A 72,089-nucleotide genomic window follows, 5' to 3' on the forward strand; every position below is an offset into this window, starting at 1 on the left:
GCCCTGTAGCAGTGCCCTTTTTGGTTTTTTTTACTTCCTGCGTGGGCCTACGAGCTGGACCATTACGTTAATTTTCCTGCACTTAAATTGTTCCCTACTGGCTTGTGAAAGTATGATTAATATTCTTCAAGAATCTGTTATTAATTCTTCATTACAGTGTAGTCGCACAAAAGGCAGGGGGAATGTTATGTCTGGTTTGTTGCACCTCACCGACCATTTCAATAAATATCTTAAAGAACAGAGGGTGTGCAGAGAATGAAGAGTACCGGGGACTGCTTACATTCCATGCACTGCAAAATAGATCACCAATCTGTCTGATTTAATAAAAAAATAGTAGAGAGCAGAGTTAAATCATAGAGCTGGATGTTGAAAAGTACAGTACTGTGAATGCGCCTTAATATATTCAGCACTGAGATGGATATGTATTATATATGTTATTTATTTAGCTGCACAAAGGCAAAAAGGTGGCTGTTATATGCTATACTGTTCTACTAAATATCGTGGTTCCAAAACAAAATTATGAATGGTATTAAAAATGAAGTACACCCAAAACAAGCGACCTGTAAATAAAGGATATCCTATGGGGGAATAAAGAGCTAAAAGAATTCACCAGTGAATAAATACAACACAGCATAATTACAGGCTCTTGTGTTTTTCAGCCAGGGTACAATCATACAGTTTACTCAAAAGTCTTCTAATATCCTCTGGGTACATACTGCATTTACCAGAAAGCTTTCTATTGTGAGCTCTCTCTCTTCCCTGCCTGGCCCTCTGCACTCTTTAAACGCACTTTTGGGAAAAAGTCTGCACTTGAAAAGGGATGGAGCCAATTCTTAGAGAAATAATTGGCTTTTTCAAGTTCTAATTTTGACCATTCTCCCTTTTTCAGATCCTCCAAGGTCCAAATTCCACTGATGTTCATATCTATTTTTCAGTTTACTCTGATTGGCCTTGGACCACATTTTTTTTGCAACATCCCAAATTTATTTATTATCTTTCCCTGGCTATTAAAGAGAGGAAAAATGTTAATAATTAATTTATGCCAAGTTATTGCCTTAATAGTTTTAGTTAAGACAATTTAGCCAATCAATCATCTTAAAGATACTTGGCTTACTGTGGTAGTACAGTATGTGAGATCACTCGTATTTACTGCCATTGGTGCCTACTTCCTCCCAATATCTATCTCCTGGCAATGAAAAGAGTAAAGACAGAAAGAGACAATTTTGCAAATTCCTAATCATTACACCTAACTTTAAGGAAGCCATAATTCTGAAGTAACGTGACATTACGAGTGGACAGCAGCACTATGCTGACTAATTAGGGTTTCAGCTATTCCACCATCAAGTCAGATGAGATCTGGTACTGCTATTTTTTTTTCCCTGCAGGTCACAGATATTCCACAAAAACACTACGAGTCTGTGATACGTAAGCATTTATATATAGTACTTTAACTCCTCCTTTATTTTCAGATTTCTACAACATGGGGAAAATTCATATTGGAAATCCAGTTAAAACCAGAGATTCTTTAGAGAGATTATTTACTTTAAAAGGACCCAAATATAGTATCTTAAATCCATTTGTCATTGATACAAATGGATTTGCCTCTTTCTTGCTTTGATCAATGCGAATTTGGTAGTTTGTGAGGGAGTTGAGCTTTCCAAAGCTTTACAAAGGCAAAAAAAAGGCTGCTACAGGTTGTGTTTGTGGAAGCACCAACTACCAACAGCGATAAAATTTGACTGATTTGCTAAACCATGAAATCAAAGCTTGCTTTGTTCAGAGCATTAGGACATTTTCTTTTGACTGTGAATTTATTATAGACGGCGCATTTAAAAAAAAATAAAAAGAGAAAGAATAAACTTATAGGGATTGAGATCATGGGGATATTGAATCAAAACCAGGTTCACTCAGTTAACCACTAGCGGAAGTTTGGATTAAAATACATTTTAAAGCAGTTTTGGGATCCAAAAATAAACTGTCTAGATATGCATCTGAATCAGCTCAAGAACACTGTTGTTACTACAGAGAAAGCTAAAGCTTTATGAATGGAGAGTGGCTAATTCAAGGTACAGGACTGGATATAGCACCAGTCTCAGAGGGAAAAAGATAAAACCAGATTGCTCCCCCGACACAAATTACACGTGTTGAAGTGGATTACAGAAGACACACATTCTAATGAAAAGTACTACAGAGTGAACACTCCTGAGATGACAATGAGATGAGAACTTGTTCTCCAAACCCCACTTTCCAAGCCTCTCTTCCTCCCAGCTCCTTGGCACTCCTAAGAGCTCTCAATCACTCCTTTCTGTTAAGTACCTGCTGTCTCATTTCCCTCCTGCTCATCATTTACCTGCTTCAGCTCCTCTTTTGTTCCCTTAACAGCGAGTTAAACTTTATTTCCCTCCCCCTCAATAACTAACCTCATCTTCAAACACCACCTCCAGCCTTTGCCATCCTTGCAGTAGGAACCTTGCAAGTACAAGTACTGTGTTAAGAGGAAGAGTTCCATTGAAGCTTTTATCAATGCACAATTCCCAAGGCACACAACGCAGCGCCCAGGGAAGCAGCAAGGCCAAGTTGGAGCAGGACAAGGTGAATGGGTCCTCTAAGAGGCAAGAGGACACCCTGCCTTTTACTTCCAGTCTCTTGTCATCATACTAATTAGCTTTGGAAAGCAGAAATTCAGGATTAAACTATGTAAACGCGAATGTCCTGAAAGATGAACATGGATCACTTCAGAACATTCAAGAAATAGAACATGATCTTTATTATATGTCACTTTAAACAATCTTTAACCCCCATAAACACACATGAAAACTCCTACAGGATCACTTATCAAAGGTGAGGTACGTTTCACCCCACTTGAGCTATCTCCAGGTTATATGTCTAGGTTATTCTTGTGAAGTATTTAAACTATATTTGGATAAGATGAATCATCGTTCAGAAAACAGCCGAATCTCTCCAGAGACCACAGAGGGAGCAACTTCTAGATGATTAGAGTCAGTTGAGATGGAGTCTTTCACAGATAGATGAACAAATTTCACAAACTGTACAAATCAGAATGATGTAATGGAATATTTTGCCTGAAACATATTAATTGAATGTTATTCAAAAACTACTGACTTTTAAAAATGTATTTAAACAACAGAATGGAGTTAGAGAAGCAACTTCCATTGTTATTTTGAAGCACTGATTTTTTTGTAACATCTTTTAAGAAGAAATTCTTTCCTGTGAGGGTGGTGAGACACTGGAACAGGTTGCCCAGAGCAGCTGTGGCTGCCCCATCCCTGGAGGGGTTCAAGGCCAGGCTGGATGGGGCTTGGAGCAACCTGGTCTGGTGGGAGGTGTCCCTGCCCAGGGCAGGGGGGTTGGAATTAGATGATCTTTAAGATCCTTTCCAACCCAAACCTCCTATGATTCTACGATTCTAATTTGGTAGATTTTGGAGAAGAACTTTGGATATAAATTGGAATTGTCTCTAAGCACCTTTAATACCATTCTTTCTTACAAGATGCATGGTTCTCAGGAAAAAAATTCTTCTGTACTCAGTAACAAATTTAGTCTTAAATGACTGATCTTCATACCACAAAATAATCTGTTCATATTCAATGTAACAGCCAAACCTGGCAGAGAAAAGAATTGAGGAAATGTAGTTACAGCTGACATGAAAATATATGAGATCCAACAATATAAAATAAGCAATAGAGCTTTGATAAAAGAGTATGGTGAACACAATTCAGAAATATTCATTCATCAGATAGGTCTGTAGAAGTCTGCACTGACATTCTAAATTTGGATAAACTGCACAGGTTTTGATCTGTCTCTGGAAAGACCGAGGAATTGCTACTTCATCCAGGATATATACTAGAGAAGGCTTTTCATATAAGTCAAATGAGCCCATAGTATAGAGAAAGAATAAGAAAATTCTGATTCAAAATCAAATCCAAATAGATACAGGGTCTGTGAAAATTTGTATTCATATTGCATAGCCTGGGTCTGAAAAGCTGTAACTTAGATTCAAAGCAACTCCAGTTACAGCTAATCAACAGGAATATGTTGAATTTGTAAGGGCCAGATTCCAGTGACTTTACTCATATTGAACCAACAGTCTCCTTTTACAAAAAGCCCCTCTTAAATCAATGAGTCTAGTCTTGAAGTAACAACATCACATCCAGTGTCCCTTATGAGTTGATAGAAACACAAAACAGATGTCTGGGAAAGATAGTCCCTACTATATGCAGCTGCACAGTATTGAGTAGTTGTCGTCCTGATATTGATTATTTGTTAGATTACAGATGCAGATTACAGATGCATGTGAATAAGAGATTCCCACACCACGTCACCGTGGAATAAGCTTTGTCATGAAACCAAAATAATTTAAACACACATTTTTTTGCTTGTGTTACACATTAAGATGCCTTGATGGCTTTTAACACAAAAACTTAATGTATATTTATTCCAGTCAAACTCCTAACAGAAAAAAACAAAAGAGATGAGTTCTAAATGAGTTACACTCTCTTAAGAAAAGATCTAGGAACCATTGCAGACAACACAGTAATTCACACATCAACATTCACACCAGCAAACCAGACTGTAGGCTCCATGGTACCAAAGTTCCTATATGAAATATGTATTAAATGTAGGCATTTTGTAGTCTGAGAAGACACACTGAGGAGTGGTCACCCTTGCTTTGAAAAAGTCATACTAGAAGAAAAGATGCTTCGAGGAAAGGCAAAGCAACAGGCACATATATATGAGGGGGTGTTCCCAAGGAAAAGTTACATTTGGATGAGGTGAACACAACGTAAGCACGCTCAGCTCCACTCCCAGGGACCACGGTACACTGGCAGAGACACAGACAGACAGACAGACTGCTACAGCTACCCATGTCCGTGTGAGACACAACTGCTCAAAGCTATCCAGACAGCCTTTGTGCCAGAAACGGCCACTCCTCTAGCAGTCTAGCTTATATTGTCCACGGGAGATGGACAAGCAGGACAAGGTGGCAGCATTTTAACTCATCATGGATGTCTGGATAGTAAATGAGAGGCAAAGGCCTTCCAGAGAGCAGAGACCGGGTAATGCCAAGAGCAGAGGAGCGTGGCTGTCTGTAGGGAAGCTGGAGACAGGCTGGCATGGAGAAAAGTGTTACAGAAAAACAGCAGGGGATAAGAGGTTTTCTTCCCTACATTTAGCTTGTTAAAAAATAAGACTATGGCAAAATACTGCAGTTATCTTGCAGTGCCCAATGACACTTCACCTTTCTGAGTATCAGAACCTTATGTATCAACTTCAGAGTATTTCCCAAGACTCTGAACTCATTTGTTTTGCACTGACCATTACAAATCCCTGCTAAGGGATATGTTTGAAAGGAACTGCTATTCTCCTCAGTTTTCGGGGACACAATTAGCCTTACACACAGAATAAATTCTCTGTAGAAACTGGGTGAGGGCCACAGACTGGCATATGGCTCATCAATGATTTCACAGCAACCCAATCCACAAATGCCTGCTACCTTCCAGCACATCAGGTCTGGGGAAAATGCATTTGGTTGTAGGATAAATGAGGATATACAGTACAAGTGAAGGAGTATTAATGCCCTTTTCAAAGTTCCTCATGCCACTTCATCTGGAATACTGTGTAAGCTGTAGTTTAACAGCTTAGTCTGGAAGTGGAGGTGCTAGCAAGCCCAAGGAGAGGATCACAGAAGCGAGGAGACCAAAAGATGCAACAAAGCAGATCAGAACTGGGGTCTGAGTGAGGATAAGTCTGATGTGATAATGTAAGCTATGAGAGTAAGCATGACGTTTGAAGTTAAAGAAAAACATACAGGAGGCTAATTCAGTACGAATTGACCATATATGAATGTATGTAACCTAGAAATAAAAAACATTAGAAATGTGAGGTCTTCAAACAGCCTTACAGGAGAACTAGTAGGGAGAAAAAAAAAACAAACCAACCGAAAACCAACCCCCTGCTTAAATGATTTAAAAAAAAAAAAAAAAGGCAGAACTAGTAGGGAGGAAAAAAAAAACCAAACCAACCAAAAACCAACCCCCTGCTTAAATGATTAAAAAAACAAACAAACAAACAAACAACAAACCAGCTCAAAACTTTACATACAAGGAAGAAAACCATCTGTGATTACTACGCTAAGAATGACACTACAACATCTGTGGTTTAAACTAGCTCGAAACTTTATATATGAGGAAGAAAACCATCTGTGATTACTGCTAAGAATGACACTACAACATCTGTGGTTTAGGACACAAATTGACCTTCAATAGGAGTCGAGGTGAAACCAGTACACTATACATACTTCTGAAGAGTAGAAAAATGGACCACAGGAAAAGTCAGTCTGTTTCAATAAGGTAAGAAGTAGACTAGCCTCTTTCACAAGCTAGCTGAAACCAGTGGTTTTCCAATGCTTTCAGTGGAATAGGAGACATATCTTATACATGCATCCTCAGTATTTCATTAAGTTTTTCACTTGCACATATGTTTAGTTAGTTTTCAATGACTGAAAACTACTAGGCATACCAAGATTCACTTGCCACCCAACCTTTTTAAAGGTCAGTAAGTTAATGGATCTAACATTTAGAGACATTTGTACATTTCTATTAACTTCCACAGAATAACAATGGGAAAGACTGCTGCAGAGTTCCCTCATGTGGTTAATTCATCTTTATAAAGACTTAGAAAAACATGCAATATAAAAAGCATTTCAGCTTGAGAGGGAATGGACATGAACATTATATGCACAGAAGATGGAAAGGCAAATAGGAAGGGAAAGACTTGCAACAATAACATCTTGGCAATAAATGCCAGCATACCGGAATTTGAAGGCAATGAAAAGAAAAAGCAGATTAAAAAAAAGGGGTAAATTAAAACATTTTGAATTGCTAAAGATATTGTTTTCTCTTTGGAATAACTATTTTATCATAAACATTAAAATGTATGATTTGGTTCATTAATCACACTCATTTCCCTTCCAGAGCTACGGATATGATCACAACTTATTTCACAGGACCAATATAAAAAAGGTTGAGCTTTTATTTTCTTTCATTTGAGTGTTCAGTCTGATTACTGTGAAAAACCCTTCCACCTCGAAAAGTTTAAATGCTTTGTATATGAATGTACAGGCTGCAATAGCCAGCAGCATCTTCTACCTACCTGGAGTTTCAATTCCAAATTCCCTTTCCTGACTCAGGAAAGAAAGATCAATGATTTATTTCTAAACACTTTACCAAGAATAAAAGACCTGGTTTTAGATTTTTTTGGACTTGCTGAGAGCAAAACCAGCTGCAGCATGAATTAAAAGGAGAAGACGACAAGAAATAACATATGCAGGTACACAGGTACACTTCTGGATTTACGTGGTACTCAGTTAAAACAACACATACTAGTAGAGGGATTGATGAGGACTGAAAAGAAAACATTCTGGAAAAGCTGAATGGAGCCAAACATTAGGGTTAGAAATACTTGGGGAAATTACTAATTGAATCATCAAAAGAAAGGAATGACAGGTCATTCTAACAAAGAAACTGGGAAAGGCAAAGTTCAGCGATACCGTGGTTTAAACGCTTCCCCCTTAAGATGCATTAAATGAAATTCATTTAATATGAAGAAAGCTTCTCCTGAATTTATGGGCAGAATTTGTCTTTGTGCAGCTACCAAGGAGAAAAGGCAAGCGACACCACATTGAAGAACAATCAAGAGAAGGAGGGGAAAATTTTCGAAGACAAAAATATGTCTGTGGAGGGCTGCCTGGAAAAGGGGGTTATTCTCTACACAAAGTAACTCTGGATGAAAAACAGGCATGTCTTCAAAATATTTTTTCAGTCAAAATGTTAGTCAATCCAGCTAGAACTTTTTTTGCTTTTACAAAGGCAAACCAGGCCATTGGTATTTATCACTGAAAGAATTGCTTTGGTATGAAATTACAGAGAATTCATTAGAAGTGTGCTCTTGGGCAGGTGTTTTTCCTGGAAAGGAAAACAAAACACAAACGCAAGAGAAATCTTTAATAATTAAAACAAAAGGAAAAAATGCATAGAAGTAACAAATAGAAGCCAGTTTCACAGCTGGTGTAAATTGGAAGGAATTATTTGTCTTCCCATTGAGGACACCCTTCTTTGAAGCAGCTGCCCAATGAGAGCAGTGCCCTTCATTTTTTTTTCACCTATTCATCATCTCTAGTTTTCTCTTGTCTTTGTTTCATTCCAACTACAAAAACGAGCAGAGGAGAAAGGGAGTAAAAGGTAACTGACCCTAACAGGTTTTCCCATTGTTCCCTTCCCATCATCCACAAAGTCAACATGACTGGGCTTTCTTTGTATTTTGTTTTTTCCACAAGTTATATCCCAGTATCAGAATCCCTGCCTTTCCACAGGTAAAATGATTGTTAAGAGCACATACCAGAGCTGCAGTTGAGATGTAACTCCTTTCTCAGCACAGGAATTAATTTGACTTACAGCAGCTGAGGGTCATGTCCTGGTATCTGCACAAAGGAGTACCTGTATGTTGAATACAGGTTTGTTTCTCAGCATGCTCAAAAATCATGAGCCAAACCTTCAGCTGTCACACAACAGTAGACACACTTTGGAGTTACACAAATGTCAACCCTCCAGCAAGGAAAATGGCACAGAAAATCAGGGCCCAACTTTTCAGCATGAGAAAATCAAAATTAACATCTTAACCTCAGTTGAGGTTATGGTTTATTGGCTTAAATGTCTTTTTCACCTTGAAAGATTAAGTTTGTGTGTACCTGATTTCTTCAGCCTCAGCTACAGCATTCCTTGAGGTATAGGTCTTTAATCCCACAAAGCAGAGGTGACAGCACATTTGCCACTTGTTTCTAGAAGTTAGATGAGCTCCCTGGTTAACTGGTGAACTCTAGAGCTCCTAAATCAAGAAGAAATGTTCGTATTAACAAATGGTTTTAATCAATCTGCATCTTAGTAAACTCCCACTAACCTTAATATTAATTTCTACTGAATTTTTTCTTCCCTCCAATAATTTGTGTGTCTACTTCAGTAGAAGCTCTACATATTACATTTTTATTTGTATGTTAATTTAAGTTGCTGTATAACAAAAAGATTGGGATTGGAACAAGCACAAACCTGAATAGAGTCTGCTCAACTATCTTCAGCCTCTGTGCCACAATGGTATGTGTGCGCTTAAAGCATTTTCCTAATTAAACACAAAGTGTTGCAGCAATATAAAATGCTGCCAACATCCTTCTAATGCATCGTTGGTTTGGAATAAAGCTTTGTATTCCATTTGAGCTCAAGTGGCTACGTTGCATGTGAATAATTTAAAAAGTACCAACAAAACAAGTTTACCTATGTTTGTTGGGAAAAAAACAACAGACTCATAGAATTGTCTAGGTTGGAAGGGACCTTAAAGACCATCTAGTCTAACCATCAACCTAACTCTGACAACAAAAATAAGTAAGAAATAAGTAATTAAAAAAAACCACAAACAATAACCGCTAAACCATATTCTTGAGGACCATGCCAACCCATCTTTTGAACACCTCCAGGGATGGTGCCTCAACCACTTCCCTGGGCAGCCTATTGCAATGCTGGATACCCCTTTCTGTGAAGAAATTTTTCCTAATATCCATTCTAAACCTCCCCTGGTGCAACTTGAGGCCATTTCCCCTTGTCCTACCTCCTGTGACTTGGGAGATGAGACCAACCCCCACTTCTCTACACCCCCCCTTCAGGGGGGTAGAGTGTGATAAGGCCTCCCCTCAGCCACCTCTTCTTTAGACTAAACAACCTCAGCTCCCTCAGCCTGTCCTCATAAGGGTTACTCTCCAGACCTTTCACCACCTTAGTTGCCCTTCTCTGGACCCGCTCCAGCCCCTCAATGTCTTTTTTATGGTAAGGGGCCCAAAACTGGACACAGCACTCGAGGTGAGGCTTCACCAGTGCTGAGTACAGAGGGACGATCACCTCTCGAAGCCTACTCACCACACTGTTCCTGACACAGGCCAGGATCTGCATCTATGAACACGTAGTGGCATTGACTGTCAGTGTTTTTACCCAGCATCTCAAGTCTGCTGCAGGCTCACCTCATCACCTTTTATGAATTTCCATCCATTCTGCACCCATGTGATCCTACCAGCCTGAAGTAAAGCTTGCTCCCTCCATTAGAGTGTTTCTCTGTCCAATTGGTATTACACAATATATCAAGATGAAAGGCAGAAAGGCAGCCTCCGTCCTTCATCTCTCTCTCTCAAAAGCTGGTATGTCCTCTCTACCTTCTCTGGAACTAAATTTAAATTCTTAAAATAGCTAAGTAACATCTCCTCTGTAACAAGGGAAAAACTCTTAAGTTCTTATGTAATATGAACAATATCCAGAGGTAGAGCAAATCTAGAGGCAGAGCAAATAACCTAAAACTTTTAATACAAGAATCTGAAGAGCTTTTCAGAATTCATTTTGGTGGAAAAAAAATGTTTGTCATCTAGAAATGGCCACATTGAGTTGTTACAGTCAGCACATATGAAAAGCAGTGCAAAGTCCACAGAAACCAGAAGTTCAAGAGTATTCCTGCCAGAAATACCTGTTGGTGTCAATCCATCAGATACACAAGCATGGGCATTCCTGGACCCGGAGCACCATGACCAATGTTCAAACCCGCACCTTCACAGGTTTCTCTTTACTGAGAAACCCACTGGGCTAAAAGAGTGGTTCTCTGAGGGGAAAGAAATGAAGATATAAACTCAGAATGATAATATGGAAAAATAATCAATATTCTCTGTACCAAGCAGTCACACTAAATGCACATGATATGCACTCTATGATCCCATTTACTGGCTGTGAACTGCTTGAAGGCACGGTGGATTCACTCCTCTGAATGGTCAGACATGGATTATTGTTATTGCCTCTTATTTTATGGCACACAAATAGTGAGTTAAGCACTTCAGAGAAGTGGAAAGATACAGTCCCCTTATCCCAGTAGCTGTGTTAATTCATGGACCGAAACCCAGGGCTTAAGAACTCTCCTTACTCTTCTGCACATTGAGCGAGTCCAGCTTTCACAATTTCTACAGCACTCAAACTAGAGAGCTGAAGGGGACGACGAAAGAATAATTCAGGTTGTTACAGCATGAAGGCCGAAGGCAATTAATGCTTCAGTCGACAGACAAAGTACTGCATGCAGTTCCCTAACAACCTGAGATATGCTAGTTTAGGAAAGAAAAAAACAAAATCAAACCCCACCAACCAAACACAATGACTTCTAAAAGTTGGACCAGAGAAGTTCAGGCACAAAACTATTAAAACCTTGGAAATGCACACTTATATGCAGGCATGGCAAGTTGTTTATCTCCTTCATTTGCATACACACTTCTAGTAGAGGTGGACACCACCTATTGACTTAGATCCGGTGTGAAAACGCACCTCATCTTTCCTAAACTGGATTTCTCCATACAGAAGCAAAGGTCCGCAATAATCCCCTGTTGCACTTCAGAAGCCAAATTATAGCTCTGACAAGACAGTGGCTCCTTGATTGTAGCAAGAGTTGCAGGTAGCTATAGACAAGACCTTTTATCCCTTTCCACAGAGGATCTAACTTCACATCAGGAGATGTTCCTGGAGAATAGCAGGAAGCCATCTGGGATAACTCACATTCACCTGCCACTTTTACTAGCTTTAGCTACCTACCTAAACATCTCTTAGGTCAGTTGGTACGTCTGAGTAAAACACACTCCTTTTCTTGTTTTCCAGAAGTAAATCTAGTTATAGTGTATCTGATTCTGGAAGTACTTCCCAGATGTGCAACTGGTTGACAGTCAAGCAATAGCTATGCATTTAACACCTCCTCTAGGAAATAGCATACTAGTAGACTATTAAGCTAACTTATGTCTGTAGTTATCTGTGAATGCATGATAGTGGCATCTGCTCCTGCTAGCTCCAAAGCTGTGGACCTGTCCTTCATAACACCACAGGAGAACTTATGAAGGACTCTGCAATGCTACTCCAGTAAATGATGTATGAGCCAGACCCAGTGACTTCTCAGCTCAGTGCCAGCGATGGGGCAACTGTCCAACTAAACACAGGAAAAAGGGAGACATGGCATGCACGTTCAATGCATGTCAGTGAAATCAAGAAAATGTGTCACTTCTGATAGGGTTTTGATATTGTGGACAGCTTCAACTATGCCAAGACTTAGCTGTGACAGAGCAGACAGAAGGTTGGCTTGACAAGCCTGATTTTGCATGTGCCCTCTGTAACAACACAGGAGCTTATCAGCTTCTCACACAAACCTCTTTGTTCTTCCCTTGCAGCCTGTACATGCAGCATAGCCTTCCTCAAGTACTGTGTTAACCACCATTGCCTTTTTTGTACTTCTTTTAGACCTACCCATTTCAAAATTACTGTAAGAAAACAATTACTAATAACATGTACAATATCAGGAAAAAAACCTGACATATTTGTATGATTTTTTTTTCCATATAGACAGACGTTAAACATCTGGTTTTCTGAAGAAGTAGTAGCAACCCAACAGGATTTAATTTATTTGCAGTCTAGAGCTACCTGCAATACCCAGAAAATAAAGACCCGCCAACGGAGAAATCATTTAAGGCATCTCGAAGAAGCATAAAACATAACACACTAACAACAATATCCTGAACATATGGTTTTCTTGAGTTTCATTCCCGTGAACACGTTATAGATGACTTTTCAAAATTAAAAGCAATAACAGAGCTTCTCAATAAATCACAATACAGAAGTCGCTGGTAAACATATTACGGCAAAGATCTATCTTGATTCCAGCAAAATAACTTCTTCTAGTAATTCTTGCACTGAGTCTCTCTCTCATGGATATATATATATATTACCTCTTACTATATTACATCCCAGTGGTATATATTAGATTGTACTACTTTCATCCCCATACTTCGTATGTTACTTGTATATGCTTATATAAAGTCTCAGGGCTTATGTAAGCCCTTGGAAGGAAAAAAACCACGTCTATATGGATGAAGATAAGACCAGCAAAATGCCGTGCCAATTCCGATCACAGCCTGGAGGCGTTGCTGTATAATATAAACACCAATTGACCAGCTGTGTGGGTGTACCTGGAGGAGGGACACAGCAATTCACAGCTGCTTTGCTGCCCCTCAGAAGATGTTTTCAGCTCTTATATTGCACTCTGTCCATGTTTCAGCTCTAACCTCTGCTGGATCTGAACCAGCACACAGCTAGGCTGGAAATTAAATCTTCATCTCTCTCTTGTCGGGTGCCCTCCGAGTCAATGTGAATTCAAGATTTGGATTTCTTAAACTGTGCCATTCTTCCTGAAAAATTGCTTGACAGTGGCTTCAGAAGAAAAATGTATTTTCCGCCACACACTGCCACCTTTCTCTTTATATTAATCACATCCTGGCCTTAATAATACAAAAGTTAGAACATCCACACAAAACCATCAAGAATAGTACTGCAGTGTCAGAACACCTGAAACTTCCACAACTATGGCATTGATGTTATTCCGATGATGAACGGCACATCCAGTGGCAATGCCTGAAAGGCTCAATACATTGCATTTCCACAAATTCTGCAGACTTCCTGCAAAGCCCACTGTCCACAGTGTAACCAGAACTCTAATCTATTAAAGCTGACAGACTCTTCTGGTTCCTCCCTTCCACAAACTCTGACCTTCTCAAGTTGTCACATGTGTTTCAATGTGTAGCAGAGAATAAACTAGTCTGAATGCTTGTTTTGCTATTTTAATTAAGCTCAAGCTTTCGCCTACTTACATTTTCTTTAAAAATACATAAAACTATGAATTAAATATATGCATCATTACTCAAATTGTACTAATTTTATATATATACACACAGATTAAATATTCACATGCTGCTTTTCCCTTTCAAAGCCTAGTAACTCCTAGTTCCTTATTCTCCTACATTGGTGATTCCAGTTGCATTGTCTAAGTTGAAGATCATTTAGGTAAAAGCATCCTTAGAGACTTCTGCCTAAAAATTCCAAATTAAGTGGGGTTGTTTTTTTTCTTCCTATATTAGTAGTGAAGAGCTGTCCATATGCTTACGTTAAGCCTGACAGATCTTCGATTACCCCTTAGCTTGTAGTTATGCAGCTATAATGCAGTTTAGATACATTCCATAGTTGTTAATGGCTCAACACACCGAGACCTTGAAGAATAACAACCAAGGTTATTTAGTAATCTAACGCAATAAAATAAAATAGGCTTCACCATGTATGCAAAAGTAGTAAATGCTTTGCTGATTTTAAGGCATATGTTTCTTTAAAGTTCTCAGAACATAAATGATTTAACTGCTACGCACACGCACAAACACAAAATCACAAGCCAAATTTACTGCAAACTTTGCAAGCTGCAATAAATAGGTAAAGACATAAATTGCTGGCAATTAGGAATTTACTGAAGAGGGTAGTTAAGGGAATTGCGCTGATTCAGAGAGATGAAATGCAAATATATCGTGCTTACACGTACGGGGCCACTGCACCTGTGCCCTCGCTAAAGCTCTACATCAGCAAGCCCAACCCGACAGGCAGACCCCGAGGATGCAGATCACAATGCAGCAGTGAAATTCCAGAGATACGGGGCCCCCACTGCTGTTAACCACAACTGGCTTTGTTTGGCTACTCTGAAAACCACACCACCAGCAGCACTGCTGTATTTATAAAACAAAAACACACAGGCAAGCACTGATTGCTACCGACACTGCTTCCAGTTACAGGCTTGAGACTTTTTCAAACTGGTAATGGAAGGAAGATGCTGGAAGTCCTCCTCTCAGAGGATATGTCATTGCCTCCGGGTGTCCTTGCTTTTGTGTCACACTGAAGGGCGATGGTTGTTCGAGTAAGAAATCACTACCACTGTAAGAAGTGCCTGGCTATAGCAGAATTATCATTAGCAGAAGCACTCTTTTGGTTCCTGGAGGTTACATGGCTGAGTGAGGTTGTTCACAGATGGGCATGGACCAAAATGTCCCTACTGCCCATGAGTTAACAAACCTCCATGTTACCAAGTTACTTCTCTACCAATTTATTCCATTTGCAACAAATTGTTGTCTCATAGTTTAAGCTGTGGCAAAAGGGTTGGGGGTTTAGGTGAGATACCTCTCCCACCCAGGAACACTCAGCACGGCAATCCCACCTCTACAAGGGGCTCCAGCAGCAGGCTGAAACACAAGGGTGATGACATAGAAGTAAAGGTGGGAAGGAGCACACTTGAACCTCTGCAGTGCACAACACACAGGAATCACACACAGACACAGGTGGAAGCCAACACACAAATGAAACAGACCATCGTAGCTGTGGCAGAGCCTGAGTGGGCAGCAATGTCCCCCCCTTTCCCTGCCAGCCCCTTTCACAGTCCTGGCCCCCGGACAAGCATAACCCCAATCCCCAAACTGCTGCACAGGTGGCAGATGAACTCCCTTGCACAAGTTGATCTTAATTAAAATCTATGCAATTAAAAGGTTTTTTCTTTGAGCACACAGTTCAATAACCCAGGACTGCACTTAGCGCCCAGCTGTTGGTGTTCATGATTGCTTGAGTCTCTGCACTGGCACATTCAAGGTCCTCTGCCCTCAGATCAAGTGTGGTACGGCATTTTGTGGAGGCAGCTGTTGGCAGGGGTAATAACTATTGCTCGGATTCAGTCTATAGCTAAAATAAGCTGTAACACAAGCCAGGCACGAGGGAAATCCATTCAATGAGCAGCTTGAACAAATCTATGTTCAATTAATGTAGCTTTTCAAACACTCTGACAGTGTTTGTGCTCTAAGAAGATGGTTAAGACATTGCTGCCACCAATCATTACGGCAGTTCTCCTTCCTCTCGGGAAGCAGTGTCAGTCCAGGAAGGGAGCACAATTAGCAGTAACAAGAAAGTATGTGGGGGAGTACAGGATTGAAGGCAAGACTGAAATTACTATCGAGGCATTCCTTAGGAGAAAAGGAATTTATGAAGAGAGGATGAGGGCAGGGAGGGGAAAGATGGAAAAGGAAGGAAAGAGAAAAACTTCAGAGACAAAAACAGGTGGAGGGGGAAAAGAAAGGGGAGAAAATCTGGAGGAAAAATCAAGCAGAACAAGGAGCTTGAAGAAGAAAAAACATTATTCTGTGATCCATGATATTAACGTTGTCTAATTTGGGGTAGATTTGTATTTTCTGTTGCCTTGCCCTGCCCTCATTGCCACAATTGCCCAGTTCACGCCACCTCTTCCATTTGGTCAGCACAGACAAGACACAGCACCAAGCTACAGAATGGATACAGCCTTTTCCTGCCAGGTACGGTGTGTAAGTGCTGAATATTCTACATATTCTGCTACATATTCTTCCATCCACTCCTCATGCTCTCTGTCCTCTCCCTAATCGCTCGTTGTCATGAAACCTTAGGGAGTTTGCTGTCTTGCACGGTGCTGCCCCTCCTTCTGGTTTATCTGCAATTAGCAACCAGGTTCCAAGTTATTAAAGGAGGATTGACACACACATGGAGGGCCCGACAGATGGACCAATTATATAAGCCTTATTTCTTGAGGCATCCAAGGCTGAAAGGAGGACAAACCACGAGGAACACTAATCATGCTGAGAGTAAAGAGAAAGTGAGTGGGTAGGTGGCTGAAGGGGTGGGGGAAGCAAGGGAATACAAGACAAAAGAGATTGCTGCAAGGGAGTTGAAAGGGAAGGGAATGAGCAACAGAAGGTGATGGTGTTACTGGAAGAGGTCTGGAGTTGTGTGTCAGAAAAGGCAGCTGGGTTTGAAAGGAGAGAGTGATACGTGGAGCTTTAAGGTGCTCCGTAATGACAGGAGCACCCTCGGAGAAATATAAAGGGAGTCCAAAAAGTTAGAGGATGAGGTAAAGGACAAAGAAGCTGTGGAGAACTGTCAAAGTCTTCAACTACTCACGCTCTCTGTCCTCTCCCTAATCACTCGTTGTCATGAAACCTTAGGGAGTTTGCTGTCTCGCACAGTGCTGCCCCTCCTTCTGGTTTATCTGCAATTAGCAACCAGGTTCCAAGTTATTAAAGGAGGATTGACACACACACGGAGGGCCCGACAGATGGACCAATTATATAAGCCTTATTTCTTGAGGCATCCAAGGCTGAAAGGAGGACAAACCACGAGGAACACTAATCATGCTGAGAGTAAAGAGAAAGTGAGTGGGTAGGTGGCTGAAGGGGTGGGGGAAGCAAGGGAATACAAGACAAAAGAGCTGTCTTGCACGGTGCTGCCCCTCCTTCTGGTTTATCTGCAATTAGCAACCAGGTTCCAAGTTATTAAAGGAGGATTGACACACACATGGAGGGCCCGACAGATGGACCAATTATATAAGCCTTATTTCTTGAGGCATCCAAGGCTGAAAGGAGGACAAACCACGAGGAACACTAATCATGCTGAGAGTAAAGAGAAAGTGAGTGGGTAGGTGGCTGAAGGGGTGGGGGAAGCAAGGGAATACAAGACAAAAGAGATTGCTGCAAGGGAGTTGAAAGGGAAGGGAATGAGCAACAGAAGGTGATGGTGTTACTGGAAGAGGTCTGGAGTTGTGTGTCAGAAAAGGCAGCTGGGTTTGAAAGGAGAGAGTGATACGTGGAGCTTTAAGGTGCTCCGTAATGACAGGAGCACCCTCGGAGAAATATAAAGGGAGTCCAAAAAGTTAGAGGATGAGGTAAAGGACAAAGAAGCTGTGGAGAACTGTCAAAGTCTTCAAGGGGTGAAGGAAAAATGAAGAATAGAACAGATCTCTGCTTTGTGCAAAGTGAGATTCACCGAATTTGATGTTGCTATGGTGATTTACACCACCTGACAACCCAGGTTCAACTGTTTAAGGCAACGCATATAATTATTCTTTTTATTTTCCCAAATAAGTACTTGCAGCCTCTTGCTTATATATAAATGTGTTTCATAATTCAGAACTCTGTTACGGTGTGAGAGATGATTGATGTACTCACATTGCCAAAGGTAGTAGCAGTCCTAACTGGAAAGGTACAATTAAGAAGTATGGGATGAAACAAATGCCCTTTACAACTGAAATGGTATTTGAAGAAATGTGTTTTATTTAACAGATATGTACAAAAGAGAAAAGAAGCAAAACTCAGTCTTTAGAAGATTGGCTTCATTTAAAAAGTAAAGAAAAGACAATAACAAAGGATAGTGCTTCAAGGGTGATTGAGAGAAAGCCGTGTTATCCTCCACAGACAGCAGGGATCCAAGAATCCAGTTCAGCATTACTACAAACTTCTCCTACAACTTTTGGCAAGTTATTTAAACCCCTCTGCTTCTGTTTCTCAATTTGAATAATTGCTGGAACTAAACTTACCCTAAGGATGTATTTTGAGACTTCAGTAATAATTCCTAAGTGCTTTGAAAAGTGCTACATCATGTAAGTGAAGAATGTCATTATTAAAATTGTGCTTCAGAAATCATCACTAACAAGGATTTGTTCTATAGCTAAAACTGCGCCAAAAACATTATTAGCTTGCAAATCACAAAGCTGCCATTGACACACAGGAGAGAAGCACAGAGGAGAGCTGTGCCTGTACGGCAAGGGTAGGGTACGTACAAGCTGGTCTCGCCGTGGGTTGTATTGCTCAGTTGGTACCACCACTGAACCTGCAGCAGCGCAAAGAAGACCCACGTGCACAGCCCCTTTTCCATCTACAGACATCCGACCAGCAGTACCTCAGCTAAGGAGTAAAAGTGTTCAAATGATGTCTGCTGGCAGATGCTGTGGTCTCAGCCACTGCATAGGGGTGGCCCAGCAAACACAAGTCATTGCTGGGGTCAGCTGGAAGAGGGATACGTCGCCAGAAAGAGTAGATTGCCATGTTAAGGTGTTACAGGCTTGATTTTTGGGGCCTCCCAGTGATTTTGTTCCTTGGCTGTGTTTTTAGAAGATGAATCTGGATCTGCTTAGGGGTCTAGGACACCTTTCTTTGCACAGATGTTGGTTTGGTACAGACCCTGGCTTCACATTGAAAAATGGAATTTCAAGATGCATTTTGGAAGTCTGACTGAATACAATATAGATGAGGGAGCTTTCTTTAGGAACAACCAGGTGTGCACGCAAGCTTTAAAAAAAAACATTAATTATGTGAAAAGCAGGCCTGTCTCCATCTCACTTTCCTATTAGAAAAGCTGCTAAACTTTTTTTTTTCCTTAGGGAACACACTGTTTCTTTGTAAACTCTTTAATACTCTGAAATTTCAGGAAAGTGGCTTGTGATTTGGAACTGCTCTACATAGGCTGTTACTTCTAACATGCTTGTCTTGCATGTGGGAAAAATGTTCATATAAACTGGTATAATTTTTATATAAACACTGAGATGACTGATTGTGTAATAGAACCAGGTTATTTGATGCTATGACTGCCTGCTAGTATGAAAAGCTTTGTTAGATGTCTAGCTGCCTGGCAATGCTTAACTAGCTTTATCTACAAATTCAGATGGAAAAATTATCACTTTTCTAAAAAAAAATTTCAGAAGAGGCAGCAATGTCTTCTGCAATAGATATGTAATTATCCTGTTTCAAGACTTCATCAAAAATCCCACCATTTTGAAGCATCCAAGGTATGTAATACAAAGGTAAGCCTTTGAACTTGTTTCAACCTTTTTAAAATTTCTTTTAAATTTAGGGCAAAAAGAGTATTTTGGAAAATAAGAATAAAAAAAGACCTAAAATCCTAACTGTGGTCTGCGAGCTTCACGCAACAAGAACAGATGCAAATAAGACTCTGTTATATTTGTAGTGTACAGATTATGCATGCATGAACTGAAAAGCTTACCAAGACACATGACAATGCTGAGCCAAGTGAAGGGTAAAAGCTCATTTTGAATCCAAACGTACCTGAAAAACCTAAGTTTTCCGTCTTCTATGAAATGGTGAGGAAAAAGGTGTTATGAACATTCTTCAAACTGAATGTTGAAATTGTTCGTTCAGCACTTTTTCTGCAATAGAGTACGTGCCTAAACTTTATAGCTGGGATGCCTCCCGAGGGAGAGGCATCTCTCCAGCTGAGAACCAATGGCTTAAACTACACATTCCTGCAAACTGAAAATGGTTATATCCATGATTTACCTGTTCCAGGACAGCACCTTACACAGCTTTCTAGAGCCAATGACAAATACTTGCCCTGTGTTCATAAATCTTATGTAAGTTTACTCCAACTGGCCACAATGGAAGTACATAAACTGCTTCATTTAACTGTGATGCATCAAAAATGAAGCCAGGACTCAGAGCCAGTTTTGTGTTGACTTGCAAACCACTTATTTGTGGTACATGCAAAGATGGGACACTGTACTGGAACTCACTGCTATGTTGGAGTGCTCTGCTCTCCTTTAAGATCAAACCTACTGACTAAGGCTAAACATGAACTAAAGAGGAGACATAGTAGAGGCTGTAAACAAAGTGACTGGAGTGAGATTACAGTTCTACTTTGAATGCTTCCTGCATTCCTTGTCACTGCTTGGTTTTGGGTGGTGATGTCCCTTACAAAGTTGCAGAGACGATCAACCACTTCTGCACCAACAAAAAAAAAAAAAAATCTGAATTCTCTATTTGCTCATGCAGAGACAAGTCTTGAGGCGTAGTCTGAAGAAAAAAGCAATACTTCCTGCTGTTTTCAGGGTGCATTTGAGATAAAATACGTCAATATTCAACAACTCAGACTAGCTCCCCTGGTCCACAATTAGTCACTGATGATATTCTGCCCCAGCCTTAAACCTTTGCACCTCTTCAACTGCACCTCATCTCTATTTACACTCTACCTCCCCTCCTGCCTCAGCTGCTCATTAGCCTTTGCATGCAACATAGTGTATTGGGACATCAGCACTGGTTGGGGCTCTTCATTGCTGCTCTAATATTTAATAACAACAATCAGAATTTTACAAATGAAGGTGCATAAATATTTGGCAAGTTTACACAAATGCTCTCCCACAGTCCCCCTTCCCTAGCATATTTCAGGATTTGACAGCATACCTTTACAGCTGGAAAGTTAAGTTAAACTGAAAAAAAAAAAGCGCATTCATTTTGTTCTGGAAAAATAAGGCACACAAAAGTCACTGCAATCAATCTGAATTTCTTCCTGTTAAAATCTAACCCCGTCTTACAGCTTTGTTTTGTTATTTTTGTCAGATCCCCAGATTCATCTTGTAATAATGTGCTCTCTCCCCAGAGACCTAGCCGGTGCCTTTCATCAGCAACAGCCTTCCAGAAGTTCCACTTAGCTCACAAAGCAAACACAATGTTTGGCATAATATTTCAAAAAGGTCATACTGTGCTTCCTAACTTAATGGCCATTTATATTGCTTTACAACATTTAAATTCACACTCTGCTATCAAGTGGAGCCATGCCATCTAAAAATAAATGCTTAAAAGCTAAATAAAAAAAAATGCCCTAGATACCTGGGTTTGAAAAAGTTTTCTGCTTATCTGAAGACAAATTCTGGTGCCCTTCTTCACAAGTCCTTTAACTCAAGGGTAGGTTCACTGAAAATAGCAGCAGAGATGCCGAGGCCATTACTCCCAGGTTTTAGATAGTGACGTAGGTTCCAAAACACCCACATCCACCTCATATGGCCAGCAGCAAAGCATCCAAGTACCCAAAATTTACTATTTATTTTCACAATTCACTTTTGAAAGAAGGAAAGGGTATTAATCCCATAGGACAGGGATGCCCAGAGAAATTCAAAGCACGTGTGTACCATGTGCAACGGTCACAGACCAGCGCTACACATGCATGAACCAGTACCTGTCCAGAAGCCTGTAAATCACATCAGCCCAACGCCAAGCCAAACCTGGAGTCCCACTCAGGGGCATGGCATACGAATTTTAGCTCCACTCCCTCCCTTACCCGGCCCCCTGGCTGGATTTCCTATTAACAAAAAGGAATTTTACTACAGCTGACAGTACTATTTCAGCACATGACTGCTGAGAAGTCAAAAAAGAAGCATTCGCCCACAGGTAACCACTTAAACTAAAAAGCTGATAGTAACTCTTTTCCTGTTTTTTCTGAAATGGCAAAGTTTAGACCTACACTGTTGTTTCTTTTAGGCAGTACAATCCGATTAACCAGCACAATAAAACTTCACTAGAATTTAAAGCAAGCACAGCTTGAAAATATAGCCACTATCATTAAATAAGTTATCCTTTAACATTCTTACACACATCCAGAGGTGTATTCTATCAATTCATTCATTTAGAAAAAAAAAAGAATCAGCTGAAGGGCACAGGGCATTTCTTTATGACTTAAATTATTACTTAATAATACTACACTGCATCCATCCTCTTTTTACCCACACAAGTGCAGTAGCTCCACATGGAACCCACTTACAGACAAGCTCTAAAGCAACAAAATGGAAACAGCTAGTTTCTCGCAGGTACAGGCACATGGGGCGCAAACAGTTAAAAACATTGACATTTCCCACAACACAGTGTTTACCTTACCTGTAGTATTTGCAGTGATTCTCTATGCTTTGAGGGGGAATCACTGCAAATGCCACTGACCCAATTTTTCATAGACTCATAGAATCGTCTAGGTTGGAAGGGACATTTAAGATCAACAAGTCCAACCATTAGCCTAACATTTCCAAAACCAACACTAGATCATGTCCCTAAGCACCATATCTACCTGTCTTTTCAATACCTCCAGGGATGGTTATTTCAACAACTTCCCTGGGCAGCCTCTCTGTCCAGCCATGACAGTTCCAGTGTTTGATAACCCTTTTGCTGAAGAAATTTTTCCTAATATCCATCCTAAACCTCCCCTGGCACAACTTGAGCCCATGTCCTCTTCTCCTATCACTTGTGTCTTGATAGAAGAGACCAAGCCCCACCTTGCTACAGCCTTCTTTCAGGTGGTTACAGAAATCTCCACACAGAAATCTCCACACAGAAATCTCCACACAGAAATCTCCACACAGAAATCTCCACACAGAAATCTCCACACAGAAATCTCCACACAGAAATCTCCACACAGAAATCTCCACACAGAAATCTCCGTGTGTACCATGTGCAACGGTCACAGACCAGCGCTACACATGCATGAACCAGTACCTGTCCAGAAGCCTGTAAATCACATCAGCCCAACGCCAAGTGTGTGTACCATGTGCAACAGTCACAGACCAGCGCTACAGCTACACAAACCAGTGCCTGTCCAGAGCCTGTAAATCACATCAGCCCAACGCCAAGCCAAACCTGGAGTCCCACTCAGGGGCATGGCATACGAATTTTAGCTCCACTCCCTCCCTTACCCGGCCCCCTGGCTGGATTTCCTATTAACAAAAAGGAATTTTACTACAGCTGACAGTACTATTTCAGCACATGACTGCTGAGAAGTCAAAAAAGAAGCATTCGCCCACAGGTAACCACTTAAACTAAAAAGCTGATAGTAACTCTTTTCCTGTTTTTTCTGAAATGGCAAAGTTTAGACCTACACTGTTGTTTCTTTTAGGCAGTACAATCCGATTAACCAACACAATAAAACTTCACTAGAATTTAAAGCAAGCACAGCTTGAAAATATAGCCACTATCATTAAATAAGTTATCCTTTAACATTCTTACACACATCCAGAGGTGTATTCTATCAATTCATTCATTTAGAAAAAAAAAAAGAATCAGCTGAAGGGCACAGGGCATTTCTTTATGACTTAAATTATTACTTAATAATACTACACTGCATCCATCCTCTTTTTACCCACACAAGTGCAGTAGCTCCACATGGAACCCACTTACAGACAAGCTCTAAAGCAACAAAATGGAAACAGCTAGTTTCTCGCAGGTACAGGCACATGGGGCGCAAACAGTTAAAAACATTGACATTTCCCACAACACAGTGTTTACCTTACCTGTAGTATTTGCAGTGATTCTCTATGCTTTGAGGGGGAATCACTGCAAATGCCACTGACCCAATTTTTCATAGACTCATAGAATCGTCTAGGTTGGAAGGGACATTTAAGATCAACAAGTCCAACCATTAGCCTAACATTTCCAAAACCAACACTAGATCATGTCCCTAAGCACCATATCTACCTGTCTTTTCAATACCTCCAGGGATGGTTATTTCAACAACTTCCCTGGGCAGCCTCTCTGTCCAGCCATGACAGTTCCAGTGTTTGATAACCCTTTTGCTGAAGAAATTTTTCCTAATATCCATCCTAAACCTCCCCTGGCACAACTTGAGCCCATGTCCTCTTCTCCTATCACTTGTGTCTTGATAGAAGAGACCAAGCCCCACCTTGCTACAGCCTTCTTTCAGGTGGTTACAGAAATCTCCACACAGAAATCTCCACACAGAAATCTCCACACAGAAATCTCCACACAGAAATCTCCACACAGAAATCTCCACACAGAAATCTCCACACAGAAATCTCCACACAGAAATCTCCACACAGAAATCTCCACACAGAAATCTCCACACAGAAATCTCCACACAGAAATCTCCACACAGAAATCTCCACACAGAAATCTCCACACAGAAATCTCCACACAGAAATCTCCACACAGAAATCTCCACACAGAAATCTCCACACAGAAATCTCCACACAGAAATCTCCACACAGAAATCTCCACACAGAAATCTCCACACAGAAATCTCCACACAGAAATCTCCACACAGAAATCTCCACACAGAAATCTCCACACAGAAATCTCCACACAGAAATCTCCACACAGAAATCTCCACACAGAAATCTCCACACAGAAATCTCCACACAGAAATCTCCACACAGAAATCTCCACACAGAAATCTCCACACAGAAATCTCCACACAGAAATCTCCACACAGAAATCTCCACACAGAAATCTCCACACAGAAATCTCCACACAGAAATCTCCACACAGAAATCTCCACACAGAAATCTCCACACAGAAATCTCCACACAGAAATCTCCACACAGAAATCTCCACACAGAAATCTCCACACAGAAATCTCCACACAGAAATCTCCACACAGAAATCTCCACACAGAAATCTCCACACAGAAATCTCCACACAGAAATCTCCACACAGAAATCTCCACACAGAAATCTCCACACAGAAATCTCCACACAGAAATCTCCACACAGAAATCTCCACACAGAAATCTCCACACAGAAATCTCCACACAGAAATCTCCACACAGAAATCTCCACGGTTGGAAGGGACCTTAAAGATCATCTTGTCCAACCGTCAACCTAATTTTGACAAAAATAAACACCCACACAACAAACAAAAAGCAACACCATCACTAGGCCGTACCTCCCAGCACTACATCAACCCGTCTTTTGAACACCTCCAGGGATGGTGCCTCAGGCACTTCCTTGGGCAGCCCATTCCAACGTCTGATAACCCTTTCAGTGAAGAAATTTTTCCTAATATCCATGCTAAACCTCCCCTGGCAAAACTTGAGCCCATGTCCTCTTCTCCTATCACTTATTTCTTGATAGAAGAGACCAAGCCCCACCTTGCTACAGCCTTCTTTCAAGTAGTCACAGAAAATCTCCACACAGAAAATCTCCACACAGAAAATCTCCACACAGAAAATCTCCACACAGAAAATCTCCACACAGAAAATCTCCACACAGAAAATCTCCACACAGAAAATCTCCACACAGAAAATCTCCACACAGAAAATCTCCACACAGAAAATCTCCACACAGAAAATCTCCACACAGAAAATCTCCACACAGAAAATCTCCACACAGAAAATCTCCACACAGAAAATCTCCACACAGAAAATCTCCACACAGAAAATCTCCACACAGAAAATCTCCACACAGAAAATCTCCACACAGAAAATCTCCACACAGAAAATCTCCACACAGAAAATCTCCACACAGAAAATCTCCACACAGAAAATCTCCACACAGAAAATCTCCACACAGAAAATCTCCACACAGAAAATCTCCACACAGAAAATCTCCACACAGAAAATCTCCACACAGAAAATCTCCACACAGAAAATCTCCACACAGAAAATCTCCACACAGAAAATCTCCACACAGAAAATCTCCACACAGAAAATCTCCACACAGAAAATCTCCACACAGAAAATCTCCACACAGAAAATCTCCACACAGAAAATCTCCACACAGAAAATCTCCACACAGAAAATCTCCACACAGAAAATCTCCACACAGAAAATCTCCACACAGAAAATCTCCACACAGAAAATCTCCACACAGAAAATCTCCACACAGAAAATCTCCACACAGAAAATCTCCACACAGAAAATCTCCACACAGAAAATCTCCACACAGAAAATCTCCACACAGAAAATCTCCACACAGAAAATCTCCACACAGAAAATCTCCACACAGAAAATCTCCACACAGAAAATCTCCACACAGAAAATCTCCACACAGAAAATCTCCACACAGAAAATCTCCACACAGAAAATCTCCACACAGAAAATCTCCACACAGAAAATCTCCACACAGAAAATCTCCACACAGAAAATCTCCACACAGAAAATCTCCACACAGAAAATCTCCACACAGAAAATCTCCACACAGAAAATCTCCACACAGAAAATCTCCACACAGAAAATCTCCACACAGAAAATCTCCACACAGAAAATCTCCACACAGAAAATCTCCACACAGAAAATCTCCACACAGAAAATCTCCACACAGAAAATCTCCACACAGAAAATCTCCACACAGAAAATCTCCACACAGAAAATCTCCACACAGAAAATCTCCACACAGAAAATCTCCACACAGAAAATCTCCACACAGAAAATCTCCACACAGAAAATCTCCACACAGAAAATCTCCACACAGAAAATCTCCACACAGAAAATCTCCACACAGAAAATCTCCACACAGAAAATCTCCACACAGAAAATCTCCACACAGAAAATCTCCACACAGAAAATCTCCACACAGAAAATCTCCACACAGAAAATCTCCACACAGAAAATCTCCACACAGAAAATCTCCACACAGAAAATCTCCACACAGAAAATCTCCACACAGAAAATCTCCACACAGAAAATCTCCACACAGAAAATCTCCACACAGAAAATCTCCACACAGAAAATCTCCACACAGAAAATCTCCACACAGAAAATCTCCACACAGAAAATCTCCACACAGAAAATCTCCACACAGAAAATCTCCACACAGAAAATCTCCACACAGAAAATCTCCACACAGAAAATCTCCACACAGAAAATCTCCACACAGAAAATCTCCACACAGAAAATCTCCACACAGAAAATCTCCACACAGAAAATCTCCACACAGAAAATCTCCACACAGAAAATCTCCACACAGAAAATCTCCACACAGAAAATCTCCACACAGAAAATCTCCACACAGAAAATCTCCACACAGAAAATCTCCACACAGAAAATCTCCACACAGAAAATCTCCACACAGAAAATCTCCACACAGAAAATCTCCACACAGAAAATCTCCACACAGAAAATCTCCACACAGAAAATCTCCACACAGAAAATCTCCACACAGAAAATCTCCACACAGAAAATCTCCACACAGAAAATCTCCACACAGAAAATCTCCACACAGAAAATCTCCACACAGAAAATCTCCACACAGAAAATCTCCACACAGAAAATCTCCACACAGAAAATCTCCACACAGAAAATCTCCACACAGAAAATCTCCACACAGAAAATCTCCACACAGAAAATCTCCACACAGAAAATCTCCACACAGAAAATCTCCACACAGAAAATCTCCACACAGAAAATCTCCACACAGAAAATCTCCACACAGAAAATCTCCACACAGAAAATCTCCACACAGAAAATCTCCACACAGAAAATCTCCACACAGAAAATCTCCACACAGAAAATCTCCACACAGAAAATCTCCACACAGAAAATCTCCACACAGAAAATCTCCACACAGAAAATCTCCACACAGAAAATCTCCACACAGAAAATCTCCACACAGAAAATCTCCACACAGAAAATCTCCACACAGAAAATCTCCACACAGAAAATCTCCACACAGAAAATCTCCACACAGAAAATCTCCACACAGAAAATCTCCACACAGAAAATCTCCACACAGAAAATCTCCACACAGAAAATCTCCACACAGAAAATCTCCACACAGAAAATCTCCACACAGAAAATCTCCACACAGAAAATCTCCACACAGAAAATCTCCACACAGAAAATCTCCACACAGAAAATCTCCACACAGAAAATCTCCACACAGAAAATCTCCACACAGAAAATCTCCACACAGAAAATCTCCACACAGAAAATCTCCACACAGAAAATCTCCACACAGAAAATCTCCACACAGAAAATCTCCACACAGAAAATCTCCACACAGAAAATCTCCACACAGAAAATCTCCACACAGAAAATCTCCACACAGAAAATCTCCACACAGAAAATCTCCACACAGAAAATCTCCACACAGAAAATCTCCACACAGAAAATCTCCACACAGAAAATCTCCACACAGAAAATCTCCACACAGAAAATCTCCACACAGAAAATCTCCACACAGAAAATCTCCACACAGAAAATCTCCACACAGAAAATCTCCACACAGAAAATCTCCACACAGAAAATCTCCACACAGAAAATCTCCACACAGAAAATCTCCACACAGAAAATCTCCACACAGAAAATCTCCACACAGAAAATCTCCACACAGAAAATCTCCACACAGAAAATCTCCACACAGAAAATCTCCACACAGAAAATCTCCACACAGAAAATCTCCACACAGAAAATCTCCACACAGAAAATCTCCACACAGAAAATCTCCACACAGAAAATCTCCACACAGAAAATCTCCACACAGAAAATCTCCACACAGAAAATCTCCACACAGAAAATCTCCACACAGAAAATCTCCACACAGAAAATCTCCACACAGAAAATCTCCACACAGAAAATCTCCACACAGAAAATCTCCACACAGAAAATCTCCACACAGAAAATCTCCACACAGAAAATCTCCACACAGAAAATCTCCACACAGAAAATCTCCACACAGAAAATCTCCACACAGAAAATCTCCACACAGAAAATCTCCACACAGAAAATCTCCACACAGAAAATCTCCACACAGAAAATCTCCACACAGAAAATCTCCACACAGAAAATCTCCACACAGAAAATCTCCACACAGAAAATCTCCACACAGAAAATCTCCACACAGAAAATCTCCACACAGAAAATCTCCACACAGAAAATCTCCACACAGAAAATCTCCACACAGAAAATCTCCACACAGAAAATCTCCACACAGAAAATCTCCACACAGAAAATCTCCACACAGAAAATCTCCACACAGAAAATCTCCACACAGAAAATCTCCACACAGAAAATCTCCACACAGAAAATCTCCACACAGAAAATCTCCACACAGAAAATCTCCACACAGAAAATCTCCACACAGAAAATCTCCACACAGAAAATCTCCACACAGAAAATCTCCACACAGAAAATCTCCACACAGAAAATCTCCACACAGAAAATCTCCACACAGAAAATCTCCACACAGAAAATCTCCACACAGAAAATCTCCACACAGAAAATCTCCACACAGAAAATCTCCACACAGAAAATCTCCACACAGAAAATCTCCACACAGAAAATCTCCACACAGAAAATCTCCACACAGAAAATCTCCACACAGAAAATCTCCACACAGAAAATCTCCACACAGAAAATCTCCACACAGAAAATCTCCACACAGAAAATCTCCACACAGAAAATCTCCACACAGAAAATCTCCACACAGAAAATCTCCACACAGAAAATCTCCACACAGAAAATCTCCACACAGAAAATCTCCACACAGAAAATCTCCACACAGAAAATCTCCACACAGAAAATCTCCACACAGAAAATCTCCACACAGAAAATCTCCACACAGAAAATCTCCACACAGAAAATCTCCACACAGAAAATCTCCACACAGAAAATCTCCACACAGAAAATCTCCACACAGAAAATCTCCACACAGAAAATCTCCACACAGAAAATCTCCACACAGAAAATCTCCACACAGAAAATCTCCACACAGAAAATCTCCACACAGAAAATCTCCACACAGAAAATCTCCACACAGAAAATCTCCACACAGAAAATCTCCACACAGAAAATCTCCACACAGAAAATCTCCACACAGAAAATCTCCACACAGAAAATCTCCACACAGAAAATCTCCACACAGAAAATCTCCACACAGAAAATCTCCACACAGAAAATCTCCACACAGAAAATCTCCACACAGAAAATCTCCACACAGAAAATCTCCACACAGAAAATCTCCACACAGAAAATCTCCACACAGAAAATCTCCACACAGAAAATCTCCACACAGAAAATCTCCACACAGAAAATCTCCACACAGAAAATCTCCACACAGAAAATCTCCACACAGAAAATCTCCACACAGAAAATCTCCACACAGAAAATCTCCACACAGAAAATCTCCACACAGAAAATCTCCACACAGAAAATCTCCACACAGAAAATCTCCACACAGAAAATCTCCACACAGAAAATCTCCACACAGAAAATCTCCACACAGAAAATCTCCACACAGAAAATCTCCACACAGAAAATCTCCACACAGAAAATCTCCACACAGAAAATCTCCACACAGAAAATCTCCACACAGAAAATCTCCACACAGAAAATCTCCACACAGAAAATCTCCACACAGAAAATCTCCACACAGAAAATCTCCACACAGAAAATCTCCACACAGAAAATCTCCACACAGAAAATCTCCACACAGAAAATCTCCACACAGAAAATCTCCACACAGAAAATCTCCACACAGAAAATCTCCACACAGAAAATCTCCACACAGAAAATCTCCACACAGAAAATCTCCACACAGAAAATCTCCACACAGAAAATCTCCACACAGAAAATCTCCACACAGAAAATCTCCACACAGAAAATCTCCACACAGAAAATCTCCACACAGAAAATCTCCACACAGAAAATCTCCACACAGAAAATCTCCACACAGAAAATCTCCACACAGAAAATCTCCACACAGAAAATCTCCACACAGAAAATCTCCACACAGAAAATCTCCACACAGAAAATCTCCACACAGAAAATCTCCACACAGAAAATCTCCACACAGAAAATCTCCACACAGAAAATCTCCACACAGAAAATCTCCACACAGAAAATCTCCACACAGAAAATCTCCACACAGAAAATCTCCACACAGAAAATCTCCACACAGAAAATCTCCACACAGAAAATCTCCACACAGAAAATCTCCACACAGAAAATCTCCACACAGAAAATCTCCACACAGAAAATCTCCACACAGAAAATCTCCACACAGAAAATCTCCACACAGAAAATCTCCACACAGAAAATCTCCACACAGAAAATCTCCACACAGAAAATCTCCACACAGAAAATCTCCACACAGAAAATCTCCACACAGAAAATCTCCACACAGAAAATCTCCACACAGAAAATCTCCACACAGAAAATCTCCACACAGAAAATCTCCACACAGAAAATCTCCACACAGAAAATCTCCACACAGAAAATCTCCACACAGAAAATCTCCACACAGAAAATCTCCACACAGAAAATCTCCACACAGAAAATCTCCACACAGAAAATCTCCACACAGAAAATCTCCACACAGAAAATCTCCACACAGAAAATCTCCACACAGAAAATCTCCACACAGAAAATCTCCACACAGAAAATCTCCACACAGAAAATCTCCACACAGAAAATCTCCACACAGAAAATCTCCACACAGAAAATCTCCACACAGAAAATCTCCACACAGAAAATCTCCACACAGAAAATCTCCACACAGAAAATCTCCACACAGAAAATCTCCACACAGAAAATCTCCACACAGAAAATCTCCACACAGAAAATCTCCACACAGAAAATCTCCACACAGAAAATCTCCACACAGAAAATCTCCACACAGAAAATCTCCACACAGAAAATCTCCACACAGAAAATCTCCACACAGAAAATCTCCACACAGAAAATCTCCACACAGAAAATCTCCACACAGAAAATCTCCACACAGAAAATCTCCACACAGAAAATCTCCACACAGAAAATCTCCACACAGAAAATCTCCACACAGAAAATCTCCACACAGAAAATCTCCACACAGAAAATCTCCACACAGAAAATCTCCACACAGAAAATCTCCACACAGAAAATCTCCACACAGAAAATCTCCACACAGAAAATCTCCACACAGAAAATCTCCACACAGAAAATCTCCACACAGAAAATCTCCACACAGAAAATCTCCACACAGAAAATCTCCACACAGAAAATCTCCACACAGAAAATCTCCACACAGAAAATCTCCACACAGAAAATCTCCACACAGAAAATCTCCACACAGAAAATCTCCACACAGAAAATCTCCACACAGAAAATCTCCACACAGAAAATCTCCACACAGAAAATCTCCACACAGAAAATCTCCACACAGAAAATCTCCACACAGAAAATCTCCACACAGAAAATCTCCACACAGAAAATCTCCACACAGAAAATCTCCACACAGAAAATCTCCACACAGAAAATCTCCACACAGAAAATCTCCACACAGAAAATCTCCACACAGAAAATCTCCACACAGAAAATCTCCACACAGAAAATCTCCACACAGAAAATCTCCACACAGAAAATCTCCACACAGAAAATCTCCACACAGAAAATCTCCACACAGAAAATCTCCACACAGAAAATCTCCACACAGAAAATCTCCACACAGAAAATCTCCACACAGAAAATCTCCACACAGAAAATCTCCACACAGAAAATCTCCACACAGAAAATCTCCACACAGAAAATCTCCACACAGAAAATCTCCACACAGAAAATCTCCACACAGAAAATCTCCACACAGAAAATCTCCACACAGAAAATCTCCACACAGAAAATCTCCACACAGAAAATCTCCACACAGAAAATCTCCACACAGAAAATCTCCACACAGAAAATCTCCACACAGAAAATCTCCACACAGAAAATCTCCACACAGAAAATCTCCACACAGAAAATCTCCACACAGAAAATCTCCACACAGAAAATCTCCACACAGAAAATCTCCACACAGAAAATCTCCACACAGAAAATCTCCACACAGAAAATCTCCACACAGAAAATCTCCACACAGAAAATCTCCACACAGAAAATCTCCACACAGAAAATCTCCACACAGAAAATCTCCACACAGAAAATCTCCACACAGAAAATCTCCACACAGAAAATCTCCACACAGAAAATCTCCACACAGAAAATCTCCACACAGAAAATCTCCACACAGAAAATCTCCACACAGAAAATCTCCACACAGAAAATCTCCACACAGAAAATCTCCACACAGAAAATCTCCACACAGAAAATCTCCACACAGAAAATCTCCACACAGAAAATCTCCACACAGAAAATCTCCACACAGAAAATCTCCACACAGAAAATCTCCACACAGAAAATCTCCACACAGAAAATCTCCACACAGAAAATCTCCACACAGAAAATCTCCACACAGAAAATCTCCACACAGAAAATCTCCACACAGAAAATCTCCACACAGAAAATCTCCACACAGAAAATCTCCACACAGAAAATCTCCACACAGAAAATCTCCACACAGAAAATCTCCACACAGAAAATCTCCACACAGAAAATCTCCACACAGAAAATCTCCACACAGAAAATCTCCACACAGAAAATCTCCACACAGAAAATCTCCACACAGAAAATCTCCACACAGAAAATCTCCACACAGAAAATCTCCACACAGAAAATCTCCACACAGAAAATCTCCACACAGAAAATCTCCACACAGAAAATCTCCACACAGAAAATCTCCACACAGAAAATCTCCACACAGAAAATCTCCACACAGAAAATCTCCACACAGAAAATCTCCACACAGAAAATCTCCACACAGAAAATCTCCACACAGAAAATCTCCACACAGAAAATCTCCACACAGAAAATCTCCACACAGAAAATCTCCACACAGAAAATCTCCACACAGAAAATCTCCACACAGAAAATCTCCACACAGAAAATCTCCACACAGAAAATCTCCACACAGAAAATCTCCACACAGAAAATCTCCACACAGAAAATCTCCACACAGAAAATCTCCACACAGAAAATCTCCACACAGAAAATCTCCACACAGAAAATCTCCACACAGAAAATCTCCACACAGAAAATCTCCACACAGAAAATCTCCACACAGAAAATCTCCACACAGAAAATCTCCACACAGAAAATCTCCACACAGAAAATCTCCACACAGAAAATCTCCACACAGAAAATCTCCACACAGAAAATCTCCACACAGAAAATCTCCACACAGAAAATCTCCACACAGAAAATCTCCACACAGAAAATCTCCACACAGAAAATCTCCACACAGAAAATCTCCACACAGAAAATCTCCACACAGAAAATCTCCACACAGAAAATCTCCACACAGAAAATCTCCACACAGAAAATCTCCACACAGAAAATCTCCACACAGAAAATCTCCACACAGAAAATCTCCACACAGAAAATCTCCACACAGAAAATCTCCACACAGAAAATCTCCACACAGAAAATCTCCACACAGAAAATCTCCACACAGAAAATCTCCACACAGAAAATCTCCACACAGAAAATCTCCACACAGAAAATCTCCACACAGAAAATCTCCACACAGAAAATCTCCACACAGAAAATCTCCACACAGAAAATCTCCACACAGAAAATCTCCACACAGAAAATCTCCACACAGAAAATCTCCACACAGAAAATCTCCACACAGAAAATCTCCACACAGAAAATCTCCACACAGAAAATCTCCACACAGAAAATCTCCACACAGAAAATCTCCACACAGAAAATCTCCACACAGAAAATCTCCACACAGAAAATCTCCACACAGAAAATCTCCACACAGAAAATCTCCACACAGAAAATCTCCACACAGAAAATCTCCACACAGAAAATCTCCACACAGAAAATCTCCACACAGAAAATCTCCACACAGAAAATCTCCACACAGAAAATCTCCACACAGAAAATCTCCACACAGAAAATCTCCACACAGAAAATCTCCACACAGAAAATCTCCACACAGAAAATCTCCACACAGAAAATCTCCACACAGAAAATCTCCACACAGAAAATCTCCACACAGAAAATCTCCACACAGAAAATCTCCACACAGAAAATCTCCACACAGAAAATCTCCACACAGAAAATCTCCACACAGAAAATCTCCACACAGAAAATCTCCACACAGAAAATCTCCACACAGAAAATCTCCACACAGAAAATCTCCACACAGAAAATCTCCACACAGAAAATCTCCACACAGAAAATCTCCACACAGAAAATCTCCACACAGAAAATCTCCACACAGAAAATCTCCACACAGAAAATCTCCACACAGAAAATCTCCACACAGAAAATCTCCACACAGAAAATCTCCACACAGAAAATCTCCACACAGAAAATCTCCACACAGAAAATCTCCACACAGAAAATCTCCACACAGAAAATCTCCACACAGAAAATCTCCACACAGAAAATCTCCACACAGAAAATCTCCACACAGAAAATCTCCACACAGAAAATCTCCACACAGAAAATCTCCACACAGAAAATCTCCACACAGAAAATCTCCACACAGAAAATCTCCACACAGAAAATCTCCACACAGAAAATCTCCACACAGAAAATCTCCACACAGAAAATCTCCACACAGAAAATCTCCACACAGAAAATCTCCACACAGAAAATCTCCACACAGAAAATCTCCACACAGAAAATCTCCACACAGAAAATCTCCACACAGAAAATCTCCACACAGAAAATCTCCACACAGAAAATCTCCACACAGAAAATCTCCACACAGAAAATCTCCACACAGAAAATCTCCACACAGAAAATCTCCACACAGAAAATCTCCACACAGAAAATCTCCACACAGAAAATCTCCACACAGAAAATCTCCACACAGAAAATCTCCACACAGAAAATCTCCACACAGAAAATCTCCACACAGAAAATCTCCACACAGAAAATCTCCACACAGAAAATCTCCACACAGAAAATCTCCACACAGAAAATCTCCACACAGAAAATCTCCACACAGAAAATCTCCACACAGAAAATCTCCACACAGAAAATCTCCACACAGAAAATCTCCACACAGAAAATCTCCACACAGAAAATCTCCACACAGAAAATCTCCACACAGAAAATCTCCACACAGAAAATCTCCACACAGAAAATCTCCACACAGAAAATCTCCACACAGAAAATCTCCACACAGAAAATCTCCACACAGAAAATCTCCACACAGAAAATCTCCACACAGAAAATCTCCACACAGAAAATCTCCACACAGAAAATCTCCACACAGAAAATCTCCACACAGAAAATCTCCACACAGAAAATCTCCACACAGAAAATCTCCACACAGAAAATCTCCACACAGAAAATCTCCACACAGAAAATCTCCACACAGAAAATCTCCACACAGAAAATCTCCACACAGAAAATCTCCACACAGAAAATCTCCACACAGAAAATCTCCACACAGAAAATCTCCACACAGAAAATCTCCACACAGAAAATCTCCACACAGAAAATCTCCACACAGAAAATCTCCACACAGAAAATCTCCACACAGAAAATCTCCACACAGAAAATCTCCACACAGAAAATCTCCACACAGAAAATCTCCACACAGAAAATCTCCACACAGAAAATCTCCACACAGAAAATCTCCACACAGAAAATCTCCACACAGAAAATCTCCACACAGAAAATCTCCACACAGAAAATCTCCACACAGAAAATCTCCACACAGAAAATCTCCACACAGAAAATCTCCACACAGAAAATCTCCACACAGAAAATCTCCACACAGAAAATCTCCACACAGAAAATCTCCACACAGAAAATCTCCACACAGAAAATCTCCACACAGAAAATCTCCACACAGAAAATCTCCACACAGAAAATCTCCACACAGAAAATCTCCACACAGAAAATCTCCACACAGAAAATCTCCACACAGAAAATCTCCACACAGAAAATCTCCACACAGAAAATCTCCACACAGAAAATCTCCACACAGAAAATCTCCACACAGAAAATCTCCACACAGAAAATCTCCACACAGAAAATCTCCACACAGAAAATCTCCACACAGAAAATCTCCACACAGAAAATCTCCACACAGAAAATCTCCACACAGAAAATCTCCACACAGAAAATCTCCACACAGAAAATCTCCACACAGAAAATCTCCACACAGAAAATCTCCACACAGAAAATCTCCACACAGAAAATCTCCACACAGAAAATCTCCACACAGAAAATCTCCACACAGAAAATCTCCACACAGAAAATCTCCACACAGAAAATCTCCACACAGAAAATCTCCACACAGAAAATCTCCACACAGAAAATCTCCACACAGAAAATCTCCACACAGAAAATCTCCACACAGAAAATCTCCACACAGAAAATCTCCACACAGAAAATCTCCACACAGAAAATCTCCACACAGAAAATCTCCACACAGAAAATCTCCACACAGAAAATCTCCACACAGAAAATCTCCACACAGAAAATCTCCACACAGAAAATCTCCACACAGAAAATCTCCACACAGAAAATCTCCACACAGAAAATCTCCACACAGAAAATCTCCACACAGAAAATCTCCACACAGAAAATCTCCACACAGAAAATCTCCACACAGAAAATCTCCACACAGAAAATCTCCACACAGAAAATCTCCACACAGAAAATCTCCACACAGAAAATCTCCACACAGAAAATCTCCACACAGAAAATCTCCACACAGAAAATCTCCACACAGAAAATCTCCACACAGAAAATCTCCACACAGAAAATCTCCACACAGAAAATCTCCACACAGAAAATCTCCACACAGAAAATCTCCACACAGAAAATCTCCACACAGAAAATCTCCACACAGAAAATCTCCACACAGAAAATCTCCACACAGAAAATCTCCACACAGAAAATCTCCACACAGAAAATCTCCACACAGAAAATCTCCACACAGAAAATCTCCACACAGAAAATCTCCACACAGAAAATCTCCACACAGAAAATCTCCACACAGAAAATCTCCACACAGAAAATCTCCACACAGAAAATCTCCACACAGAAAATCTCCACACAGAAAATCTCCACACAGAAAATCTCCACACAGAAAATCTCCACACAGAAAATCTCCACACAGAAAATCTCCACACAGAAAATCTCCACACAGAAAATCTCCACACAGAAAATCTCCACACAGAAAATCTCCACACAGAAAATCTCCACACAGAAAATCTCCACACAGAAAATCTCCACACAGAAAATCTCCACACAGAAAATCTCCACACAGAAAATCTCCACACAGAAAATCTCCACACAGAAAATCTCCACACAGAAAATCTCCACACAGAAAATCTCCACACAGAAAATCTCCACACAGAAAATCTCCACACAGAAAATCTCCACACAGAAAATCTCCACACAGAAAATCTCCACACAGAAAATCTCCACACAGAAAATCTCCACACAGAAAATCTCCACACAGAAAATCTCCACACAGAAAATCTCCACACAGAAAATCTCCACACAGAAAATCTCCACACAGAAAATCTCCACACAGAAAATCTCCACACAGAAAATCTCCACACAGAAAATCTCCACACAGAAAATCTCCACACAGAAAATCTCCACACAGAAAATCTCCACACAGAAAATCTCCACACAGAAAATCTCCACACAGAAAATCTCCACACAGAAAATCTCCACACAGAAAATCTCCACACAGAAAATCTCCACACAGAAAATCTCCACACAGAAAATCTCCACACAGAAAATCTCCACACAGAAAATCTCCACACAGAAAATCTCCACACAGAAAATCTCCACACAGAAAATCTCCACACAGAAAATCTCCACACAGAAAATCTCCACACAGAAAATCTCCACACAGAAAATCTCCACACAGAAAATCTCCACACAGAAAATCTCCACACAGAAAATCTCCACACAGAAAATCTCCACACAGAAAATCTCCACACAGAAAATCTCCACACAGAAAATCTCCACACAGAAAATCTCCACACAGAAAATCTCCACACAGAAAATCTCCACACAGAAAATCTCCACACAGAAAATCTCCACACAGAAAATCTCCACACAGAAAATCTCCACACAGAAAATCTCCACACAGAAAATCTCCACACAGAAAATCTCCACACAGAAAATCTCCACACAGAAAATCTCCACACAGAAAATCTCCACACAGAAAATCTCCACACAGAAAATCTCCACACAGAAAATCTCCACACAGAAAATCTCCACACAGAAAATCTCCACACAGAAAATCTCCACACAGAAAATCTCCACACAGAAAATCTCCACACAGAAAATCTCCACACAGAAAATCTCCACACAGAAAATCTCCACACAGAAAATCTCCACACAGAAAATCTCCACACAGAAAATCTCCACACAGAAAATCTCCACACAGAAAATCTCCACACAGAAAATCTCCACACAGAAAATCTCCACACAGAAAATCTCCACACAGAAAATCTCCACACAGAAAATCTCCACACAGAAAATCTCCACACAGAAAATCTCCACACAGAAAATCTCCACACAGAAAATCTCCACACAGAAAATCTCCACACAGAAAATCTCCACACAGAAAATCTCCACACAGAAAATCTCCACACAGAAAATCTCCACACAGAAAATCTCCACACAGAAAATCTCCACACAGAAAATCTCCACACAGAAAATCTCCACACAGAAAATCTCCACACAGAAAATCTCCACACAGAAAATCTCCACACAGAAAATCTCCACACAGAAAATCTCCACACAGAAAATCTCCACACAGAAAATCTCCACACAGAAAATCTCCACACAGAAAATCTCCACACAGAAAATCTCCACACAGAAAATCTCCACACAGAAAATCTCCACACAGAAAATCTCCACACAGAAAATCTCCACACAGAAAATCTCCACACAGAAAATCTCCACACAGAAAATCTCCACACAGAAAATCTCCACACAGAAAATCTCCACACAGAAAATCTCCACACAGAAAATCTCCACACAGAAAATCTCCACACAGAAAATCTCCACACAGAAAATCTCCACACAGAAAATCTCCACACAGAAAATCTCCACACAGAAAATCTCCACACAGAAAATCTCCACACAGAAAATCTCCACACAGAAAATCTCCACACAGAAAATCTCCACACAGAAAATCTCCACACAGAAAATCTCCACACAGAAAATCTCCACACAGAAAATCTCCACACAGAAAATCTCCACACAGAAAATCTCCACACAGAAAATCTCCACACAGAAAATCTCCACACAGAAAATCTCCACACAGAAAATCTCCACACAGAAAATCTCCACACAGAAAATCTCCACACAGAAAATCTCCACACAGAAAATCTCCACACAGAAAATCTCCACACAGAAAATCTCCACACAGAAAATCTCCACACAGAAAATCTCCACACAGAAAATCTCCACACAGAAAATCTCCACACAGAAAATCTCCACACAGAAAATCTCCACACAGAAAATCTCCACACAGAAAATCTCCACACAGAAAATCTCCACACAGAAAATCTCCACACAGAAAATCTCCACACAGAAAATCTCCACACAGAAAATCTCCACACAGAAAATCTCCACACAGAAAATCTCCACACAGAAAATCTCCACACAGAAAATCTCCACACAGAAAATCTCCACACAGAAAATCTCCACACAGAAAATCTCCACACAGAAAATCTCCACACAGAAAATCTCCACACAGAAAATCTCCACACAGAAAATCTCCACACAGAAAATCTCCACACAGAAAATCTCCACACAGAAAATCTCCACACAGAAAATCTCCACACAGAAAATCTCCACACAGAAAATCTCCACACAGAAAATCTCCACACAGAAAATCTCCACACAGAAAATCTCCACACAGAAAATCTCCACACAGAAAATCTCCACACAGAAAATCTCCACACAGAAAATCTCCACACAGAAAATCTCCACACAGAAAATCTCCACACAGAAAATCTCCACACAGAAAATCTCCACACAGAAAATCTCCACACAGAAAATCTCCACACAGAAAATCTCCACACAGAAAATCTCCACACAGAAAATCTCCACACAGAAAATCTCCACACAGAAAATCTCCACACAGAAAATCTCCACACAGAAAATCTCCACACAGAAAATCTCCACACAGAAAATCTCCACACAGAAAATCTCCACACAGAAAATCTCCACACAGAAAATCTCCACACAGAAAATCTCCACACAGAAAATCTCCACACAGAAAATCTCCACACAGAAAATCTCCACACAGAAAATCTCCACACAGAAAATCTCCACACAGAAAATCTCCACACAGAAAATCTCCACACAGAAAATCTCCACACAGAAAATCTCCACACAGAAAATCTCCACACAGAAAATCTCCACACAGAAAATCTCCACACAGAAAATCTCCACACAGAAAATCTCCACACAGAAAATCTCCACACAGAAAATCTCCACACAGAAAATCTCCACACAGAAAATCTCCACACAGAAAATCTCCACACAGAAAATCTCCACACAGAAAATCTCCACACAGAAAATCTCCACACAGAAAATCTCCACACAGAAAATCTCCACACAGAAAATCTCCACACAGAAAATCTCCACACAGAAAATCTCCACACAGAAAATCTCCACACAGAAAATCTCCACACAGAAAATCTCCACACAGAAAATCTCCACACAGAAAATCTCCACACAGAAAATCTCCACACAGAAAATCTCCACACAGAAAATCTCCACACAGAAAATCTCCACACAGAAAATCTCCACACAGAAAATCTCCACACAGAAAATCTCCACACAGAAAATCTCCACACAGAAAATCTCCACACAGAAAATCTCCACACAGAAAATCTCCACACAGAAAATCTCCACACAGAAAATCTCCACACAGAAAATCTCCACACAGAAAATCTCCACACAGAAAATCTCCACACAGAAAATCTCCACACAGAAAATCTCCACACAGAAAATCTCCACACAGAAAATCTCCACACAGAAAATCTCCACACAGAAAATCTCCACACAGAAAATCTCCACACAGAAAATCTCCACACAGAAAATCTCCACACAGAAAATCTCCACACAGAAAATCTCCACACAGAAAATCTCCACACAGAAAATCTCCACACAGAAAATCTCCACACAGAAAATCTCCACACAGAAAATCTCCACACAGAAAATCTCCACACAGAAAATCTCCACACAGAAAATCTCCACACAGAAAATCTCCACACAGAAAATCTCCACACAGAAAATCTCCACACAGAAAATCTCCACACAGAAAATCTCCACACAGAAAATCTCCACACAGAAAATCTCCACACAGAAAATCTCCACACAGAAAATCTCCACACAGAAAATCTCCACACAGAAAATCTCCACACAGAAAATCTCCACACAGAAAATCTCCACACAGAAAATCTCCACACAGAAAATCTCCACACAGAAAATCTCCACACAGAAAATCTCCACACAGAAAATCTCCACACAGAAAATCTCCACACAGAAAATCTCCACACAGAAAATCTCCACACAGAAAATCTCCACACAGAAAATCTCCACACAGAAAATCTCCACACAGAAAATCTCCACACAGAAAATCTCCACACAGAAAATCTCCACACAGAAAATCTCCACACAGAAAATCTCCACACAGAAAATCTCCACACAGAAAATCTCCACACAGAAAATCTCCACACAGAAAATCTCCACACAGAAAATCTCCACACAGAAAATCTCCACACAGAAAATCTCCACACAGAAAATCTCCACACAGAAAATCTCCACACAGAAAATCTCCACACAGAAAATCTCCACACAGAAAATCTCCACACAGAAAATCTCCACACAGAAAATCTCCACACAGAAAATCTCCACACAGAAAATCTCCACACAGAAAATCTCCACACAGAAAATCTCCACACAGAAAATCTCCACACAGAAAATCTCCACACAGAAAATCTCCACACAGAAAATCTCCACACAGAAAATCTCCACACAGAAAATCTCCACACAGAAAATCTCCACACAGAAAATCTCCACACAGAAAATCTCCACACAGAAAATCTCCACACAGAAAATCTCCACACAGAAAATCTCCACACAGAAAATCTCCACACAGAAAATCTCCACACAGAAAATCTCCACACAGAAAATCTCCACACAGAAAATCTCCACACAGAAAATCTCCACACAGAAAATCTCCACACAGAAAATCTCCACACAGAAAATCTCCACACAGAAAATCTCCACAAGCCTGTAAATCACATCAGCCCAACGCCAAGCCAAACCTGGAGTCCCACTCAGGGGCATGGCATACGAATTTTAGCTCCACTCCCTCCCTTACCCGGCCCCCTGGCTGGATTTCCTATTAACAAAAAGGAATTTTACTACAGCTGACAGTACTATTTCAGCACATGACTGCTGAGAAGTCAAAAAAGAAGCATTCGCCCACAGGTAACCACTTAAACTAAAAAGCTGATAGTAACTCTTTTCCTGTTTTTTCTGAAATGGCAAAGTTTAGACCTACACTGTTGTTTCTTTTAGGCAGTACAATCCGATTAACCAGCACAATAAAACTTCACTAGAATTTAAAGCAAGCACAGCTTGAAAATATAGCCACTATCATTAAATAAGTTATCCTTTAACATTCTTACACACATCCAGAGGTGTATTCTATCAATTCATTCATTTAGAAAAAAAAAAGAATCAGCTGAAGGGCACAGGGCATTTCTTTATGACTTAAATTATTACTTAATAATACTACACTGCATCCATCCTCTTTTTACCCACACAAGTGCAGTAGCTCCACATGGAACCCACTTACAGACAAGCTCTAAAGCAACAAAATGGAAACAGCTAGTTTCTCGCAGGTACAGGCACATGGGGCGCAAACAGTTAAAAACATTGACATTTCCCACAACACAGTGTTTACCTTACCTGTAGTATTTGCAGTGATTCTCTATGCTTTGAGGGGGAATCACTGCAAATGCCACTGACCCAATTTTTCATAGACTCATAGAATCGTCTAGGTTGGAAGGGACATTTAAGATCAACAAGTCCAACCATTAGCCTAACATTTCCAAAACCAACACTAGATCATGTCCCTAAGCACCATATCTACCTGTCTTTTCAATACCTCCAGGGATGGTTATTTCAACAACTTCCCTGGGCAGCCTCTCTGTCCAGCCATGACAGTTCCAGTGTTTGATAACCCTTTTGCTGAAGAAATTTTTCCTAATATCCATCCTAAACCTCCCCTGGCACAACTTGAGCCCATGTCCTCTTCTCCTATCACTTGTGTCTTGATAGAAGAGACCAAGCCCCACCTTGCTACAGCCTTCTTTCAGGTGGTTACAGAAATCTCCACACAGAAATCTCCACACAGAAATCTCCACACAGAAATCTCCACACAGAAATCTCCACACAGAAATCTCCACACAGAAATCTCCACACAGAAATCTCCACACAGAAATCTCCACACAGAAATCTCCACACAGAAATCTCCACACAGAAATCTCCACACAGAAATCTCCACACAGAAATCTCCACACAGAAATCTCCACACAGAAATCTCCACACAGAAATCTCCACACAGAAATCTCCACACAGAAATCTCCACACAGAAATCTCCACACAGAAATCTCCACACAGAAATCTCCACACAGAAATCTCCACACAGAAATCTCCACACAGAAATCTCCACACAGAAATCTCCACACAGAAATCTCCACACAGAAATCTCCACACAGAAATCTCCACACAGAAATCTCCACACAGAAATCTCCACACAGAAATCTCCACACAGAAATCTCCACACAGAAATCTCCACACAGAAATCTCCACACAGAAATCTCCACACAGAAATCTCCACACAGAAATCTCCACACAGAAATCTCCACACAGAAATCTCCACACAGAAATCTCCACACAGAAATCTCCACACAGAAATCTCCACACAGAAATCTCCACACAGAAATCTCCACACAGAAATCTCCACACAGAAATCTCCACACAGAAATCTCCACACAGAAATCTCCACACAGAAATCTCCACACAGAAATCTCCACACAGAAATCTCCACACAGAAATCTCCACACAGAAATCTCCACACAGAAATCTCCACACAGAAATCTCCACACAGAAATCTCCACACAGAAATCTCCACACAGAAATCTCCACACAGAAATCTCCACACAGAAATCTCCACACAGAAATCTCCACGGTTGGAAGGGACCTTAAAGATCATCTTGTCCAACCGTCAACCTAATTTTGACAAAAATAAACACCCACACAACAAACAAAAAGCAACACCATCACTAGGCCGTACCTCCCAGCACTACATCAACCCGTCTTTTGAACACCTCCAGGGATGGTGCCTCAGGCACTTCCTTGGGCAGCCCATTCCAACGTCTGATAACCCTTTCAGTGAAGAAATTTTTCCTAATATCCATGCTAAACCTCCCCTGGCAAAACTTGAGCCCATGTCCTCTTCTCCTATCACTTATTTCTTGATAGAAGAGACCAAGCCCCACCTTGCTACAGCCTTCTTTCAAGTAGTCACAGAAAATCTCCACACAGAAAATCTCCACACAGAAAATCTCCACACAGAAAATCTCCACACAGAAAATCTCCACACAGAAAATCTCCACACAGAAAATCTCCACACAGAAAATCTCCACACAGAAAATCTCCACACAGAAAATCTCCACACAGAAAATCTCCACACAGAAAATCTCCACACAGAAAATCTCCACACAGAAAATCTCCACACAGAAAATCTCCACACAGAAAATCTCCACACAGAAAATCTCCACACAGAAAATCTCCACACAGAAAATCTCCACACAGAAAATCTCCACACAGAAAATCTCCACACAGAAAATCTCCACACAGAAAATCTCCACACAGAAAATCTCCACACAGAAAATCTCCACACAGAAAATCTCCACACAGAAAATCTCCACACAGAAAATCTCCACACAGAAAATCTCCACACAGAAAATCTCCACACAGAAAATCTCCACACAGAAAATCTCCACACAGAAAATCTCCACACAGAAAATCTCCACACAGAAAATCTCCACACAGAAAATCTCCACACAGAAAATCTCCACACACCTCTTTCCTGTGAGGGTGGCAGAGCCCTGGAACAGGCTGCCCAGAGAGGCTGTGGAGTCTCCTCCTCTGGAAACATCCAAACCCTACCTGGGTACATTCCTATACAGCCTGCTCTGGGTGACCCTGCTTTGGCAGACTGTTGGACTAGATGATCTCCAACGGTCCCTTCCAACCCTTACAATCCTGTGAGTCTGTGATTAAGTATCTCAGTCTTTTCCTCATTTTTGGTCACTGTGTTTCTGCCCTCGTATAATAAAGGATGTAGATAACTTTAGTGCTCCTTTTATTGCTAATGTATTTATTGAAACATTTTTTGTTGTCCTTAATATTAGAAGCCAGATTAAGTTCTGGTTGGGTTTTTGCCCTTCTAATTTTTTCCCTACAGAGGCTCACAAGCCTATTCCTTCCTAATTTCTATTTGCTCAGACATATTTAATTTTATTGTCTTTCAAGCTATACCAAATCTTTGAAAATTGCAGTGTGCCAAAATTGTAGGCAATCCACACTGACAATTTCACAGGTCCAGAAATCCTCCCTCATTCATTTGTTCCCACTTATTCAAACCACAGGCTTTCACCCACTTGTATATGAAGATAAAGCAACCCAAGTATTTCAAATACGCACATTCAACTTTATGTTTTCTGGAATGTGTTACTTAACCACCCCCCCACCTATTCTATGAAGAAGTTCTATATATCAAGCTATGAACTGACAAATCAAGACCACAGTAGATCAGAAAAAGGTACCCAAAACAGAATTTTGCTCTTTTTACATTACTTTTCAAGCAACTATGCTATGTAATTATCTCTTATTTTAAAAATCTCCATTTCCTACCAAAAGATGATAAAGTCTAGATTTTAAGTCTATGTTGTAATTAGTAATGTCCAAATTTACTATGCCATGCAGTTACTTCTGTATTTCTTATCTCCCGGAAAATCTGAATGTTGCTTATGCTGATATCACAACGGATTATGTACACTGTGTCTTAAATTTAACGCATGTTTTACACTAATTTCAAGTCTCCATAATTTTTCCTTTATGATAATTATGGAATGGTGATTAAGGTATGTATAGGAAAGGCTATGAGAACACCTACCCTAAATCCAGATGCCACAAAATCTACGTGTAGTTTTTGGAATTCAGGTGGGCTCATCAACATTAGACAGATCTCAGGCAGCTCTATTCAGCACTATCCCTTTAGCGTCACTATCCAAACTTCCTTCATTTCTGTCTCTTTGATCTCTCCTCAAAATAGTCTGAATTTGATGACAGGGAAATATGCTGAGGGCCTTCTCGTTAACTTCTAAGGACTTTAAGTGGAAAAATCAGGATATACTTCCGTAGCTTTCACAGGTAGTGGCTCTTTCCCCACAATACATCAAGAGCCATTCCATCAATTTGATGCACGTAGCACCAAGGTGGAAGACAAAACTGGAACTACTTTTTCTTCCCCTAGACAACATCAGAAGAAAAAACCCTCAAATTTCTCCATCTAGACAGAAAAGTGACAGCAGCTGTTTACATCACATCCTACAGATCTAATACTCTGCAGCCCTGCTGTCCTGTACCCAGTAGGATGGGAGGTGGCCAAGGATGAAAGGAGCGTTATTTGTAAAGATTCTGGAAATGATATCACTAGTGTCCTATCTGCCCTAAAACCAGGAAAAGCCACACAACCATGAGACGAGTGAATGGAATAACAAGCGGAAAGTCTGCCCAAAAGAGGATTTCTGCACGTCGGGTTCACGGAGATCACACCAAACTGCAGAAAACATCTGACTGACAGGACCCCTGAAGAACTGCCTCGGCCCCACACAGCACCTGCCACAGCTTAACATCAGGATGCTCTTCCATATCAAAAAGTCTAACAGGGGCTCTTAATGCTTAAGAAGTTATTTTGCAACAGCTGTTTATATCCCTACACAGCCTCACCACTGGCTGTGCAGTGACTTGATGATATTCCACAGGTCTATAAAACATGAACTGTCTTCCAGGAGACAAAAAGAAACAAGCATTTTCAAATAAAATAACCTTTTCCCTGCTACAAATAGAGACAAATACTGCAATATTCTGAAGTTACTTGCACCAGTCAGGAAAGTAACAGTTGTGATAAATTATTTCATCTTACAAACTTTTTTCCTTTGGGCATAAACTACTTTCAGTACTTATGATTTACACAGCTGAATTATATTCTTCTATGAACAGAGAGAATAAATTAGAAATCAGATGCATGGTCATTCCCGATCACATTTTTGTGGATCTATAATGAAACATTTGAGAAACCATTCATGCTGCCTCTGATCATGATTGTTCTGTTCATTAGTATCACTTTTGCAAGTAAACTTTCAGCCACAGTGCCAATTAAAGCTACTTAGTGTGTTTGGAAGTTAATTATTAGTAAATTAGAGTTCTGAATTTCATGCAGATTTTTCATCCATACGTTACATTTATCTCGTGGCTGACATTTCAGAAGAATTTTTTGACTAATTATTTTCATCTAACAAAAAAAGCAACTAAAATAGCCTTTGTGCTTCATTTCTCAGTGCCATGGAAAGACATCCTTCAGGATATTTTACCAAATATTTTCAAGGAATCCTGTCTCCCTTTCCATATTTGTAGTACCTGTCTATATTGTAGTAAAATAGTAAAAATAGAAAATTTTTCAAAAACTGGAAGAAATCTTTCAAGCTGCCAATTGACTTCACCCTAGCCTACTCACACTCATGGGACAGTGTCACTCCTTTCCAGCGAACAGGTTAGCAGATGCGTTAAAAGGAAACAGAATGAAACAATCTACTCGTTAGATAAGTAGACACATTTAAGACTTTTTTTTTTGTCACACTAAAATATTTATATGGTAAAAATGAATTAAATGTGACATGCAAGAGTAAAAAAAGTTGAAGAACAGCTCTGGGGAAAAAATAAAAATAAAAAAATCTTTTTTTAATAAGTATTTGCCAGGCTTTCATGCTAATTAACTGATAGACCAGAGAATTAACTAGTTCTTTCACCAGTTTGCTTCTATATATGCTATGGGCTATGTAATGTTTCCAGGTCCAGACTGGGGTCAAGATTCCACCCTGGCCAAGCGTCCCTGAGACATCTCACAAAGAGGCACGTGGTGAATCCTCTTTGCAAGAGGAAATAGTACAGCAGGCACAAGCTAAGCACGCAGCTTCCTGACACAGCTTTCTTTTGTCCAAGAAAAAGCAAGGATTATGCAGGAACTCTTTGCTGGAAGCAGGAAAAATCCAAAATCCTGGTGAAACTGTAGTGAATGGTAAAAAGTACTTTCTTGACTTCATGCTGTATTCCACACTAGAGCAGTGACTGGGCTACAGAACCCAATGGGAAAACAACCTAATTAGCTTTCTTAGCCCTGGGACTTCCTCAAGGAAAGGCCAAATTCGCTATTGTTAATTTTTCTGTATCAACAACACACAAGAAAGGAGGACTGCAATCCCCCAGATTAAACTGGTATAGCCATAGAGACTCTATTCGCATTACCTTTCTTATGCCATTAGCTTTCTTGAGTGGATCAAGAATCTACCCACCAGACTGAATCTCTGGGGCCGCTGACTTCAGTAGAGTTGAAAGAGACATAAAACTAGTGACCACAACACCTGATTGCAAATTGCTCTGTCAGGAGCCCATCATGGTTTCAGAAGTCAGCAGGAAGAACAAGGAGCCACTCAAAATGGAACACAATCTATTCATTTTCATAACAGCTATTTTAAAGAATGGTTGAGGTCAGCTGTAAAATACAATAGTAATTGTGCAGCTTAGCCTGTAAAACTACTCTTTGCTAATACTGCTTAGTGTAAACTGGCATAGCTATCTGTGCTACGGAGCTTATGGAAACAAAAGTTTGCTTAAAATTCACTTAAAATTCCACTGTTTCAACAGGATGACACGCAGAAGGATGTCTGGAGGAGTGTTAGTTTCTACGTAACGCACAGTTCTGAATCACCAGTCAGCTATGTGATATCATTGTCTATGCAATTCTAATGGTGACCTACTGAATAGAACCTAAAACCAGACAAGAACCATTAAATTACTAGTTATTCTGAAATAAAATGTGTTTGAAGTGCATTTGTGATGGCCAGAGCCTTTCTCTATGCTCCACTGCATGTTAGCATGTCAGAGAACAGAACACATAAAGGAATATCAAATCTCTCTAGTTTCTTCTGGTATCACTTTAAAATAATGCTTCATGTGACCTTCTAAATATATTTAAACTAATTAAAACCCATTTATCACTACAAGTTCTCTGAAGTACTTGAGGATTTGAAGTCAGGTTTTTTTTTTTTCTTCTATCAAACATCCTAGTTTCCCGAGCGGGTAGGACGTGATCTATAAATTCCCAGGATAAATAACTTCATGAGCAAGAACGTGGGTCAGTTTTTCATTAAAATTAAAAGGTCCCGATTCTCTGCTGTCAGATTATCGAGTGCTGCTGCGAAGGGAAACAAAGCGCTGTCAAAGCAGAGCGATGGTATTTTACATCCAGTTTGCCCTAGTGTAAGGAACACGTCACGTTACAGGACACTGCGTAGGCACAACCATTACGCTCTTTTTTCAAGGACAGCAAGTAAATTCTGATTTATTCACGGAGAAGGAATTTCTTGCCGGTTGAAACTTGCTTCCTTGAACACACAGGGTCAATTTACCGCTTAATTCCTATATAAATCTTGTGAAGATGGACAAATTTCAAGCAGCACAATGGTGTATCAGTTCTGCCAATCTGAGGGAAAGGTGGCGTTACTGATAATTCCTTCTTCTGATCCAAGGGTTTTGAAAGTCAGAGAAGTGCGAGTAGGCTGGCAACTTATGGAGATTGCTGGTAAAAGACAGATTTTAGGGTATTTTTAAAAATGCAGCAATGAAGCCTCCTGGCATTATTGTGCATTTCATACAGACACTACCAACAGTACAAGATGCAGCTGAGAATCCGTAAAGAAACAGTTGAAGATAAACTAAAAGCAAGTTTAAAAGCAGCTTGAATAGTCACAGGACATGATTTTGCAACTTCAAATTATACCTGTTCATGATGGGGACAGCTGCTCCCAAGTGAAAGCCTGACAGATGCCACGTAGGAACAGTGAAACCGCTTACAACAAAGTATTAAGCGCACCAAGGAACTTGCCCAGAGCACTGAAAATACACTGCTCTAAGTTATCATCATGGTCATGTGTAAGAATGATGAAGGAGGAAAGCTCAGCTGGAAATATGATGGTTTTCCATCAACGTGCCACCTCTCCAGTTTGCACATGACCTCAGCCTTTAGCCAGTGGGAGGCACTGGATGAAACTCTCACATCACGCCAATGGGTCACATTAATGCTGAAAGACTAAAAGCTGCTTTTAGGCACAGAGATATTCTGCTTTTACCATTCTTGTCAAAGACAGGAGGCACCTTTGCATCTCCATCCAACCTGCCACTTCTCTAAACCAGTCAATCTCCAGATGAAAAGGGAACACATCTGACAGGGCTGACATTTTCCATCCAAGACAGTTTTCTGACGAGAAAGGAAGGGGAGGATCGGCAGAGAAAGGGCAGCCTCTTGCCCAAAAAGGAGAGTTGTCACCTACAAAATGTCCCCCCTGAACTCTGTAAGGTAAGGAGGGAACCACAGGTGAGCCTCTACAGCTCAGCTCTGCAATCTGTTGTGCCTGTAGATACTTTGCAAATTTGGTGGTTATTTACTGATTTATAACAGTGCCCTTCACAGAGATTTGCAAGCTTGTACGAAGCAGAACAAAGAAATGCTCCAAGTATCTCATCTCAAGTGAGCAGACAGACGGAATTTTTAATGTTTGACCTTAAAAGTATTGAAAGTATAATATGGTTTCATCTGTTCTCTCAAATGAGAGAAACTTCTACACCAAGAAACTGCAGAGGACATAAACAGTACATGGAGTGAATTACCTGACCTGAAAAATAAGGCTTTGGGCAAATATGTGAACAATAATCAGCATACAAAGTTAAGGAAGAGCCAAGGAATAAGGATTTTTCAATAGAAGTAATGAAGATTTACCTTTTAATCATGACTTTGTGCTGAAAGGGAGCTAAGGAAGCTGCCTGAATAAAGATGTGAGAAAGACGGATGGCAGAGAATTATATTAGATATGTTACTGAACTCTGAATAGATCAAAATAGGTAACAAAGAAGACAAAAATGTAATACAGAAATACTGTAAATAATAAAACATAATCACAGAAAAGATCATACAGAACAGTATCTTATGTAATGCACACTATTATAAAATCCATAATTAGATATGCGAAAGCAAAAATGTGAATCAATTTCTTAATGGTTTAACTCGTGCAGCTTTGAACAGTAATTTACTTAGAAGGGCCTTATAATGACTTTCTGATGTTCTTCTGAGAACACCAGTTGATTCAGTCTAACAGCAGACTGAAGTGAAACAAAATGTCCAAAACAGTATTTTCAATCACATCCAAGCTTTAGCACCCGATACGATTTACAAAGGTTTATTCTATGAGCTAATGTGTGAGATACAGATTGACTATCTGCCCCATCTATACCGGGATTGGCTCTGCATACCCAGATTGACTAAGGTCATACAGCATCACTGTTTCCCCAAACTGTGGGAAAGAATTTGGGCAAAACCAGCTCCCACAAGGAAAGGAAATGCTATGTGTGGAACCCCTGAGCTTTAGGGAGGCTGTTGAGAAGAGGAGGTGTGTCCAGACTCCGATTTATTCAAGATGGCTCTAGTTGTCTCCCTGGAGATCCTGCTCTAAGGTATTTCCCTAAGCCAGCACAGGGGATGCACGCTAACCAGTATGAAGTACACAGCTCGGCATTTCCAGGAGCTCAGCATACAAACAAAGACAAATGAACAAGTAGTTGCCTTTTTTATCTTTTAAAGAAAAAGGGAACAACCTAGCTCATCAAGGACAGGTGTCAGCCGCCTTAGCACTCTAATATCAGCTAGTTCTGCAGATTTCATTGACCTGAAATATAAGTTCTCAGAGTCACAATGTGAATCCTTTGAACCTACATGCTCAATTTTACTACAAAGATATGTTTCTAAAGAGAGGATTTTATCGTGAGCAGCAAATCACAGTAATGATTAATACCCTGATTGCCAGCAAGTGCTCTGAACAGCTCTTACTCTGCAGACACTGACATTCTCTTGCCAAAGAAAAAAACACAGTGGCATTTCATTTAAAAAAAAACAATGTTCATTGAAAGAGAAAAAGCACTAGCTGGCACTGAGAGTTACAAATGAGAAGGTCAGCTGAACAGACACTAACACTACCGAACACACACACACAGCATATTTTATAAAACTGGTATTTAATTTACTCTGTGGAGTATTCACTTTAGCAATATTAATAAAACTTACATTAGTTTAACAAAAAGAAAAAAGCTATTACATTAAATTTTCTGATTAAATGCAATTGTAACTCTTAATCAGCACCTTTTAGCAGGGCTACTAATGGAAATGCATTAATTAATGCTGGACACTTATCATTTTGTTCTGGTTTTAGGAGTCACTGTTATTTGCAGTTCTGTTAACCAGAAGAACACCTGTAACGTTCAGAAAACCCAATCAAACCTTCAGAGTTTTAGACTGTGATTCATCAAAGGCTCATATGCTTAAAGTCTTATAAAAATAAAATGTGAAGTAAGCATCTATCAAACCTTTTTACAGGGGTGGAACAGAAAGAAGTACTCCTACTTTTCCTTCCTCTGATGCATCTAGCCATCTGAAATCAAGGAGAGCCACTGCTCCCCCTGTGCACTCCCACAGGGCTTATGGTGTTCCAAAAAGGTAAGTCCAGCTCAGACTAGGATATAAGGCAGCTCCAGAGCTTTGTTTGGCTTCAATGTACTCCTCTGTGCCAGGGAGCTCATAGATAAGGCAACAGCAACTTGGCCCTAAAGGCCAAAACCCAGATCAAAATATATAATCAACATCTGGAGCAAAAAAGACAGTGGAGGAGCAAAAACTACACATATGCAAGATTTGTGCACACAGAAGGGCACATATGCAGGAATTTCAGTAACAAAAAGAATGAACAACTGAAATATTTCCTCTAGATTGGCGTACTAACCCTTAGCTACATCTTTTTATCATGCTAAACAGACAGAAATACAAGTTAAATTTGTATGAAAACATTAACTGCTTAAAGAATGCTTTAAACTATTTAAAGTCAGGCTGTGATATCTTGTAAAAAGAATATGTAAATGCTAAGAAATATGGTAGCTCGATCAAACTTCTGTCCCCCATCCCAAGTTCACTGTGTGCAGACATAAAACAGTACCATAAAACCTCGCAAAGAAAAAGGGAAATTACTTGGATTTCTGTGAAATAAATGAAACTTCCAAACATTTCTCGATGATTTGGTTTTTAAAAAGGAAAAGCAATACAGGATAAAGAGCAGAAGAGAGAACAACGGTGGTACTTATGCAGTAGGAATCAAACAAAGGCATGATTAAGGATCTACAGATTTTAAAATGAACCTCAAGAGATAAACTAAGAACGGTTAAATAAAACACTGACAAGGAAACCAACCCTAAAACAAATAGGATTTTTTTGTTTCATTGAATTTGAAAAGCTACCAGAAAAAAAAACACCTGATCATCACCAAATTTTAAAGATATAGAAAGAGAAAACACAATTTGCACACTTAATGATTTCCTCTCACTGAAATAAGATTAGATAATTGTGAGACTTCTACAGATCCTGTGCTAACACTTCCATCCAGGTACATTAACTGGATACATCAAAGTGAAAGAATCTTTGCATAATATGCAAACTTACCAGCTGGAGTCTCGTGCACGGTAGGCTTGATGTGATCCTGAAAGAGCAAGTGGATCCTAAACAGCAAGTGGACACTGAAGAAGTTGCTCCGATTCACCTCTCAGGCTCACAAGTTGCAGTGCTGGAGTTTATGCACACAGCAGTGAAAACACCTGATCATCACCAAATTTTAAAGAGATAGAAAGAGAAAACACAATTTGCACATTTAATTATTTCCTCTCAGACACCTGATCATCACCATATTTTAAAGATATGGAAAGAGAAACCACAATTTGCACATTTAATTATTTCCTCTCACTGAAATAAGATTAGATAGTTGTAAGACTTCTACAGATCCCGTGCTAACGCTTCCATCCAGGCACATTAACTGGATACATCAAAGTGAAAGAATCTTGTATAATAATGCAAACTTACCAGCTGGAGTCTCACATGCACGGTAGTCTTGATGTGATCCTGAAAGAGCAAGTGGATCCTAAACAGCAAGTGGACACTGAAGAAGTTGCTCCGATTCACCTCTCAGGCTCACAAGTTGCAGTGCTGGAGTTTATGCACACAGCAGTGCTGGCATGAAAAAAAATCACCATCAGGATTTTACTAGCCATAAGCAAACACTCAATTGGAAAACAGGTAAAACACAGTGGACGTTTGCCACTTCTTCCTAGGTGCATTTAGAGAGCTTTAGGAACTGCAGGGATTTTGGGAGTCCTGTGCCCCTGTAGAACTAAGAACTAGAACTAAGCTAATAAATCCCATCTGACCTAAGCAACAATAATTTATAGCCTGCTTCCAAAAGGAATGGGCATTAGCATAAAGTACAGAAACTGGATTTCCTAACCTCTGCCCTGAGGATCCCAGCAGCCTCTGAGTCCTTGGGACAACAGCACACCTCCCAGTAAACAGGGAGTGGCTCTAACAGGTTATAGGATACACCTGTGCTTCGTTAAACTAGGCACCATGGGAAAAAAAACAGGTAAAACACAGTGGACATTTGCCACTTCTTCCTAGGTACATTTAGAGGGATTTTGGGAGGCCTGTGCCCTTGTAGAACTAAGCTAACAAATCCCATCTAACCTAAGCAACGATAATTTATAGCCTTCTTCCAACAGGAATGGGCATAAAGTACAGAAACTGGATTTCCTAACCTCTGCCCTGAGGATGCCAGCAGCCTCTGAGTCCTTGGGACAGCAGCACACCTCCCAGTAAACAGGGAGTGGCTCTAACAGGTTATAGGATACACCTGTGCTTCGTTAAACTAGGCACCATGGGAACAATGGCAGCAAAAAAAAAGAAAAAGCTCAGGCTTCAGCTCAACCCCAGGTGAAGATCATTCATTTGAGGTGTGTGTACTCAGGACACCTGCTGTCACTGCTTTTTCACCAGTGGTTTTTTACCAAAATCACACGCTCATTCTCCTGTGCAGATGTATTCTCAGAAATAATTCCTCATAGTTTCGTGTAAAGGATATATTAACAATTAAAGGTTTATCATAAAGAGCTCTGATGCATTTTAAGGAAAAGTGGAACTTACCTGTATTAAACAGGTGACATAAGCTGGTTAACACTTTCAAAAGTGTGTTTGGAACAGAAACAGTTTGTCAGAAGGTCCCTGCTAACCCGTAACGAGGGGCTTTACCATACTGCTGTAAGAACAACAATAAACAAAATATTTAAATTAGAGATTTGTGGTGTTTAAATCACACACTCATTCTCCTGTGCAAATATATTCTCAGAAATAATTCCTGATAGCTTATGTGTAAAGGATATATTAACAATTACAGGTTTATCATAAAGAGCTTTGATGTATTTTAAGGAAAGTGGAACTTACCTGTATTAAACAGGTGACATAAGCTGGTTAACACTTTCAAAAGTGTGTTTGTAACAGAAACAGTTTGTCAGAAGGTCCCTGCTATCACATAACGAGGGGCCTTGCCATACTGCTGTAAGAACAACAATAAACAAAATATTTAAATTAGAGATTTGTGGTGTTTTTTTCTTTTAAAAGTACAGACCTTAAAAATAATATTTTCCTCCACATACTTGACATTACCTAAACTGAAAAAGGAAGATCAGTGAATGAGCCTCTCATCACACGTTATATCAGTTCAAAAAAGCCCTAAGATCATGGAAAACTGAACACCTTGTGGAGTGGGTTTACCACCACAACAAGAGAGACTGAATCCTTTTGTGAAAAACCAATTGATTTTTTTTCTGACCAAAGAAAAAGTTAAAAAAACTTTTCTGGATTCCTGTAAAGCATCAAATTAACTGCTACATGGGGAAATCATTATTAAACTCAACAATATTAGAATTAGCACCAAAACATGCTTTAAAAGAAATGTAGCTGAAGAGGATGAAATAAGATGTGGTGAGAGAGAAGCTACCAAATGGGGAGAAGCCTATTACTGAAAACCTCCAGGATAGACCCTAAGACTCATTTTATTTAGCATTTTCATTAGTTGTCTTGGCACAAAATAGAAGAATCAAACTAATTAAACATTAATGGCACAAAGTTAGATGGCAGTGCTGATGAGGATCACAATCGCGTACAAGAAGAGCTGGATGGTGTTAAGGACCGGAGTAAAAAAAAAAATGAAATAAATTATGATAGTAAGAAGTGCAAGGTCTTGCCCTGGAGATTAATATGAATTTCTGCTATAAACTGAGGGCACAGGAGGAATATTGGCTGGTCATAGGAAGATGATGCTCCTGCAGGGTGATACAGCCATACATTGGGGAGATGCAACCTGAGGGTATATCACATTGAGGTAGAAGATGGGGGTATATTAGGGTGAGGGTCATCAGGAACCTGGAGGGACAATCTTATGAGAGGGCATTAGAAGGCCCTAGTTATCTGGCCCTACAAAACAAAGACTGACAGAGGGTATGACTCAGCTCAGTGAAATTCTGCTGAAGATTAAATACCAACAAGGAGAGAAGGGCCAATATACACAGGAGAAGAAAAGGGGGCTGGAACTCAGAATAAAGTTTTTAACTCTCCAGAGAGTAAGGTTTTGAAACAGTCTTTTAAAAGTTAATAATTTTTAAGGCAAATTTTAGAAAAAAAAAGTATTATCTGACATATTTTCCGGCAATTACGGAGAAGCAAACATGCTCACCCAGGAGAGCTGCCTTTCACATCTACATTCTCTGCTCCTAATGGCCAAAATCAGCTTAGTAAGACAGATGGAGCTTCATTTGTTCTGCCAAGTCTTGATCTGAACTTACAGATCTCAGGGACCAAGACAGTCAGAGATAAAAAAGAAATGCAGTCCATACCCCATCCTACTGTGCTCTACTATTTCATCTCCAATAGCACTTTGGAGCACTCTTTGGAGACCTCTGCAATCTCTCAGCAAACTGGCTAAAATAAGGCAAATTTTTTCCATTTAACTGTGAGTTTGGCAGTTGTTTTCATGTGATTTCCCATATTATTAGAGCGAAGGTTTTTTAAAACCTTCATAAAATCCAAGCATGTATTACAAGAAATGACTATGCTTATGACCTGACATTATGTCAAAAAATTACATATTAATGTAATTTTTTAAATGACTGGGGTTTTTTTTTCTGATTGCAGCAGAAATGCTGCACATTCTGCTACACATAAATCCAGCAATATTGCATCTTGCTTTGGAACATACTAGTGTATGAGAGTGGATTTTTTTTGGTCTGAATTTGAAAAGTGAGCACTTGCAGTGTTCTCAGAGAGGCTGTTTTACATTCTGGGCAGCAGAGAGGGTTATCCCAAGTCACCAAAAAATGTTGCATGACAGCCTCCAGGACATTTCCAACTTCACAGGTTCACCTATAGTTTAGTGACTGGAATCCAACAGTAGTTTTACTGTATGACTTGGAAACAAATCTACTACGTGCAGAGCTTTTCAAGGAAGATTTCAGATGCGGTGTTTCAAATATATATTTTGGTGATGTAACCATGAATTTTAAGTAGTCTGGTTTTAGCCTCTCTCTATTAGAAACTCTTAAAGAAAGCTTAGTTTTCATCTTTTAGTCTTCAATTGTTGGTGTTCATAATCAAAATGAAAGACATGAAATAGTGTTTAATAATTAAACATTATAATTTAGCTTTTCTCTTCTCTAAATTTATTAGCAAGAATTTTGCTTTATTCGCCAATGGGCAAAGAGGAATCACTGATTTGCTATGGAGACAGAATTATTAAAATTGTTCTCACCTATTTCATTTCCCTCCTTATGAGAGGATATCCCCTAAATTTATATTAAAATACTCCAGACTCTGCTTTCATAGATCAGAACCCTTAGAAAGCCAGGCAGCGTTGAGACAAGGCGAAACTTCAAAATGCTGAGTAATGCCTTTACTCCATCGATCTTTTACTCTGTCAAAATAATAGCTTTTTACTATACCACATTTTCTGTGCCACACACAGCAATTACAACGTGGCTGAAAAGAAAGGAAGCCTGACAGGTTATGCTCTTGTACTGTCTCCAGACTTTAATGGGGCTGACAAGTCTCAAGGACTCCCCGATTACAGTGGAGGTGCCGTTCTGCACAGTATTTCCTGCAGCCGTGAGACATTACAAGAGTCGAGTTCACATATTGCTTAAACAAAATAAAGCCCCAGCAGCAAGGAGAAAAGGTGGAAAGCTGTGTGGAGGTTAAGAGCAAACCATGGTGTAAATCTCACTGGGTATTTGCCAGAAAGTAGTCATGTATTTGAACTGGCACGTGCAGAATCTTGTAACTCCTTCCTTATCCACGTAAGGAAACGAAATCAAAACTCCCCGCCGTTGCAGGGGAAAGAAGGGGATTGCAATTACATTTTGCAATTATATAGTGCAATTATATTGCCCAGCATTATGTCACTGAATTCAAGCCTAGTTTCAGCCCTGACCTCTGCCTGATCAGAAAGGGGCCTGAAGCACTGCTGGACCGGCCGCGTTTGCCTGTTGCTGGACTTGATGCAGTAATCCTGTTAGCACTGACTGCAAAAGGCTGGGACAAAAAACACAGTTCCAACTGCTCGCTGATGTGAAAGGCAGCAGAAAAACCTCTGCTTTTGTCAGCTACTTCTTTTAAATTTTTTTATTCCTATTTCTCCCCACAAGCAGCATTGCAACTGCGCCGAATGCTGTGTATCCAGCCTAAGACACAATTGCGTTTGGCAGCTTCACTCCGAAAGCAGCATCCTCAGGAGCTCTGAAGCCATCAGCAGGACCTCCTTTAATTCTCAGCTTTCAAGAAGTGCTGGCCTGGGAGTTCTGGATTAATGGGCTGGCCTCCCCCATCCACTCCTGAGAAAATAGCATCACCCCCTGCAGTGCAGTCACGCTTGCCCCCCGGGCGAGCGCATTTTGCTTTTTCCATAATTTTGGGGAAGATGACATGAACAAGAGCTCTTCATTGCAGTGGCCTCATTTACCATTTCTTCAATAGCCAGAGAACTAACACAGCACACTCCAGCTGTTGTAATAGATTATGAGCTTCCATTAGATGCAAAAGTAGTTTGGGGGCCAGTCAGCGTTAATAGAACACAGCAGCCCTCCAGCCAGAGGTGTGGGAGCTGCTGTGGTTTACCTGCTCAAGATGCTTTTTCTGTAGCTCCTGGAAATCCAGCAGGCATTTCAGAATCTCAGAAATCAGGGCTGGAGGGATGCTTAGGAGGTCATCACTCCTTCTCAAGACAAGATGAACTTTACCACAACTCTTTGTGCCCGATCTTTGTTCTTAGAGCTGTAAAAAGCTGGAGCTCCTACAGCTCTCCTCAGCACTCTGTTTTTCAGCAATAGTTAAGCAACTTTCTTCAGAAACTCACTTACATGAAGAAGTTTGCACCTCAAAGACTTAAGAAAAGAATAGATATTTCATTCGGGGCAACACCATTACTGCAGTGAATGTTGATGGGGGGAACTTGAGCTTCAGATGTCTGGGGGCTGTTACTATCCTGACCCTCACAGCTATAATTCCTAGTCTTTCTGGAGGTAAAAAGCCTGGAGTGAGTCTTTCATTCATTGCTTTCCCGCTTCTTAAAGTCTTAGAAAGCGAGAAAATCTTTCTCTGATAAAGTCAAACCAATATCTAAGGTGAGAATCGCTGGAAACATTTTTCTGTATTGCAGAGGGTTACGACGCAGACCGGAATAATTTACATGACAATTGCTTGTCCTATTGTTGTAGAAAAGATCTGCAGAAAGCATAATGCAGGGAAACATTTCGCTCCGCTTGCTGAGTTTGGGCAACCTATAAAGAGTTATTCCGTGAAGACTCGGAGAGCCCAGCTGCTGTAACGCGTACAGGCACTATGCACTACTTCTAAAAATAGGGCACTGACTGTGGAATTGGGTGGAAAAAAGAAAAAAGCCAGCAACAAAAGTTCACCCCCAAACTTTCCATTTTTCTGTCTTACCTGAAAAGGTATATTGCATGGAAAAAATGGGAAGACCACCCTGAGAGCAGGGAGAATGACACCCAGCTTGTTTGTTAGCTGTGTTACAGGTGTTGCCACATAACCTTGGACAAGTTACCTATACCTGCTTCTCTGCCCATCCTCCTTTGTATTGTCTTTGTAGATTATGCAGCTTAGATCCCTAAAGGTGCTAAGGCACCTAATGCCCCTGTGGACACGTCTCTAAGGCCTCCCAGCCAGGCCCTGTCTCTTACACTGTGTATATACCAGCTTTGATCTTACCTGCTGTACTTCATTGCTACTGATACAAGAATTAGCGTCACAGCTGGGCTCTGAGCTCTTCTGTTCTCTAATATGAACAACAACCACCGGGACCTGGGGGAGTTAAGAAGTGAATTTGCTTCTTCTGTACATTCACAAAAGTCAGAATTCAAACAGAAGGAAAAGCATATTGAGAACCCATGTCACAAAACCACTGTGTAAAATCATATCCACAATAATTACAGCTTGATCGTAACTGTAAAATTCATACAGAAGAAAAGTATGGGAACATCAGTTATTTTGAGAAGAGAAACTTCCCCCAGTGTTTGCTTCTCAGCAACCAGCAGGTTCAGGATGACTTGGGACTTTTTAGTCTGGAGAAGAGAAGGCTGAGGGGGGATCTGATCAATGCTCATAAATATTTAAAAGGAGGGTGTCAAGAGGATGGGGCTGGTCTTTTTTCAGTGGTGCCCAGGGACAGGACAAGAGGAAATGGGCACAAACTTGAATAGAAGAAGTTCCACCTCAACATGAGGAGGAACTTCTTCACTTTGAGGGTGGCAGAGCCCTGGAAGAGGCTGCCCAGGGAGGTGGTGGAGTCTCCTTCTCTGGAGACTTCCAAACCCCGCCTGGACACGTTCCTGTGCAACCTGCTCTGGGTGGCCCTGCTTTGGCAGGGGGTTGGACTAGATGATCTCCAGAGGTATCTTCCAACCCCATGTGATTCTGTAATTCTGTGTTTTTGCTTTTCTAAGCTTTAACAGCCTCACACTACCATGTCCAGAGCAAGGGGACCAAGGGGAAAGCCAGGAGCGTTTAAAATATGCTCCAACTTGGACCAGGAGCTGGGCAGATGCAAACCCACTCACATTCACAAAATGTAATTCTTGCTTATGAAATCCATGGCTGAAAGGTGACCTTACTACGTGTGCAAGTTTATACACAGCAGCCTAAGGGACTGATCACAGGGAGCTTGTCAGTCTTGGTAGACAAAGGCATAATAAAACAGATTCTCTGGAAGCTACAGAAACTCGGTCCTAAAAAAGATGCCATCTCAGGGCGGTGTGTAGTTAAATGCTGAGATGGTTACTGAAACTGGTGGCACACCACGCCAACTTTTCAGATGCTTTACAGAAGAACCACTGGGAAAAAGCTGAGGGTCTGTATATACTGATCTGGTCAGATGTTCATAGCCTTGGTATCTCCTGATACCTCAAGATATCTTTCAAAATGTTAATATTTCTTATCATTTCTGTATTTCTATCATGGTTCCTTCTGGCCTTAGAAGATGGATTTTGCCCTTGCTGAGCACTACTGTGGTGTCCTTATCCAATCCCTGAATAAAGGCCAATGAGTAACACGCTCCATTTGGCAAGTGCTTTCTCAAGTGTAAACAAGTGCGGTTTTAAAACACCCCCCTTCCCTTCTTACAAAAATAAACCAAATTCACCATATTAACTGATAAACTGTGTACTGAAGTACTGACAAAAAACAGCAATAAATAATAAAAGCCCAATTCTGCATTTTAAAAGAAGCCTTGGAACAGAAAGAAAGGTCATCACTTTAGCTCCCAGTAAGAACAGGGATAAAACCACACTAAAATTGTGTACTGTGTTTTAAAAAAGTGGCCAGATCAGGAGGAAAGCCACTGTAAGATCCCAAATGATTACAGGGTATAGTATAAGTTCTACAGGGATTTAAATCCTCATGTCTTTTTAAACACTTAGATGCTTCAGGTAATATTTCTATTACTTGCAATAATAATGCATGTAACAGAAGTATGTTTTCATTGTTCATCTGGTTCCTTATGGAATTTCAGGAAAAAAATCAAAGCCTATATTCTGGTTTTTTATACATACTAGGAAAAAAAACCCAAACCATAAGAGCAATAAATACAGGAATTAAAAGCACATATTTGAAATGAAAAAAAAAAATTGAATGCTTAACTAGTAAAACTTAATGTTGCTTTTGCTTGACAATATTTTAATATTTGCTATATTTTGGCTTTTTGCTATTTTCATACATATTTGGATACTGTTGAAAACTGTTTCATTTCTGAAAATGAGTTATAGCACATGCAGAGCCTTCTTTTCAATAGTAAACATCAAACATTGAGTAGGTGAAGGCAAAGTCGCCAGGTTGCTGATCACTGCGATTTTTTGAAAAACCTTATAGACCCATAGACTCAGAATGATTCAAGTTGGAAGTCATCAGACCAAGCTTCAACTTGAAATATGCTCTGAGTATTTTGGGAATGCTCTTAGGTTTCTAGGAACCGAAGTCCAGAACTGAGATAGTCATCCAAATTCTTCCTATTGGCAGCAAAGAAGTCTTCATCAGGTCATCATCCAGGGCCGTACTAATAGAAGCACAGCTGTTAAGCCATCTTTACTGGCAGCAAAGAAGTCTCACATCATCCAGGGCCGTACTAATAGAAGCACAGCTGTTAAGCCATCTTTACCTAGGCACTCGTTAGACTGTATCTAGATATTGCTTCCAGTTTTGGGCCCCCAATACAAGAAGGATGTTGATAAATTGGAGTAAGTTCAGTGGAGGGGCACTAAGATGGTCAACAGCCAGAACACTTGCTCCGTGAGGGGGTAGATGGTGGGAGACTGAGAGATAATGGGCAAAAATTGAAACAAAAGAGGTTCAGCTTGGACAAAAGGGAACTTTTCCATAGTGATGACAGTCGAGTAGTGAAAGTAGCTGCCCAAAGAGGTTGTACACTCTCTATCCTTGGAGGTTTTCAAGAGCAGGCTGGAAAAAGCAGTGAAAGTACCTGCCCAAAGAGGTTGTACACTCTCCATCCTTGGAGGTTTGCAAGAGCAGGCTGGAAAAAGCCCTCAGGAAGCCTGGTCTGATGTCATATCTGACCCTGTAGTGAAAGTAGCTGCCCAAAGAGGTTGTACACTCTCTATCCTTGGAGGTTTTCAAGAGCAGGCTGGAAAAAGCCCTCAAGAAGCCTGGTCTGATGTCATATCTGACCCTGCTTTGAGCATGATGTTGGATTAGAGACCTCCTGCAGTTCCTTCCAACCTGATTTGCCTTATGATACTACTTTCCCCACAACACTGAAGGCAAGTGAATTCTGAGAAAAATAGGAAAGCAACCAGGCAAGTGAGCTAGTAGAGAAGCAGAGAGAACGATGAGAAATTTTTCTCTGTCCTTCTTCAATGTGACCCTTATACACTTTCATATGTAAAATTCTGGACATTGTCTGCTGCAAAAGTAGAACAACTTGCGGTGTAATTGGGGAAAAAAGGATGGCAAAATTGCTTTCCCAAAGCAAACACTCATATGCATATAAAAGGTGCTATAATTGAAAGGGACATAGAAAAAGGTGGATATGAAACTTTAGATCTCTAAGCCTGAGGTAAAAGAGTAGACGTTCTCTGGCGTTGATCTAGTGTTGAGTTATCTCCAAGAAGAGCTAAACAGAAAACAAGATGCCTCAAAACCTCAGGCACTGTATCCCAAGGGCTGCTCCACTGAGACTCTAATACCTTCCTCGGCAGGATGAAAAGAAGAAAGAAAACTTCAAAGATTTTCAAGTGGCTTTATAGTCAATCCCTGCACAGACATACATGTACCAATCTGGTGGTGAAGGTATTGTCCGAATACTTTATTTGAGAGAAGAACCTATACTGTCCCCAAGGAGCTCAATTTTAGAAGGAAGTAATCCATATTTAATTCAGAGAATTAAACAGCACAGAGAAGCAGCACAGAGAAACTTGTCCAACAGATGGAGATTTTTTCATTCTCTGTAACTCTGATAGATTCCCTGACTTAGAGACAATTTATGATTCTCTTACGCTTGTCTGCAAGAGCAGGGAAAATATTAGATCAAAATGGGGCTTCAGATTCAAGAAAAAGAATTATCACTTGGAGAAATCCCATCAAAATGGAGGCATCTCCAGTGTTAAGGCAGACTCCCATCTTGTACAAAACCACATCAACAACACAAAATTAATATTAGAGATATTGCCAGATGGGGGGTTTCCGTTCCTGACACTTCCCATCATCTGCTTCTGAAGAACGTCTTTAAGAAGGCTAACATATAAAAGTTCTAGCAAAGAAGAAAAAAACCTTTAACACATAAAAAACCCCTAGTCCTCTGCACTTGGTAGAGAGATCTCTAATACCAGCTGAGTGTGGAAAGGGGAAGCCAGCTTTCAGAACAAAAATCTAGCTGTATTAATAAATACCTGAACGCAAATCTGCCTTCAGGCCTGTAATACACACTTGAGGGTACAAAGTCTTACTCACAATTCTTGAGATGATTTTCCACTTGTCTTTCTATTAAGATACACATTTGCAGTGTGTAAGATTACAGTTATCAAAGACTGTTGTGGAAATTCAAAATATATTCCAGTTCAAACACAGAAAAATGGTTAACAGCACATTTAAGAACCATGCTTGTATCATATTCCACAGATTAAGATTCACCAATATCTCTTGACAAATTACATGAAGAGCCAGCATTTCTGTCAGAAATGAGAAGTCACAGAAATTATTTGCCTTTGGAGACTGAAACTGGTGTTTTTCTTATATTAAAGTCAGGTTCCTATTAAGTCTTTGGATTTACTGTGACTGTGTCCTAAATCTTAGGAAATGCCAATATTTTCCTCACTTTCTTTCCCATTTATTGCAGCATACTTCTTCTTCTTCTTTCTGCCAGCCTCCATAATTGGGGGAAAGTAAGAGAAAAGCCCAGCATGGCGCTGAATCAATCTAATAGTGAGTTGCAATGATTGCTGGTGGATCTGAACTCCTGGAGGGAACGGGCTGTATTTTCACAAAAGGTAGTAATCTTTTTATTTTGCTTTCAGGGGCTTGGAAGGTCCAAATAGGCCAAGCAAACGGCACGTCGCTTAGCACAGCTCACTGCACACACGCAAGGGTGTTCAATGTCAGATCCAGGGTCTGCCACGACAAAGTAAGAGGGTTTTTTTGAGGGATTTTCCTCCCTTCCTCCTTTTTATATATACTGGACCTTTTAATGCCATGCTTTTAGCCACCTAACTTCCATTTTACCTTCCTGAATAAGGAACTCCAGGCAGGTGACCTGCTCGGAATAAGCTTCTGCTCTGCACTATTAATAGAGCACAGGAATAACTTGGAGCTGTAAAGACTCCCCAGAGTTCAGATCCTGAGTCCACTCTGCTGCTAGACCAGCTTAAAGAATATTTAAACTTTACTAGGCACAGACATACATTAAACACCAAGGCTAAGATGAAAAAAACCAGGTTTCCCTTTGCAGTTACTCTTCAGCTACCGATAAGGGTGTGTTCCTTTTTTTTTTCCAGTTGGTGCACTTTTTTAATGCTTTTGGTTTTTTTACTGGCATTTCTCTGTTGTGCTACCTGTTTTTATCCATTCATACTGCACAGGAGAGAAACTAAGCAAATTAGAGAGTGACCCAAAAGAAAAAGATAACAGCTTGATGTTTTTAGCATGAAAGGACATAATCTCATCCAGTAAGATGCACTTAAAGTTTAAAAGCAAATCAAACCCAATTTATAGCTATATAGATATATATCAGCTAAATAAAACACAACAGTTCAGATATTCCTGCTGAATTTCAATCACCGTAAGACCCCACACATTTTAGAAATAACATTAAACAATTCTTATTAAGCCATCTGATATTCTGAAATACATCGTCGGATGTGTGTTTAAACTTTTAAAGCAATTTATATAAAATCCAGATTTTGGCTCCCTTCGGAAAAGGCATTAATGATTTTTATGCTCATTTAAGATAGACAGTTTCTTCCTGACAGATTCAAGTGCTAAACAGAAAATTGGCTCCCTTTGGAAAATGCATTAATGATTTTTATGCTCATTTAAGATAGACAGTTTCTTCCTGACAGATTCAAGTGCTAAACAGAAAATTGTTTAGATTATTTCAAGCATTATTGCCCTCTGATATTAATGCAGCAGCATACGAATAAATAAAATGAAGCAAATTCTTCCTTTGGAACTCACTTAAAGAGCAATATTCTAAAGTCATCCTGAATTCTACTTAAAAAGTGAGGTGGGTTTGTTGGGTTTCTTTAGAAGCAGAGCAAAAAGTCACATATCAAAATAATGCAAATCAATCAAGCCTCTGCTTGAATTTGCTTTCATGAGACGTTGCATTAGTATATAATAGAAAAAAATGTTCCTTGCAGTCAGTGGTCAGCCATTGTTCAGATCACATACCCTCTCCTTGTTTGTCAAAGCCAAGAGAGACCGGACCCTCACTCCATCAGTGACTTAATAGAAAGCTCCACTGCAGGAGGCAGAGGAGCCAGAAGCTCCCCATGTACCCCATTCACTCAGCCTCCAATGATCCAACGTGACCTCCCCTGCCTGAATAAAACTAGGCCTTCCTTATTCCTAAGCATAATCATACATTTTGCTCCGGTCACTTCTACTCCACAAACTTTGACAACCTAAGAAAAGCGTATTGTATTCGGTGACCATTTGTCAGATCATCTACAACTCCCCCTTTCAGCGAAGAGGTCAGTGAATATAAACTGCCATTTAATGCAAAAGCCTCTCATTCAACCAAACCCAGAAACACACACAAGCTCATTATTTTTAGCATAAAATAAATCCATTCTCTCCACCTGGAACTGGAGAGTATCCCACTCACGCTTTAAAAACTGAACATGACAGGAAAGGAAAAAAAGAGCTGATGGATTATTCTTTGCTCAGTCCAAATTGGAAACCTACACGCCCTAATGGCATTTTGGTTTCCAAATGAGTTCTTTGAATAAAATTCCCTTCCTCTCCTTCCATTAGAATCTCCAGAAATTAATAATTTAGTCCAGTCAGACTGTAGGCCACGAGTGGTAACTTTTGAATAAAACAATAACCATTCATACCCACATTCAAATCGCTGGAAGGCTTTTGAGGTTCAGTGCCAAATCACTACTCCATCTCAAGCCTCTGCAGTTAACTGGGAGCTCGGAAAAGCGGCCGCAGCTCAGTCAGCATTAACTTCAGTTTAGGAGTTTGGTTTTAATTTGTTATGTTGATTTGAGTGGGACTTACAGAGAGTTTCATCTGCAGTAACACCCCAGCCATACCGTGGCAGTCTGCTGCTAATTACTGCTGGTCTGGGGCCAAATACAGCTCCCAGGGCTACCACTTGCCCCTGCGACTTTGTGTATTTGTGTATCTGGGACTGTTTAGTTTGAGGAAGAGGAGGCTGAGGGGAGACCTCATCACTCTCTACAACTACTTGAAAGGACACTGTAGAGAGGTTGGTGCTGGTCTCTTCTCCCAGGTAATTAGTGACAGAACGAGAGGGAATGGCTTCAAGCTCCACCAGGGGAGGTTTAGACTGAACATTAGGAAGGAATTTTTCACAGAAAGAGGGTCGGGCATTGGAACAGGCTGCCCAGGGAGGGGGTTGAGTCACCATCCCTGGATGTGTTTAAAGGACGTTTAGATGAGGTACTGAGGGATATGGTGTAGGGGAGGACTATGTAGAGTAGGGGAGATGGTTGGACTCGATGATCCCAAGGGTCTCTTCCAACCTGAATGATTCTATGATTTGCCAGGTTACAGGAACAATTTCTAGGCTGTGACCTTCTGTCAGCCTTTTAGGAAGATCTACCATCACGATGCTAATGGCAGGCAAGGCAGTGAGCACGTACCAAAATCGAACCCATCTCTGTATCACTACATTTGGAAATTCAGCATTTCAGGAGATTCAACCAAGTCTGTGATAGGATTCAATATTTATGGGATTCCAGGGTTGCCCGCTATGTCTTTTAAGTGCAGTCAGAGTATGCAGCAGTTGAAAGGGAAAAAAAATAAATGAAAGGGAAAGAAAGAAAGAAAAAACATTTCTGTACACCACACCACTGCAGAAAACTCGATCCGTATATTGCCGGGTAGATCCCCTAGGAGCTGAGGTTGAAAGGTTGAAAACCACCACGTTTTATTACAGTGACGATTGCGGAGGCTCGACCCGCGCGGCCCCAGAGGGTTTAATCCAGAGCGGGGAAGGCACTGAGTCCTGCGAGCCGGGGAAATCTGCTCAGCACTGACTGCACTCCCCTCTGCCTGCAGACCTTCCTCTGCTGCCGCCTCCATTTCTCAATGTTTCTATGAATTAAATTCTCCACTTTAGAATGCCGGCTTGACACACAGGCAGGGCTTAGTGAAGATAATTCCAGACTCCAACTGCGATACTAACACTGAAACACGCACAGAGCATGTTCAGAATTAAAAAGCCTCCTTCCCCCTTCTTTTAAATGATGAGCCAAAAAAGGATTCAGATGTCTCAGACACAAGTGTATCATAAGCAGGGGCTTATGTTAGTGAGAAAGAGTCTGTTACACGCCTGTTATATGCTTCCACATTCTCAAAAACATCACTTTAATTTTGCTACTTATTTCCATTATTCTCTTCCTGCTTATTCCCAAAGCCAATTAAAATGCAAACAGGAGATTTTAAGGGCTTCAGTTTGATAACAGGCAGCAAGACAAGCGAGGCATGGGACAGCGCTGAAATATGGCTCTTTAACGCAAGCATATTAATAGAAATAATTGGATTTCTAAAGTCTCACAATTGCAAGCGTTACCTCTTATCGTCCATTAAATCAATTGACATCCTGCACTTGTTATTTCAAAAGTGTTATTCTTATTTCATGAGAGTGCTAAACATGCTAGGTTTGCTCTAATGAAGGTTGTGGAGTTTTCTTCTGAAGTACATACTAGCCTCAGAGCATATCATATATCCAATGGGTTCATTAAAGCCAGTTTGGTAAATGCTGGCCTCAGAGAAGTTAAAACTCTCAATTTTGTTTTTAGTGGGGCCAGAGTTTCATCTAAAACATATAATGTTTTATTAAGCTTTCAGTATTTATAATAAAGGAGTTAAAGAATCTCAACTTTGGGAGCCTATGGGAAGTAGATACTGGAACTTGTCTGAATTTCAATGGGAGACTCAGCATCTAACATCCTGGGGAAATCCCTGCCTTACCCTGCTGTTGATTTCTGAATTTAACATCATCCTTGTTTTCCATTTCATATGTTCAATTCAAATTATTCCCCTGGCTATGACTGCTGTCAGGTGATATGGCTAATGCAATCTTTAAACCCATGCAACAAGGTACTGCCGGGTCCACCTTTCATCCCCTCCCTGTTCCTGTCCCTTCTCTCACACCACATTCACGCTAAAGAGTCAAGCCCAAAGGATTACATCCCCCCTTACACACATCTTTTTGTTTGTAGGGTTAGTTTTCTGTAGGTTTAACTCCCTGAACTGCCTCAATGAGATGTCAGGTAAGACAATCATGAGAATGAAGAACCATGAGAAGGGTTTCCATGAGAATGAGAAGTTCAACCAGGCAAGTGCAAAGTCCTGCACCTGGGACATGGCAATCCCGAGCACAAATACACGTAGGGAGGAGAATGGATTGAGAGAAGCCCTGAGGGGAAGGACTTGGGGATGCTGGTGGATGAGAAGCTCAATATGAGCTGGCAGCCCAGAAAGCCAACTGCATCGGGGGCTGCATCAAAAGAAGTGTGGCCAGCAGGTCGAGGAAGGTGATTCTGCCCCTTTGCTCTGCTCTGGTGAGACTCCACCTGGAGTACTGTGTCCGACTCTGAAGTCCTCAACACAGGAAGGACATGGACCTGGTGGAATGGGTCTGGTGGAGGGCCACGAAAATGATGAGAGGTCTGGAGCACCTCTCCTATGAGGAAAGGCTGAGAGAGTTGGGATTTTTCAGCCTGGAGAATAGAAGGCTCCAGGGAAACCTTATAGTGGTCTTCCAGTACCTGAAGGGGGCCTACAGGAGAGATGAGGGGGGACTCTTCATCAGGGAGTGTAGCAATAGGATGAGGGGTAATGGTTTTAAATTGAAAGAGGGAAGATCTAGCTTAGACACTAAGAAGAAATTCTCTACTGTGAGGGTGGTGAAACATTTGCCCAAGGAAGTTGTGGCTGCCCCATCCCTGGAGGTGTTCAAGACCAGGCTGGATGGGGCTTTGAGCAACCTGGTCTGGTGGAAGATGTCCCTGCCCAGGGCAGGGGGGCTGGAACTCAATGATCTTTAAGGTCCCTTCCAACTCTAACCATTCTGTGATTCTACAATTCTAAGACCAGAGACAGCTCAAGGAAACAAAGGGACAACATGGCAAGGGACAAAGACAGAAGAAGAAACCAGAGGGCAGAATTGCCTCTTATAGTTAAAATTGGCAATTAAACTGGTTTCATGATCTTGTCAGACCATGTATTGCCTATGGCTGCTCAGGATTAAGATTCCCTCCCACCTCTGATGGTATAATTTCAAGATTTTTTATCCCAGCAGCAAGTGTGCTGCTGACACAAACAGTGGTTCTGCTCTCCAACCCACTCCCAGGAACGCGTTTCTGCTCCTCTCCTTTTTG

This window comes from Calidris pugnax, unplaced genomic scaffold, assembly GCF_001431845.1.
Source record: "Calidris pugnax isolate Ruff unplaced genomic scaffold, ASM143184v1 scaffold179, whole genome shotgun sequence".
Classification (NCBI taxonomy): Eukaryota; Metazoa; Chordata; class Aves; order Charadriiformes; family Scolopacidae; genus Calidris; species Calidris pugnax.